The sequence below is a fragment of the Hypanus sabinus genome, chromosome 25 (genome assembly GCF_030144855.1).
Source record: "Hypanus sabinus isolate sHypSab1 chromosome 25, sHypSab1.hap1, whole genome shotgun sequence".
NCBI lineage: Eukaryota > Metazoa > Chordata > Chondrichthyes > Myliobatiformes > Dasyatidae > Hypanus > Hypanus sabinus.
The window spans coordinates 9,253,707-9,325,795 of record NC_082730.1 but is presented as its reverse complement, the minus strand read 5'-3'; the positions used below and the strand labels follow the sequence as shown (position 1 = coordinate 9,325,795).

General features: G+C 44.5%; 1 protein-coding gene across 2 annotated transcripts; it reads right to left on the bottom strand.

Annotated features, from left to right (window-relative positions):
• Positions 1-28,891: 28,891 nt before the first annotated feature.
• prelp (proline/arginine-rich end leucine-rich repeat protein) lies at positions 28,892-69,300 on the bottom strand. 2 transcript variants are annotated; one of them, XR_009507891.1, is made up of 4 exons: positions 69,167-69,300; positions 46,029-47,077; positions 42,274-42,514; positions 28,892-37,030 (listed from the first exon to the last, which is right to left on the bottom strand). XR_009507891.1 is itself a non-coding variant. In XM_059950035.1 (3 exons), the coding sequence occupies exons 2-3, from the start codon at positions 47,056-47,058 to the stop codon at positions 42,339-42,341; spliced, it is 1,206 nt and encodes a 401-aa protein (XP_059806018.1). In that variant the 5' UTR covers positions 47,059-47,077; positions 69,167-69,300; the 3' UTR covers positions 37,083-42,338. The 2 variants fall into 2 exon arrangements, 1 of the variants encoding a protein (XP_059806018.1); XM_059950035.1 differs by lacking the exon at positions 28,892-37,030 and having other exon boundaries at positions 37,083-42,514.
• Between the last annotated feature and the right edge of the window lie 2,789 nt (positions 69,301-72,089).

Here is a 72,089-nt window from a genome sequence, read left to right as displayed (position 1 = left end):
CTCAGCCCATCGTCTGCTCTGCCATCCATCATGACTAATCTGTTTCCCTCTCAAACCCCATTCTCCTGCCTTCTTCCCTTTCACTCACAGCCGTCTGTGACAATTAATTCCTCAGATTCACAAGGCTCTGGATAAAGAAATTCCTCCTCATTTCTGTTCTAAATGGACATCCCTCGATTTTGAGGCTGCACCCTTTGGTCCTAGACTCCCCCACCAAAGGAAGCATCCTCTTCACATCCATTCTAGTCAGGACTTGGACCATTTGGTAGGTTTCAATGAGATCTCCCTGTCGTTCTTCTAAACTCCAGCAAGTAACGGGCCTAGAGTCTTCAATCACTATGTGTATGTTAACCCTATCACTCCCGGAATCATTCTCGTGAACATCCTCTGAGTCCTCTCCAATGCCAGCACATGCTTTTGTAGATAATGGGCCCAAAACTGCTCATATAACTCCAAGTGAGGCCCTCCAGTACCATACACAGAGGGTCAAGAGAGGGTCAAGGAAATCCATCAATCATAGAGCAACACAGCACAGATGCAGCCCGTCCACACCATGCCAACAATGCTGCACACCTGACTACTCCCAGTTTCCTGCATTAGGCCCATGTTCCTCCAAGGCCTAGTGCTTCTTAAATAATACTATTCTACCTGCCTCAACCACTTCCTGAGACAGCTAGTTCCATGCACTCACCTCCGTCTGCGTGGAAAAGGAAGGTGCCCCCACCCCCCAGGTCCTGGGAGTATTAAAAGAAAAGGGGAGCAAGGGGGGTGTTCCAGAATCTGAGAGCCAGGCTGTTGAAGTCATAGAGGCTTCGACTGTAAGATGACCGGAAGGTCAGAAGTGGACCACAGTTGCTGAGAGATACACTAGGGAAAAGGGAAAGTTGACCCACTGAGTTTGCAACAAACGTTAAAGAAATTAAATGGATCAGATTAGCTTTCTTTTTTTACTTGCGCACACATCGAAAGGGGTGGTGAGGTGGAGATAGTTCTCTACCAAAGGAGGTGTAAGGCGCTCCTTCCCTCTGCTAGCCTGCAGGTCACCCTTGGGCAAGGTGTAGCACCAGCTGAGCTCCCCAGTCAGGGTCACATGAAGCCATGGGAGATGGTCGTATGAGCAGCTGGTGCTTATCACAAGTCCTGGTTACATGACCACTGACACCAGGCAGACAATACTCAAAGAGTACTGGCAATTGCTCAGGTCACTGGTCTTGAAAGGACACTGCCCAGGAGAAAGCAATAGCAAACCACTCGAGCCACCAGAAGTTTCAGTTGTACATCAGTGTTTGAAGTGTTGATTCTATTTCTCCAAATATGTCCACACGTATACTGTCTGATCTTCTGTACCTTCCCAGAACTCTTTATCTCTTTTTATTTCAGATTTCTGGTAGCTGCAGCTTTCTACTTTCAGATTCAGATTCAGTTTATTGTCATTTAGAAACCACAAATGCAATGCAGTTAAAAAATGAGACAACGTACTCCGGAATGATATCACAAAAGCATATGACAAAACAGACTACACCAGAAAATCCACGTAACGTTTGGCAATCCCCAATCCAGAGTCTGGAGAGGCTGCTGCGTATTAATATCACGCTACCGTCTAGCACGTTCCCCGGAAAGGAGCTCCAAATCCACCAGACAAAAAAATTAAAGGATCTTCCTTAAATTACAGCTTCTGAAATACATGTTTTAGGATTTTATGAGAGCAGATCTGATCAGGATGGGCTGAGTGAGCTCCAGCTTTTGTCTTTGGAGTGAAGGAGGATGGGAGGTGACTTGATAAAGGTGTATAAGATGATAAGAGGCATAAATCGAGTGGACAGCCGGAGACTTTTCCAGAATGGTAATGGCTAGTATGGGAGGACATACATAATCTTCAGGTGATTGGAAAAAAGTATAAAGGGTTGGCTGCTCTGCCATTCCGACATGTCTGATTTATTATCTCTCTCAATCCCATTCCCCTGCCTTCTCCCTTTAACCTTTGATACCCTGTGTAATCAAGAACCTCTCAACCATTTTAAATATACCAATGGCTTTGCCTACCCAGCCATCTTTGGCAATCGTTTCCACAGATTCACCACCCTCTGGCTAAAGAAATACCTTTTCATCTCTATTCTACGTCATTGTTTTCTAAGGTTGTGCCCTCTGGCCCTAGACTCCCCCACTTTAGGGAGCATCCTCTCCACATCTACTCAAAATGAGGGGAAGCTTATTCACTCAGAGGGCTGTGAGGGTGTGGAATGAGCTGCCAGCACAAGTTGAGCATGAGAGCTCGATCTCAATGTTTATGGGAAGTTTGGATAGCTACACGAATGGTAGGGGTATAGACGGTTATGGCCCTGGTGGAGATCAATGGGAGTAGGCAGTTTAAATGGCTCAGCATAGACTGGAAGGGCCAAAGGGCCTGTTTCTGTGCTGTAACTTTTCTATGACTCCTTTACCTCGGCCTTCTGATAGATTTCAATGAGCTCCCCCCCCCCCACCCCTCCATTCTAGTAAGTTTGTTTTTGATACCCATAATGCCACATCCCAGTCAGCCAGCAAGGTATTTCACCCTCATGGTGGCTAGATTGTGCAGAAGTTCTTCATTTTCATCCATCCTTTCGTTTGAGTTTGTTGCCTTTATAAACCTCTTGTGCTCAATATTCAATATTTTCACAGTTTTGACTATTGCTTACAGTGTAAAAAATCATAATGCCAAATAGTTTCATAATAAAATACAGATGGTGGGTGATTACCTTCCATATAAATGTTATTCCTGGGGCGGCTGGCGGTATGGGAGGGATCTGTGATTGGAGAATATGCCCACAGCACATTCCAGTGGTTGCATCAATTGCACCTAGCAGCTGTTAACTGAAACAAACGCTAGCCAAGAGGACAATTTTATTTATTACATGACTGAGCAAATTTATAAAGATAATGAACTTGTCAAAACTGCCATGCATATAAACCAACATATTCAGATCTGCCATCTGCCTGCTGATTAGTTCAATCTTGGTTCCAACTGGGAGTGTAACCGGCTTGTGCTGCGTGCCTGCTCTGGAGGATCTGAGGCACAGTGAGATTTTATTGGATCCTGTTCCTTTATGGTGTTTCTAGCTACTCCCATTGAGTCACAGAGTCACAGAAAAGTACAACACAGAAACAGGCCCTTCAGCCCATTCAGTCCATGCCGAACCATTTAAACTGTCTTCTCCCATCGACCTGCACCCAGATTGTAGCCCTCCATACCCCTACCATCCAGGTACCTATCCAAACTTCTCTTAAGCATTCAAATTGAGCTCACACGCACCACTTGGGCTGGCATCTCGTTCCACACTCTCAGGACTCCCTGAGTGAAAATGTTTTCCCTCATGTTCCCTTTAAACTTCTCAGCTTTCACCCTTAACCCATGACCTCAGATCGTAGTCCCACCCAACCTCAGTGGAAAAAGCCTGTTTGAATTACCCCTCATAATTTTGTATCCCTCTATCAAAGTCCCCTCAACCTACTAAGTTTCAAGGTATAAGGTCCTAACCTATTCAAACTATCCTTACCACTCAGGTCTTCCAGTTAATCCAAGTGAAACCACTTGGCAATCGGCTGAACATCAATTTCTTTTCTGGAGGAAGGTATAGGGGGAATGTCAGATGTATGTATTTTTAAAACACAGAGAGTGCTGAATGCTTGGAACAGACTCTGCCAGGGTGGCGTAGAGGCAGATACATTATGGACATTTAAAGGACTCTTAGATAGGTACACGGATGACAGAAAAAGGAAGGGCTTGTAGGAGGGAAGGGTTAGATCAGGGTTCCCAACCTTTTTTATGCCATGGAGACTTCCCATTACTCAAGAGGTCCGCAGACCCCAGGTTGGGAACCGCTGGGGTAGATTGACCTTTGAGTCAGCTAAAAGGTTCGTCAGAACACTGTGATCGGCAGAGCTGTAATGTTCTCTGTTCTACGTTCTAACAACCAAATATATTCAGGCAGAGCAGTTAGCTTCTACCAACACAAATGAAACATGATTCTGTACACACTGTCACACTTGATTGGTCCTGTTCTCTCACATCTTAACCTTTTGCTCTTCACAGACTTGTAGAATGCCTTGGGGTTTTTCTTAATCCTGCTCGCAAAGGCCTTCTCTTAGTTCTTAAGATCCTTCCTGCTCGCCTTATAATCTTCAAGATCTCTATCGTTACTCAGTTTTTTTGAACCTTTTGTAAGGTTTTCTTTTCTTCTTGACTAGATTTAGCCTTTGTACACTACGGTTCCTGTACCCTACCATCCTTTCCCGGTCTCATTGGAATGTACATCTGCAGAACGCCATGCAAATATCCCCTGAACACTTGCCACATTTCTGCCGTTAATTTCCCTGGGAACATCTGTTCCCAATTTATGCTTCCAATTTCATGTCTGATAGCTTCATATTTCCCCTTACTCCAATTAAACGCTTTCCTAACTTGTCTGTTCTTATCCCTCTCCAATGCTTTGGTAAAGGAGGTAGAATTGTGATCACTATCTCCAAAATGCTTCACACATTTCCCAACACAAGATCAAGTACAGCCTTTCCTCTTGTAGGCTTATCTACATATTGTGTCAGGAAACCTTCCTGAACACACCTAACAAACTCCAACCCATCCAAACCCCAAGATGGTATGACTGCATTTCGCTCCTTGGTGGATTTGAATAGAAACAGTTTTTTTCAATCTGCTGCTTCAAATCTATTCACCGGCTTTTACATGAAACTAAATTAGACAAAGTTGATTTAATAGCCAAAACCTTTTCATTCAATTTGTTAGATAAGTCAATTTTGTTTAACCCTCATTCTGATATTTTATTCATTAAAGTTATTCAGTAATTTCTTTGTCATTTTAAGGCTTTTAATTATCTGAACCAACTTGTAAGGCAGTCATGTTGGCCAGTGCAGGGGGTTGATGGCAGAGGGAATTTTTAAGAGACACTAGAATGAGTCAGAATTGGGTTTATTATGACTGACATTCTGTCTGTCATAAAATTTGTTGTTGTGCAGCAGCAATACAGTGCTGTACATTACAATAATGAATATACAGATAAATTAAATCAGTGGTGCAAAAAGAGAGCAAAATAAAAGGAAGGAGTCGTGAGGTAGTGTTCAGGGGTTCAAAGTCCATTCAGAAATCTATGGCTGAGGGGTAGAATCTGTTCCTGAAAAATTGTGTGTGTGTTTTCAGGCTCCTGTACCACCTCCCTGATGGTGGCTATGAGGAAAGGGCATGTTCAGGGTGATGGGGTCCTTAACGATGGATGCCGCCTTCTTGAGGTATCATTTGTTTGAAGATATCGATGCCAGGGCAGCTCGTGCCCATGATGGAGCTGGCTGAAGTTACGACTGCTGGAATCTGGAGCAGCAAGCAGTGGGTCGGGCAGATCCTGAGGTAGGGTTTCATCCCAAAACACTGACAGTTCCTTTTCCTCCAGCACCGGGGTTCCCAAACTTTCTTATGCTATGGACCCTTACCGCCAGCTGAGGGGTTCCGTGGACCCCTGCTCCAGCAGATTGTTATAGGACACAGAGCTATTCAGCACAGTATGGGCACTTGACCCACGATGTTGTGCCAACCTTTCATCTACTCCAAGAAAACAGAACCCTTCTCTCCTACCTAGCCCATAACCCTCCATTTTCTTTGATTCATGTGAGACTCTTAAATGTTCTTATTGTATCCACCTCTGTCACCAACCCCAGCAGTGATTTCAGGTACTTATCACTCTCTGTAAAAAAATACTTCCAACACCTCTAATCACCTTTAATGTATTGACCGCCAGTACTGCTCCACCTCCAGGGACTCTGGCTACACTTCTCTCTGCCTCAGTAAAGCAGCCAGCATAATTAAAACCCACCAACTCCAAACGTTCTCTCTTCTCTCCTCTCCTGTCGGGAAGAGGGTGATGTGTATATGGAATGGGTGGCCAGCGGAAGTTTCTCAGGCTGATATGATAATGATAATTAAAAGGGGCTTGGGATGTACTTTGATAGGAAAGATTCAGAGCAGGCAGGGGTTCCCAACCTGGGGTCCACGGACCCCTCAGTTAATGGTATGGACTCATGGCATAAAAAAGGTTGGGAACCCCTGGTCCAGATGGATATGGGCCAATTGCAGGCAAATGGGACCGGCTTAGATAGGGATCTTGGTCAACGTGGATGAGTTGCTCCAAGGAGTCTGTTCAACTCAGTTTAGAGACTAAACATAGGAGATTCTCCAGATGCTGGTAATATTGAGCACCATCCACACAACACTGGAGGAACTCAGCAGGTCTGGCTATAGGTACGAATAAACAGTCAACGTTTTGGGCCAAGACCCTTCCTCAGGACTGGAAAAGGGATAACTTTCTTCCTTTCCTGCCTTAATGAAGGAGCTTGGCTCAAAATGTCAGCGGTTTATTCCCCTCCATAGATGCTGCCTATGGCCCAAGTGTGGAAAGTGAGAGACACTGAAGCAGGCCGGTAGTTCACAGACTACCGTGAACAGTATTTTAAGGGAAAAAGAAAACAATAAATGCTCGATCAAACAGGGTTATTAACTAAAACTCTCCAATGGAAAGCCAGATACCAACACCACGGCTGAAAAGAATATCTAAATAGGAAATGAATACCACTAGTCTTTGGTGTCAGTGGACTCAAAAGTCCAATTTCTCAGGCAAGGTCGAATGCAAGCAGGCAGCGAAACATTGCTATACTTTGCTCAAGTCTTGACAAGCGATACAACGAAAAGAAGGGAGTTAAATACCATCACAATTAAATCATACACACGTGCACATTCACAAACGCAATTGCTGAATCTGCTATGCAGCCGAATCTGTGGTTGTGACAGTCTGACCTGGTGAATTTCTCGAGCATTTTGTTTGTTGCTCTGGATTTCCAGAATCTGCAAAATCTCCTATGTCTATGTTCTATGTTATACATTATAAGATCATTTCTCAGTATCCTATGCTCCATTGATTGAGGTCATGTTCCTGGTAACATCCTTATTAATCTCCTCTACACTCTTTCCAGCTTAATGAATATCTTTCCTATAGCAGGTTGACCAAAACTCAACACAACATTCCAAATGCAGGCTTACCAACATCTTCTACGTTGTAACATTAGATACCAACCACGACACTCAGTGGCCACTTTATTAGATACACCTGTACACCTACTCGTTAATGCAAATATCTAATCTGCCAATCATGTGGCAGCAACTCAATGCATAAAAGCATGTAGACATGGTCAAGAGGTTCAGTTGTTCAGAACAAACATCAGAATGGGGAAGAAATATGATCTACGTGATCTTGGCCGTGGAATGATTGTTGGTGCCAGATGGGGTGGTTTGAGTATCTCAGAAACTGCTGATCTCCTGGGATTTTCATGCACAACGGTCTCTAGACTTTACAGAGAATGGTGTGAAAAGCAAAAGAAACATCCAGTGAGCGGCAGTTCTGTGCGTGAAAACACCCTGTTAATGAGAGCGGTCAGAGGCGAATGGCCAGATCGGTCCAAACTGACAGGAGGGCGACAGTAACTTTTCAAGTTCAACTTCAAGTTTATTATCTCACTGTACAAATAAACAGCTGATATATAGAATTCAGTCTGGATCACGGTGCACCCACAAAATATACATTGCACGGTACATTAAGCAAAATATTACCACAAATATGTTAGTAAAGTATAATTCACAGTGCTTGTAGTTTGCAGCACAGGTGAACAGTAAACAGCTCGCTATGCTGGTGACCAGACCTCGGTGTGACAGGGTATTCATTAGTCTCACAGCCTGAGGGAAGAAGCTGTTACCCAGTCCGGCAGCCTGAGTCCTGATGTTCAAAGACCCATGTGTTGCAACAGTGGTGAGCATAAGAGTATCTCTGAACACACAGCACACCAGCTCTTGAAGTGCATGGGCTGAAGCAGCAGAAGGCCATCAACACACATTCAGTGGCTATTAAGAACCTTCAATACCTAATAGAGAGGAAACCGAGATTATTTCAACTGGGCAAATCGATAAAGGATTGGCAGATGGAATTTAACTCAAAGTTCAAAGTAAATTTACTATCAAAGAACATACATGTTACCACAGGCAACCCTGAGATTCATTTTCTTGCAGGCATGCTCAATAAATTTATAATAGAATAATAACCATAATGAAATCGCTGGAAGACCGCACCAACTTGGGTAAAAGACAAGTGTGAGGCTTTGTTATTGGTTTATTATTGTCACATGTACCAAGACACAGTGGAAGACTTGACTTGCATACTGTTCATTCAGAATCAATTGGGTGCCAGTTAGCACGGTTAACACAATACTATTACAGCTCAGGATGCTGGAGTTCAAAGTTCAATACTGATGTCACCTGTACTGTCTCTGTACACCTTCCCTGTGGAATGCACGTGTTTTCCTCAAGTGCTCTGCTCTCCTCCCACAGTCTAAAGATGTACCAGGTAGGTTAATTGCCCATGGTAGATTGCCCTGTGATTAGGTTAGGGTTAAATCAGGGTCATCAGGGATTGCTGGACTGACGTGGCAGAGGCTGGAAAGGCCAACTCCACGCTGCATTGTTAAATAAATAAATAGATCATTACACAGAGCACTGAGGTAGAAACAGATAAAATGTGTAAAAGCTACAGAGGAAGTGCAGTGCAGGTAAGCAACGAGGTGCAAAATCATAATGCGACATAGTATATTGTGCAAGCAAGAGTACAGGAGTCTGATAACAGTGGGATAGACGGTGTCCGTGAGCCTGCTGGTACGTACGACCTAGAGGCCATATTATTGTACAGGAGTCTAATAACAGTGGGATAGAAGCTGTCCGTGAGCCTGCTGGTACGTACTTTCAGGCTTTTGTAACTTCTGCTCAATAGAAGCATGGAGAAGAGCGACTGTCCAAAGCGGTAGAATCCCCGATTCGGTTGGCTGCTTTACTGAGGCAGGGAGAAGTGGAGTTAAACCAGACCAGGATGCACTGAATGAATAGCAGGACCCTGGACAGCGTTATTGAATACTGTCCATGGGTACAACCACATGGTTCTCTGAGAATGAGTGGTGATGAGGGCCTATGGTACTCTTGCCTTCATCGCTAAGGCATTGGATAATAAGGAGAAATCAACAGGATGGAACTGTTTTCCCTACACCAAAGGAGGGGAGGTTGAGGCTTATTCAACTATAGGAGGCATGAATAGGGTAGGACAGCCATTCTCACATTGTAGAGGACTCTAAAATTAAGGGTTCAGGTTAAGGTGAAATGGTTCAATGGATTAATTTAATATCAGAGAATGTATACATTATACAACCTGAAATTCTTACTCTTCACCAACACCCACAAAACAGGGAGAAAAAAAGCCCAAAGAATGAGTGGCAGAAAAATGTTGGAACCCCAAAGTCCCATTGTCCCACACACACGCAGCAGTAAAACCAACAACACTTCTCCCCCACTTGCTCCAGCAAAAGCATCACCCCCCCCCAACCACCAAAGCCCCCAGAGACGTTGATCTATCGTCCTTTGAAAACATTACTGTCCATCCCAGACAGGCTCTCTCTCACTAACGAGGGAGAGAGCGATATTGCTCCTACCTCAGTGAGAGGGGTGGCCGACAGCTCGCAGTTTCGAAAAGAGATGGATTTTACATGGATCAGAGAGGCAAGTTTTTCCGTGCTAAGGATGGTGGCTCTGTCAGTGGAAGCAATAGAGATGGGCAGAGTTACAATGGATTGGAAGGGTCTGAGGGTTCTGGACCATTTGCTAGCAAATCGGATGAGCAGGGATTAGTTGGTCCGAAGGCCCTGTTTCCTTATTGTTTAAGTCTATGAAAATATTCCATTGCTTGGAGAATTTCTGTCCTTGCTGCTTCATTTCTGAGAATCTTCATGGGAGTGCATCTCCTTTAGAAGCTTTGTGTTGCTAATGATTCATTTCAACGTCCCTGGGAGTGAGTCAATAGATTCTGCATTGGGCTGCAGAAGATCTTTATATAGTAATGATGTGTCAGCCAGTAAATGCAATGTGTGAACAAAGGATAGTTACTATGGAGCTGTTTTGCATTCTCCTGCATTGATTGGGAGAAGTCAAACCATTCAATGCTGAGATCAATAAAACCACCTGGATTTCCTTCACAGATCAGCTCAGCAACTCATAGATCAGAAGGGTGATCCCCTCCTGAACTCCCTCCACAGCAAGAACATCCTTCCCTCACGGAAGGGGGAACAATTCGACACCCTCCTCAAGGTGTGATTTCACCATGGTCCTCTACAATGACAGTTGGACATCGCTGCTCGTATGCTCAAATCCCCATCACCTTCTTTTCATCACAGAGGCACAAGGATGCTGCGGCCCTGTTGCACCTTGTTATACAGGTAACAATCTGCCCTCCTGTATTGCCAGCAAAATGGATAATATTATTTATTAATCTATTCATATATGTATTTATCTTGTTTGGTCCCCTCCTCTTTCCCTTTCTCCTACAATTCATTCTCCTCTCCCATCAGATTCATTCTTCTCCTTCCTTTTACCTTTCCCACCCACCTGGCTTCACCTATCACCTTCCAGCTTTCCTCCTTCTCTTCCCCCCACCTTTTTACTTTGGCATCTTCCCCCTTCCTTTCAGTCCTGTGGAAGGGTCTCGGCCTGAAACATTGACTTTCCCATAGATGCTGCCTGGCCTGCTGAGTTCCTCTGGCATTTTGTGTGTGTTGCTTATCTATCTATCTATCTATCTATCTATCTATCTATCTATCTATCTATCTATCTATCTATCTATCTATCTATCTATCTATCTATCTATCTATCTATCTATCTATCTGTTTATTTATTTATTTAGAGATACAGCATGATAATGACATCAAACCATTTTGCAACAGGACACTGTCTGTGGTGTTTTGATAAAATCGGTAAGGGTCAACATGAGGACATGACAATTTTGTTTAGCTCCTGAGGAAACAGAAGAACTGCTGAGCTTTCTTGACCGTGATGTCTAAGGATGACCCTTATGAAGGAGTCCACCATGATTTGACCTTTTGAGGGAGTGAGCAGATACACTAGAGATGTAGATAGACAGCCAGCCAGGCCCAGTTACACTTGTGTGACCAATGAACCAACTAACTTTGGAATGCGAGAGGAAACTGGAGTATCCGGAGGAAAGCTGCAGAGAGCGACAGGAACTGTACGGGGGTCACTGGTTACACTAACTGCGATGCTACTTTGCTGACACACCTATCTGCGTCTCTTGTGTATCTGCCCACTTCCACAACCGGTCCAAATCGTGCTGAAGTTTCTCTGCAACCTTCTCAAGACTCACCCAAAGACATACGGCCAAGAAACCTCAACGATGCCAATATTTTCTTGGAAGTCTAAAAGAAATTGTTATATCCCCATTATGTTACCAAATTTTTAATCAAAGAATGAAAGAACATATCCTATCTGGATACACAGCAACTTGATCTGGCAAGTGCTCTGCCCATGAGTGCAGGAGACAACAGAGAGTGTGGACACAGCTCAGCACACCACAAAAACTAGTCCACCCTCTATGGAGTCTGTCTAGATATCTCGCTGCCTCAGTAAAGCAGCCAACATAACCAAAGACCCCACCCACCTCAAATATTCTCTCTTCCACCAGGCAGAAGATACAAAAGCCAGAAAGCACATATCACTAGCTTCAAGGACAGATTCTACCTCACTGTTAAGTAGTTCCCTGGTACAATAAGATGGACTCTTGACCTGGGTGGTGTCAGAGATTATCCCATCCTAACAATCCTGGTTTTAATGCTACAAATGATGCCCACCCAGCCTGTCCTAATGATACCAATGGTGCCCACCCAGCCTGTCCTAATTTCCTGCATTCAGCCCATGACCCTCCGAGGCCCATCCCTCTGGGTACTGATCCAAATGCTTGTTAAATAATACAATCATAACTGCTTCGACCAGTTTCTCTGACAGTTCCTCCCATATGCTCACCACCATCTGCCCTGGGCCATAGAACCAACCAGGGCCAACCTCTGATATTTAAGACCATAAGACATAGGAGCAGAATAAGGCCATTCAGCCCATCGAGTCTGCTCCACCATTCCATCATGCTGATCCCGAATCCCATTCAACCCCATACACCTGCCATCTCTCCATATCCTTTGATGCCCTGAGTGAATAGGCAATGATCACCTTTCACCTTAAATACATTCATGGACATGGCCTCTACTAGAGTCTGTGGCAAAGCATTACACAGATTTACTACTCTCTCGCTAAAAAATACCTCCTTACCTCTGTTCTAAAAGGTCACTCCTCAGTTTTGAGGCTGTTCCCTCTAGTTCTGGATATCCCCACCAGAGGAAACATCCTCTCCACATCCACCTTATCTAGTCCTTTCAACATTCGGTAGGTTTCAGTGAGATCCCCCCTGTATTCTTCTAACTTCCAGTGCATACAGACCCAAAGCTCCTGAACACTCTTCATATGTTAACCCCTTCGTTCCTGGATCATCCTCATGACCCTCGTCTGGACTCTGTCCAATGACAACACATCCTTTCTGAGATATGGGGTACAAAAGCCAGCCAGTGCCTCTTCCCCAGGGCACCACTGCTCAATACAAGAGGACATGGCTTTAAGGTAAGGGAAGTTCGAGGGGGATATTAGAGGAAAGTTTTTTACTCAGAGAGTGGTTGGTGTGTGGAATGCACTGCCTGAGTCTGTGGTGGAGGCAGATACACTAGTGATACACTAGTGAAATATAAGTGACTACTAGACAGGTATATGGAGGAATTTAAGGTGGGGGGGGTTATATGGGAGGCAGGGTTTAAGTGTCAGCACAACATTGTGGGCTGAAGGGCCTGTACTGTGCTGTACTATTCTATGTTCAATGTTCTATTTAAAACTGTTGACAATACTCAAAGTGTAGCCTGATTAGTGTCTTATAAAGCTTTAACATTATCTGCTTGTTTTTATATTAAAATAAATGCCAATATTTCATTTGCCTTATTTATCACAGAGTCAATCTGTAAATTAACCATCTGGAAGTCTTGCATGAGGATTCCCAAGTCCCTCTGCACCTCTGATGTTTGAAACTTCTCCCCATTCAGATAATTGTTCGCACTATTGTTCCTTTTACCAAAATGCATTATCATGTATTTCCCAGTACTGTATTCCATCTGCCACTTTTTTGTCCATTCTTCCAATGTTTCTAAGACCTGCTGCAATTGCATTGCTTCTTCAGCACCACCTCCCCCTCCACCTATCTTCGTATCATCCACAAACTTTGCCAAAACACCATCAATTCTATTATCCAAATCACTGACAAACATTTTGAAAAGTAGTGGTCCCAATACTGACCATAGAGGAACATCACTAGACACTGGTAGCCAACCAGAAAGGGCCCCATTTATTCCCACTCACTGTCTCCTGTCTGTCAGCCATTCATCTATCCATGCCAGTATTTTTCACCATATGACACCATATGATTTTTATCTTGTTAAGTAGTCTCATGTGCGGCTTCTTATCAAAAAACTTCTGAAAATCCAAGTAAATGACATCCACTACCTCTCCTTCGTCTACCCTGCTTGTTACTTCCTTGAAGAACTCTAACAGATTTGTCAGGCAAGATTCCCCTTTACAGAAACCATGCTGACTTTGACTTATTTTATCATTAGTCTCCAAGTTCCTCAAAACCTCATCCTTAATAATAGACTCCAACACTTTCTCAACCACTGAGGTTGGGCTAAATAGCCTTTCATTTCCTTTCTTTTGCCTTCCTCCCTTCTTAAAGAGTGGTGTGACATTTGCAATCTTCTAGTCCTCTGGGACCACGCCAGAATCAAATGATTCTTGAAAGATCATAGGACAGAGGAAAATCTGCTCCAATCTGTCTTCGCGATGTGGAATGAAGGGTGAATAGTAACTGGGACTCTTTTTGAATGGGATTAATTCTCATAAGCAACACCCACAAATTGCTGGAGGCACCATGGACAGAAATAATCAGCCAACATTTTGGGCTGAGACCCTTCTTTGGGTCTGGAAAGGAAGAGGACAGAAGCCAGAAGGTAGGTTGAAGGAGAGGAGTGCAAGCTAGCAGGTAATAGGTGAGTCTGGATGTGGGGGGGGGGGGTGTGTATGGTAGGTAGGAGGGTGAAAAGGGATTAAAGGGAATGAATCAGGTGGCCCAGTAGTGTAGTACTTTACAGCACCAGGGACCAAAAGATCAGGTTTCCATTCCTACTATTGCCTGCAAGGAGTTGGTATATTCTCACCATGACTGCGTAAGTTTCTTCTAACATTCCAAAGACATTTCTAACAGTTCCAAAAGGTCAGGGTTCCAAAGGCTGGGATGCTTGCCACTGTATATCTTGCATGAAAGATGTTTCTTCCAAACCCTGCTGATGTGTTTCGTATACAAACAACCAAAGCAAACACATTCTTTCTTTTAGGAAGCTGATCTTATCATGATGAACCCTTTACATCAACTTAGAACATGAATCAATATGAGATTCCAAAGCATCTTGGTCTACATGTAAAAGGCTTCAAGTAATGACATTAAATCTTTAATCCTTTGAACAATTTTATTTTAGACCTCTTGAAAATTATCAATTCTAGCCACTAAAGCTTTTGCAGTAAGTTTAATTTCTCACTTAGTTCTGCCGTCAGGGTCACTGCTTCCAGCTTGACTCATGTTGTTTTCCAAGTGCGCAAACCAGACAAAACAATGGCAATTCAATTCAGTTGTCGACAATGGCAGTATTTCAGCATTTCAACAGAACCAAGCTCTGAACCCTTACGCAAGCACCGCATAATAGAGCTTACAATCCCTAATTAGACAGACAGCGGCTGACCATTCAAAACTCTGTTTCAAACCCAAACACACAGCATGAATCAATGAAAGGTTGTTACTTACAACCAGCTGCTCTTGGCTGCTGCTTCTAATTTCATGGTCACATCTGAATGCTGGCTTTTTTTGGGTATAACTGTCGAAAACTTTTGCTGACAGAATGAAATGTATCTTTTGCTAACAGAACTTTGTGGGCATGGCACCAGAGGTGTGGGTGGCAACAATTGCAGGCTTCCCACAGGATTGCAGAGGTTGTCGACACAAACAACCTATGTGTTTCAATGTACATTGGATCTTTACCAATTCTTGTCAACTGTACAGATATATATGTTATCTGAGGAGCTGGGAGGTGACAGGTGGAAGAGTCAAAAGGCTCTTTGTAGGTAACGGTAAACTCTCTTAATTCTATTTCTGGCATTGCAACTGAAGCCTTTGTTGGTTGAAGATGGAACACATTTTCCATCTAGACAAGTTGGAAGGAATCTGAGTCATTGTCTGCTGGGAAAAGGGAGTTATTGGGCAGGAATGCACTCAGTGGTCACGTTATTAGGTATACCCGGACATCTGCTGGTTAATACAAATATCTAACCAGCTAATCATGTGGCAGGAACTCCGTATATAAAACCACGTGAAAATGGTCAAGAGGTTCAGTTGTTCAGACATCAGAAAGGGGAAGTAGAGAGGTCATGTTGCAACTCTACAAATCTCTGGTGAGACTGCACTTAGAGTATTGTGTTCAGTTCCAGTCACCTCATTATAGGAAGGATGTGGAAGCTATGGAGAGGGTGCAGAGGAGATTTACTAGGATGTTGCCTGGTTTGGAGAACAAGTCACATGAAGCAAGGTTAGCAGAGCTGGGACTTTTCTCTTTGGAGAGTAGAAGAATGAGAGGGGACTTGATAGAGGTCTACAAGATTATGAGGGGCATAGATGGGGTGGATAGTCAGTACCTGTTTCCCAGGGCAGCAACAGCAAACACCAGAGGGCATATGTACAAAATTAAGGGAGGGAAGTTTAGGAGAGACATCAGGGGTAAGTTTTTTACACAGAGGGTTGTGAGTGCCTGGAATGACTTGCCAGGCATGGTGGTGGAGGCTAAAACATTAGGGGTATTTAAGAGCCTCTTGGACAGGCACATGGATGAAAGCAAAATAGAGGGTTATGGGGTAGTGTGGGTTTAGTACTTTTTTTAAGGATTATATGGGTCGGCACAACAGGAAGGGCTGTGCTGTAGTGTTCTATGGTTCTATGGTTCTATGAGAAGAAATATGATCTTGGTAACTTTGACTGTGAAATAATTGTTGGTGGATTAAGTATTTCAGAAACTGCTGATCTCCTGGGATTTTCATGCACAGTGCTCTCTGGAGTTTACAAGGAATGGAGCAAAAAAAAACAAAAAAAAATCCAGTGAGCGGCAGTTCTGGGGGCAAAAACACCTTGTTAATGAGACCAGTCAGAGGAGAATGGTTTGAAGTGAGAGGAAGGTGACAGTAACTTAAATAACCATGTTTTACAGCAGTGGTGTGCAGAAGAGCATCTCTGAATGAGCGTCATGTCAAACTTGAAGTGGGTGGGCTACAGCAGCAGAAGACCTCATTGGTTCCTCTCTTGTACCCAGTAACGTTGTCACAGAGTATAACTCATCGGTATCAGGTTACAACCCTGCAGCCATTACAGAGTGAAATGGAAATCAGCACCTCTTATGGTCCACCCTTGGGACATTTGCTAATATTCAGTCATGTTTAATTTTGAACTGTTTACAAAATGTTTCCACATTTGCATTTTCAAATGGTACTTTATTTTTTCCACTATCCAAGTAAACCAAAGCAGGAATAAGGCCTTGATAGGAACTCCTAACCTGTTTATGATCACACTACATTTAATTGACATTCTAAATGGAAAGTTCTAAAAATAACGCTACCTATCGCTCATCTTTTCCATCTTTTATCACACAAGAAAGATTATAATTATTTCAAAACAAGGGAACAGAAAGCAATTAAGTCTTGGCACTGCCCTGATTCTTAAATTATGCCTTATAAAGTTGAGGCAAGTTAGTAATTAAAACTAAGGTACATTGAAAATAGTGTTTCCTTGGGTAAGTTGATGTGGGGTGATCTGAATAAAGCACACAAACTAATCCTGAAACAATTTATTCTTTCATCCGTGAATGTTTACTCTGCGCTCCCTGCTTGGGATGATGTGATTGAAACTCCCTCACATGGACCTTCTCAGTAATGCATTACTTTTACATCTCTTCAGTCAGGACATCTCCAGCGAAAAACAGAAGAACTGTGATATTGTGTGCAGTTCTGGCCCTCCCGTTACAGGAAGGATATGATGGTTGTGCAGAGGGGGAAGAGATGTTCACCGAGACGCTGCCTGGGCGAGAGGAATGAGCTGTAAGCAGAGGGTTGCAGGGGTTCCCAACCCGAGGACCAGAGACCCTCTCGGTTAACGGTGGGAGTTGATGGCATAAAAAAGGTTGGGAAACTTTTTGCGGGCAGCAGAGTAACGTAGTGGTCAGTACAACGCTTTACAGGCAACTGGGATGCAATTTCCACTGCTGCCTGTGAGGCATTTGCATGCTCTCCCCGTGGCTGTGTAGGTTTTCTCCGGGTGCTCCGGTTTCCTCCCACTGTCCAAAGACACACCGAATGATAGGTTCATTGGTCATTGTAAATTGTCCCGTGACTAGGATTAAATCGGAGGTTGCTGGCCAGTGTAGCTGGAAAGGCTGGAATGGCCTATTCCACATTATATCTCAAAAAATAAATGAATAAATAAAATAACTCCCGGTGGACAGACTTGTGCTCTTGTCCCTAGAAAGTCAGAGGCTGAGAGGAGACCCGATAGAGGTTTCTAAAATTGTGAGAGGCATAGATAGGGTAGACAGTCAGAACCTTTACCCTATGCGCATGGTGTGTGACACAATAACACATCACATTATTTTATAAACATCGATAATATTTCCCCCCAGCCAGAAAAATAATTTACAGAACGTAGAACAGTACAGGCCCTTCAGCCTGTTACATTGTGTTGATCTTATTAGCTACTCTAAGACCAACCTAATCCTTCCCTCCTCTACAGCCTTCTATTTTTCTTTCATCCATGTCCCTATCTAAGAGTGACCATCACCATGGACGCATATCCACCATGATCACGCTCTGTTCTCCCTGCTGCCATCAGGAAGGAGCCTCAGGACCCACACCACCAGGTTCAGGAACAGTTAATACCCCAAGCTCTAGAATCAAAGGGGAATAACTTCACTCAACTTCACACTTGCCCATGATTGAAATGTTCCCACAACCAATGGTCTCACTGTCAGGGAATCTTCATCTCATGTTCTCGATATTTATTGCTTATTTATTATTATTTATGTTTTCTTTTGTACTTGCACGGTTTGTTGTCTTTTGCTCACTGGTGAATGTCTAAGTTGGTGAGTCCTTCATTGATTCTGTTATGGTTATTATCCTACGGATTTATTGAGTATGCCTGCAAGAAAATGAATCTCGGGGTTGTGTGTAGGGTGGCATACATGTACTTTGGTATTAAATTTGCTTGAACTTTGAACTTTAGTTGTCCCTGGTGTAACGACCTCTACCAACACCCATGGCAGGGCATTTCACATACTCAGCACTCTGTGTTTAAAAAAAAACCTCCCTGTACTTTCCTCCAATCATATTAAAGCTACGCCCCTTATCCATGCTGTCCTGTGAAAAAGACTCTGGCGGTCCACTCTGTGCCTCTTATTACCTTGTACATCACGATCAAGTCACCACTCATCCTCCTTCTCTCCAAAGAGAAAAACCATAGCTCCCTCAACCTTTCCTCATCAGACATACTCTCTAATCCATTCAGCACTCTGGTGACTTATGGGAGGCTGTTGTGCAGTAATTAACCGCTGAATTATTCTACAACAACACTGGACATACAGCGATGACATCATTGGCCACGATATACAGTATCATTAGGGGGTAGAAGTTGTACTGGAACTGTAAGGCCAGGTAACGCTGATGTTCCTTTCTGCTTAGTTACCGAATGTCCAGCAGGTGGTGCATTCTCCTCAATGAACTGGGAGGTGGGAGAGGTACACATAGAGTCATAGTCGGAGATTCACAGAGAACGCAGCGTCAAATCCAGACCTTCAGGTCCATGCCAACCAATATTTTCATCGACCTAGTCCCATTTCCCTGTGTTTGGCCCATAGCTCTCTAAACATGTGCCCAAGTGTCCTTCAAACATTGTTAATGTACCTGCATCAACTACTTCCACTGGCAGCTCGTTCCATATACTGATGAGCTTTTGGGTGGAAAGTAGCCTTTGCGTTCCTATTAAATCTCTCCCCTCTCGGCTTAAACCCATGTCCTCTAGTTCTTGATTCCTTAACCCTGGGGAAAAATAAACGTTGCGCGTTCACCCTATCAATGCCCCTCATGATTGTAGACATCCTCCTTCATTCTCCTTTGCTGCAATGAGGACAGTCTCGTTCTGCTCATAACTCAGTCGTCGAGACCCGGCAATGTGCTCATATATCTCTTCTGTACTCTTCCCACAAGACCAGAAGATACAAGGGCAGAATTGGACCATTCAGCCCATTGAGCCTGTTCCACAACCCGTGAACAGTTTGGAGCCCCATGTCTGAAAGAGGACATGCTGACCTTGGAGACGGTCTGGATGGACCACAGGAGTGAACCTGGGAATTAAATCTCAGGGATTTATGAGGATCATTTGATGGCTCTGGGCCTGCACCTGCTGGAGTTTCGAAGAATGGGGGGGGGGGTGAATCTCATTGAAAACTACAGAATATTGAAAGGCCTGGATAGAGTGGACATGGAGAAGATGTTTCCAGCCTGTTAGGAATCTAGGACCAGAGGGTGCAGTCTCAGAACAGAAGGATATCCCTTTGCAAAAGAGGTGAGGAGGAATTTCTTTAGCCAGAAGGGAGGTGAATCTGTATAGCGGCAAGTCACTAGGTGTTTTTAAAGCTGAGGTTGATAGGTTCTTGATTAGTAAGGCTGTCAAAGGTTATGGGGAGAAGGCTGGAGAATGGGGTTGAGAGAGATAATAAATCAAACATTTTCAAAAGGTGGAGTAGACTTGATAGGCTGAGTGGCTGAATTCTGCTCACGGTCTCATGGATTAAATGTAGATGTAGCCCTGTTACCAGGCAGAGATATTTCACTGCACATGTAAGTGTAGCTGGAGCCTTGCTTAAACATTTCATCTACGTTGGCCTGCAGACTCCCTCAGAAACTGCAAACTTCCGTGGATAATTCCAGAGCCTGGTTTGTTTCTCTCTTCGGTAAAACATCCCACCTGCCAAGTTACAGCTAATCTTTTCAACGACCTTTAAACCAGCGGTTCCCAACCTTTTCTATGCCATGGACCCCCACCACTAACCCAAGGGGTCCATGGACGTCAGGTAGGGAGCTCCTTCTTTAAACCACGGAAACTAAGGCCCCATTTGTGTGTGAGGGCCTTTGTGTGCATTTGTCATCTGAAGTACATTAGGGTGAATTACCATCACTGGTGCTTCCTACCCTATGAAGTCCAAAACCAGAGTTTGCCATCTCGAAAGGGGCAGTGATGTGAGAGGAGACTTCTTTGCTCCGAAGGTGACAAACACATGGAATTCCTTTTCTACAAGACCTCTGGATGCTCTGACGTTGACTGGTAAATTGGTAGATAGTTTGATATTGTCACTGTACCAAGGTACAGTGTAAATCTTTGTTTTGTGTGCCATCCATTTCACTGCATCAGTGCCTTGGGGCGGTACCAGGGAACGCCACAGCACAATCCAGGATCAAGTTACAGGAAAAGTGCAGAGAAGGCAGGTAATAAAGCTCAAAGTTCAAAGTAAATCTTACTATCAAAGTACATACATGTCACCACATACAACCCTGAGATTCATTTTCTTGTGGGCATACTCAGCAAATCTCTAGAGTAATAACTGTAACAGAATCAATGAAAGACTGCCCAACTGGGGCATTCAGCCAGTTTGCAGAAGACAACAAACAATACAAATACAAAAAGAAAAAACAATAATATAAATAAATAAGCAATAAATACCGAGAACATGTGATGAAGAGTCCTTAAGTGAGTCCATACATAGTGGGAACAGTTTAGTGATGGGGCAAGTGAAGTTATTCCCTTTGTTCAAGACCCGGATGGTTGAGGGGTAGTAACTGTTCCTAAACTGTTGATATGAGTTGCAAGGCTCTTGTGCCATCTTTCAATGGCAGCAGCAAGAAGAAAGCCTTTGAACCAGGGGTTCCCAACCTTTTCTATGCCATGGACCCCCACCATTAACCAAAGGGGTCAATTAATGCCAGGTAGGGTATTCCTACTGTTACTATGGAAACTCTGCCCTAATTTGCATGTGAGGGCCCTGGGTGCTGGGGGTCCCCGATGATGGATGCTACTTTCCTGCAACAGCGTTTCACGTAGGTGTGTTCAATGATGAAGAGGGTGTTACCTGTGCTGAACTGAGCTATATCCACTACTTTTTATAGAATTTTCCATTGGTGTTTCCATACCAGGCTGTGATGCAGCCAGTCAGTACACTCTGCACCACACATCCATCAAAGTTCATTAAAGTTTTAGAAGTCATGCCAAATTTCCAGAAACTCCTAAGGAAGTAGAGGCACTGCCATGCTTGTTTCATAATTGCACTTACGTACTGGGCCCAGGACAGATCCTCTGTGTGTTATTATATGAGTACATAATAAAGAACTTCAGTTCCCAGCATTCAATGCATCTGGTTCACCTGGAACTGGAAGAGACATTGGTGAACGGATCACATGAGCTCTTTGTGGGTTGGAATGTCCCGAGTAAAAAGCGGTCAAGATGAAGCCATTCTGTTAATAAATGTTTGTTTTGTTTTACCCACACAAGTTGGTTTTTTATCAAGAACAAACATGATACTCAGAAATAATAACACTGAGGAATTTAAAGTTGCTGACCCTCTCCACCTCTGATCCTCCGATGAGGACTGGCTCATGGACCTCCTGTTTCCAACTCCTGAAGCTCATTGAGCATAGAAATCTACAGCACTTTACAGACCCTTCGTCCCACAATGTTGTGCTAGAAACACACACAAAATAGTGGAGGAACTCAGTAGGCCAGGCAGCATCGATGGAAAAGAGTACAGGCGACTTTTCGGCCTGAAGTGTCGACTGTGCTCTTTGCCACAGATGCTGCCTGGCCTGCTGAGTTCATCCTGCATTTTGTGTGTGTTGCTTGGATTTCCAGCGTCTGCAGATTTTCTTTTGTTTGTGATTGAACATACTTTAGAAACTGCCTAGAATTACCCAAATGCATAGCCCTCTATTTTTCCAAGATCCATGTGCCTATCGAAGGGTGTCTTAAAAGACCGTTTTGTCTCCGCTTCCACCACCGTCACCGGCAGTACATTCCACGCACCCACCACTCTCTGTGTGAAAAACTTACCCGACATCCTTCCAGGCACCTTAAAACTATGCCCTCTTGCGTTAGCCATTTCAACCCTGGGAAAAAGCCTCTGGTTATGCACACGATCAATGCCTGTCATCATCATAAAGGGAAAAGAGCAAGTTCATAAAGAGGTCAATTGTGAGATCAAAAATCCATGTTATCGTACTAAGGGACTGTTCTATAGTGTGATAACAGCATATAAACTGTCCTTGAACTTGGTGTTACTTGTTCTCAGGAGTTTGTATCTTCTGCTCGATGGGAGAGTTGAGAAGAGAGAGTGACCATATTGGGGGGGGGGGCATTAGAATATAGAACATAGAAATCTACAGCACATTACAGGCCCTTCAGCCCACAATGTTGTGCCGACCATTTAACCTACTCTAGAAACTGCCTAGAGTTACCCTAGTGTACAGCCCTCTATTTTTCTAAGCTCCATGTACCTATCTAAAAGTCTCTTAAAAGACTCCACCGCCACCGCCGGCAGTACATTCCACGCACCCGCCACTCTCTGTGTGAAAAACTTACCCCTGACACCCCCTCTGTACCTACTTCCAAGCACCTTAAAACTGTGGCCCCTCGTGTTAGCCATTTCAGCCCTGGTGGAAAGCCACTGGTTATCCACACAATCAATGCCCCTCATGGAATCGATTGTGATACGTGTTTTCAGGTGGCAGTGAGAAACGCAGAGAGTGTGGGTTCTGCGGAGAAGGGTTTCCTTCAGTAATCACTTCTCTCGGTGGTGTAGTGCAGCACCCTGAGGAAGTGAATCTGTCAATACACAGGAGCTGTGTAGATGAATTCAATTACAACTACCGTCAGTTTGTCAGTGCACCAGTACCACTGCTCACTGCCTGGGCGTTTTTTTTTTAAAGATTAACTATACTTGTCACATGTATATCAAAGCCTTGAAACACACAGTGAAATGTATTGTTTGCATCAACGACTAGCACAGTCCAAGGACATGCTGGGGCAGCCCGCAAGTGTCGCCACACTTCCAGCGCCAAAAGCTTTTCCAACACTTGCCATAAGTCTTTGGAAACGGAAGCACCCGGTTACGGGGAGAATGTGCAAATTCCTTACAGACAGCAATGGGAATCGAACCCTGGTCGGTGATTGCTGGCACTGTAGTAGAGTCACGCTAACCACAATGCTACGGTGCCGCTATTACATTAAAAAAACTTCGTTTAAATGGAAATGTATGATTATGGGAAATTTTAAAGCTTTTGTAAGCAGAGATGAGGTTCAAACAGCAAGCAGGGAACCACACGCACACAATCAAAAGCCACTTTATTAGGTACCCTGCATCTAATAAAGTGATTACCGAGTGCATGCTCATGGTTGTCAGCCGCTGTAGCCCCTCCACTTCAAGATTCGACGCTCAGACATGCTCTTCTGCACACCAGCTTTGTGGTGGTTGGTCATCATGTCTGACGATGACAGGAAACCGGAGTGGGAGAGCTTTCAAAAAAGCTGTTACACTGGGGCAGCTCCACTCTCTCGACCTCGGAAGTCCGGCTCCAGTGGCACGGATATGTGTCGCAAACTGGGGTCTTCCTCGGTTGCAGTGCGTGACCGTGATGTCTGCCATGATGTCTTGTCACGTCCTTCGCCCTCCACGGAGCGTTGCAGAACCGCCTTCCTGGCCGCTGGATCTCACTGTAGATCTCATCCGCACGGTCCGCCGGAGCTGGGACGGGCGTGTCCCAATCTCACTGGGGTACGGGGCTGCCAGCTGTCCTCACCTGGTTTAGCCCGCCAGTCGAAGCGATGTACCGGGGTGTGGCCGCTGTCGCGTGCCGGCAGCTACTTGGAGCCACAGGTGAGAGCTGAGTGTCCGGTGGGGACCACAGGCGAGTGAACTGCCCCTGAATGGACATGACAGGCCCCTTCACCCGAAGTAGCTTCCCCTCCCTGCACACACCATACACCCCAACCCTACTGTTGGCTTGCTTAGTTATTTGAGTTACTGTCACCTTCCTGTCAGCTTGAACCAGCCTGGCCCTTCTCCTCCGACATCAGGACAGGACTGCCAGACCGGGTAACAGCTTCTTCCCTCAGGCTGTGAGACCCCGCCACACCACCTTGTCACTGGGACAGCAAGCTGTTTACTGTTTACCTGTGCAGCAAACTACTTGCACTTAGAATTCTATTTTATTAACGTACTTGTGGTAATATCTTGCTTTACATGCCTTGTGCCATGTATGTCTTGTGGGTGCACCGTGGGCTAGAGTAAATTCTATATATATATAGGCTGTTTACATGCTCAGTCAGATAATAAACTTGAACTTGATATTGAACTTGAGTTACCATGGCCTTTCCATCAGTTTTCAACCAATTCTCCTCTGCCCTCTCTCATCAGCCCTCACTGGATATATTTGTTTTTCGCACTATTCCCTGTAAACTCTAGAGACTGTTGTGCGTGAAAATCCCAGGAGATCAGCAGGTTTTGAGATGCACCACAGTAATTCCACGGTCAAGGTGACTTCGGTCACATTTCTTTCCTATTCTGTTGTTTGGTCTGAACAACAACTGAACCTCTTGACCATGTCTGCATGCTTTTATGCACTGAGGTGCTGCCGCATGATTGGCTGATTAGATATTTGCATTAACGAGCACTAATAAAGCGGCCACTGAGTGTATTAATGGCATTTCATTTAATGTGTTTATGGGAAAATGGATAACATTGATCGTCCTTTCCTAATTATCCCAGACACTGTTTAGGGGAAGTCAGGAACAGTGAGTCATTCTGCTCTGGATAAGTAGAGGTGCATTTTGATTGGATTCTGTTTGCTGAGAATATTGACTTTGTTAACTGCACAATAGATTACTGACATTTGGTGATAAAAACCCTTCCCACCCACTGTTCATCAGACACTGCTAACAGCACTCAATGTCGATAACTGCTCTGTTCTCCCAGTCACTGAAACTGATGGGAACGGGAAATCTAAACACAAAGTCAAGTTTATTGTCATGGACACAAGTACGTCGGTGCACAAGGGGCAATGAAAAAGCTTGCTTGCCAGGCATTCACAGGAAAAACATAAATTCTGCACAATCTTTTGGAAGGAAACACATTTAGAACAAAAGAAATATACATTTTAGTGCAAGGTGGCCATATTGTTGCTAAACTGTTCCGATACTGAATCCGTTCTATCCTCCGTACATTTTTGTGGTCCACAGCCTCAGAGTTGATAGGGTGGTTAAGGAGGCATGTGGTGTGCCAGTCTTCACTTGTCGAGGAACTGAGTTCAAGAGGTACGAGGTAATGTTGCAGTTCAGTTCTGCTTGCCTTATTATTGGAAGGATGTAGAAGCTTTAGAGGAGGCACAGGGGAGATTTACCAGGCCTGTTCATTCATTATGGGCCATGACGTACCGTATGATGTGGGCGATCATGGTCTGGTGACTATGATTGCTCTTGGCAAATTTTTCTGCGGAAGAGGTTTGCCATTGACTTCTTCTGGGCGGTATCTCTCCAAGACAGGTGACCTCAGCCATGATCAATACTCTTCAGAGACTGTCTGCCTGGCATCAGTGACCACGTAACCAGGACTAGTGATATTCACCAGCTGCTCATACGACCATCCACCACCTGCTCCCATGGCTTCACGTGACCCTGATCGGGGGGGGGGGGGGGGGGGGTAAGCAGGTGCTGCACCTTGCCCAAGGGTGACTTGCAGAGGGAAGGAGCACCTTACACCTCCTTTGGTAGGTATCTTGCCACCCTACCTGAATGAGAGAGCATGTCTTATGAGGATAGGTTGAGTGAGCCAGTGCTTTTCTCTTTTCAAGTGAAGAGGGATGAGGGGTGACTTGATAGAGGTGTGTAAGAGGCATTGATAGAGTGGACAGCCAGGGACTTTACCCCAGGATGGAAATAGCTAATATGTAGATGGATAATTTTAAGATGATTGGAGGAAAGTACATACATCATATGTCAATGATTTGAATGACGGAGTTAATGGCTTTATTGCAAAGTTTACAGATGATATGCAGATAGGTGGAGGAGCAGGTAGTTTTGAGGATGTTTGAGGGCTGGGCACCAGAGGGTCAGGAGTGTGGGCAAGTTTGTGGCTAGGAGTGATCTACCTCAGAAGACAAAAGAAACAGCAGATGCTGGAATCAGGAGTAGCACAAAAATCTGTGGTAACTCAGGGTGGAATGGTAGCCTAACAGTCAGTTTAAATATGGCAGCTATGATCTGGGTGCAGGTAGATGAGAGTAGACATTTCAAATGGTTGTATCCGGACTGGCTGAGTTAAAGCACCTGTTTCTGCCCTCTAATTGCCTCTGACTCTGTGTCTCCTTCAACCTGAGAGAGGCCTTATCATGACAGTAGAGAAGGCCATGCATTGACATGTTAGAATGGGAAGTCAAATTCAAATGGGTCATGGACAGAAGGAACTTTTCAATGCAGTTCACCAATCAATATCAGGTCTCACCAATGTAGTATGAAGCTGCATTGCGGACACTGGATAAGTCCCCAGTGGACTTGCAGGTAAAGTGACAGCTCACCTTGCAGGACTGTTTAGAGCCTGGAATGGTGGTGAGGGAGGAGGCGTAGGGGCAGGTGTGACAATTGTCAAGGAGGGAGATCAATGGGGAGGGATGAGTGGACAAGGAGAGAGTGATCCTCGTGGAAAGCAGAGACTTGGAGGGTTGTAGGATGGGAGAAGAGTAAGATGTGTTTAGTGGTGTAAGATTTATGTTTATGTTCCTCTTGAGAATGACACTTACTGTATCTAACACAACAAAAGGCAGAATTTAGGAGGGTTAATGGTGGCTAACGGCGACTCCTTTGTTTACCTCTTCAGAAACAGCTCTATTTCCATCTTTAATATCTCTATTTTCCCTTTCAGAGTTAATTTGAAGACCCTGGCCTGGAGTTACACGCTGACTACAGTTCCACGTGGGAATGGGACCCGCTCTCGAGGTTCCACAACTGGCCATTGTTCTGCACACCAAAGGCTCGGCCTAAGAGTCCAGTTGGAATTTGGAAGCCTAGGATCTCGGGGCTCTGGAGACAGGCGGATTGAGTGTTAGTGTCACGACAGGAGAGCCATGAGTCGTCGGGGGAGTCGGGATATCTGCTGTGTGCCTGGAGACCCGGGATCTTTGCGATCTACAGGCACAGAGCTCGAGAAAAGTGACATAACGGACTTTTAACATCATAAGCCAGCGAGTTGTTTGTTATGTATCCTCGCTCGCTGGGAAAACAGAGACAGCTCCTTCTCCCTTATTAGGGAGGGAGGGAGAAGGAGAGAGACAGAGACGCACTGTGGTATGTCAAATACTGGGTGAAACGTGAACTCTTTGGGGTAACTGCAAGTCTGTGTCTTTGCTGTTGCTTTGCTCACACTTGAGTGCTCGGTGGCGGGTGCCGATGCAGTTTTTGCCGGTGGGGGGAGAGGGGATCGTTGCTTGCTGCAGCTTACACGCGAGGGGTGGACTTTGGGGTTCTAACATTTAACTGTCGTTCATTCTTTGGGGCACTCCCCTGTTGTTTTCGTAGATCGTTGCGAAGAAAAAGCATTTCAGGATGTATATGTTATACATCTCTCTGACATTAAATTGGACCTTTGAACCTTTGAAGATACCCCGGGTGTAATTTTTTGCCCAGTGAGTCATTCTGCTCAAACCAGGAAAAGGAAAGCAGAAAGAAAGTTGTTGGCACAGAATTTCCTTCACAGGATCAGTCATTTAAGCACTGAAGTTCAAAGGTGGATTTTTGGTAACTGGTTGATGATGTTTCTGGTGCAGCCCTGGTTGAGATCTCATCGCAGTAGAAGCCTCAGTTTCTATGGGACCAGCTGGTATATGTTAACAATGTGGTTGGTTTCCTCAGGAAAGACGTGAGAAGATGGGAATCCTTGAAATACAAAGCAGCATTTGAGGCTTGGTGTGAGGCAAGTTCAGGATGAAGAAATCATTTAAGGAGCTGGTTGATGGTTCCCTGGTTCCCACAACTTTCTCTCTCACCACTCCATGGAAAATACCCCCAATCATGGCAATGGGGAAAGCAAATGACGGAAGTGGGGCAAAGTAAGACCTTGTCCCCTCCAACATCATGTCCCAATCCCACATATCCCTCCCATGCAACCTACTCCCCTTATATCGCAGCCCTCCACATGTCCTACCTCCCCACATCAAACTTTCTATAAAATGTTTCCCCTCCCACGTATTGAATACAGGAGTTGGGATATTACACTGAAGTTGCTTAAGATATTGGTGAGGCCTGATTTGAGTATTGTGTGTAGTGCTAGTCACATACCTACAGGAAAGATGCAGATAAGATTGAAAGAGTCTAGGGAAAGTTTACAAGGATAATGCTGGGACTTCAGGAGTGTTTTCTGTTTAAGCGTGTTAAGTTTATTTTGATGGGCTCGGGATACTGTGTTACTTGTGTTATTTAAGCAGACGCCAGATTAGTGCTAGACGCGGGCTCCTTGTTTTGAGAATGTTACTTCTGATGGCATTGCTTGGCTGAGCCACTGATATCCTGTTGGAGTTCTTAAAAATAAACTCTAGTCACCATCTCTACATTGGAGTCTGTCTATCCTCCTCTTTTGGGTTCTGACATTGCCTGTGTACTGCATGACAGAAATTTGCTAAAACTATATTTGTAAATTATGTCTCAGAAGCAGAGTTTGTCAAGTGATTCTCCCCTCAAGCTTGCACTGTTGTTTACTCTCTGCTGTTCGATCCAGATGCTTTTGCAATCCTAAAGATCTTCAGAAGAATGAGGCATCAAATTTGTTGCTAATGATCATTTTATTAAGAACAAAGAAAGAGATGATGAAGAAGCACTGAGAAGAAGTGTGTTCTTCTCATACCAGACTACTCATAGCAAAAATTCCATTGATAACAATTAACCAGTAAGATAGCCAGATCCAAGTAGTGTAACACCTGCCACTGAAACAAAGGAGTTTCCAGAAAAATAGAGAGGCAATTGTAACCACTGGAAATATATTCAGACAGACAGACAGACATACTTTACTGATCCCAAGGGAAACTGGGTTTCGTTACAGTCGCACCAACCAAGAGGAGTGAAGAAATACAGCAATATAAAACCATAAATGATTAAATAATAATAAGTTAATCATGCCAAGTGGAAATAAGCCCAAGACCAGCCTATTGGCTCAGGGTGTCTGACACTCCGAGGGAGGAGTTGTAAAGTTTGATGGCCACAGGCAGGAATGACTTCCTATGACGCTCAGTGTTACATCTCGGTGGAATGAGTCTCTGGCTCAATGTACTCCTGTGCCTAACCAGTACATTATGGAATGGATGGGAGTCATTGTCCAAGATGGCATGCAACTTGGACAGCATCCTCTTTTCAGACATCACCATCAGAGAGTCTAGTTCCACCCCCGTAACATCACTGGCCTTACAAATGAGTTTGTTGATTCTGTTGGTGTCTGCTACCCTCAGCCTGCTGCCCCAGCACACAACAGCAAACATGATAGTACTGGCCACCACAGCCTCGTAGAACATCCTCAGCATTGTCCGGCAGATGTTAAAGGCACTCAGTCTCCTCAGGAAATTCAATGCGGAGGTTGGTTGGGTTCTTGATTAGTCAAAGCATCAAAGTTTATGGAGGGGGAGGATAATGGGGTTGAGAAGGATAATAATTCAGACATGATCAAACAGTTGAGCAGACTCGATGGAGTGAATGGCATAATTCTGCTCTTATGTCTTAGTGTCTGGTGATGTTATGGATTCTCACTACCTGGTACAGTACACTCCTTTTATGTTAATACCATCGGGGAGGGGTTACTGAAATGTGAAGACTTATACTCAGTGATTCAGGAAGTTTCGCCTCCTCTATCAACAGATTTCTGAATTGCCCTTGAACCCATGAACACTATCTCATTTTTCCTTTTGCACTATTTATTTTGTTTGTTTGTTATGTGCTGTATCGTATGACATCATCATTGTGTGCCGTATCGTTTGACATCATCATTATATGCCACATCGTATGACAGGGACGATCATGGTCTTTCTGTCACCATGATTGTCCTTGGCAAATTTTTCTACAGAAGTGGTTTGCCATTGCCTTCTTCTGGACAGTGTCTTTACAAGTGGGTGACCCCAGCCGTTATCAGTACTCTTCTGTCTGCATGGGGTCAGTGGTCACATAACCAGGACTTGTGATCTGCACTGGCTGCTCATACGACCGTCCACCACCTGCTCCCATGGCTTTACGTGACCCAGATCGGGGGCTAAGCAGGTGCTACACCTTGCCCAAGGGTGACCTACAGGCTAGCAGAGGGAAGGTGTGCCATATACCTCCTTTGGTAGAGACGCATCTCCTCACCAACGCTATTTACTTATTTTGTAATTTGCAGTAATTTATATGTTTTCAATTTGACTGTGTTACATGAGGGCAATTGGACTGACAGTTCTTCTCTACAAGAACTGCTACAGACTCAGTGGATGGTTCTAGAGGATGCTTCCTATTGTGGGGGAGTCTGGGACCAGTAGGCACCGCTACAGAATAGATGGACAGCTGTGGAGGCCAAGTTAAAGAGTGTATTTAGAACGAATGTTTATAGGTTCTTGCTTAGTCAGAGTGGCAAAGTTTTCAGTGAGAAGGCAGGAGAATGGGATTGAGGGAGATAATAACTCAGTCGTGATCGAATGGCGGATCAGACCTGAGGGGCCGAATGGCCTATTGTCTTCTCGTCTTATGGTCTACAAACAAGTCACTGAACGATTGTACACAGTTGATAAGCATAAGAAAGCTACACCACAAGAAAAAATAACACTTCTACACACCTATCCAACCTCAGACTCAATGCATGCTTGTGTTCTGGTGGAACAGTTCCCCTCAGTTAAAACCTAGTTGTGCTTTCCCCTCTGTAACATGCGGAGCACTAACGGAGTGAAGCATGAACAATGTTGACCTTGTAACCGCCTTGTCTGAGTCAGTGGATTCCAGTCTCGAGGAAAGTACACTGACTCCAGTGTGCTGTTGACCACAAAATACCAGGGCATGATTCCCATGCCACATCACAGAGCCCCATTTCCCAGCTGGACTGCCTAAAAAACCACGAACAAGCAGAGTGCAAAGTAAATGCATTTGATTAATGTTTTTGTAGTGCCACGCTGACACTGCTTGGATTAGCAAGTATAACTCTTGATTTGAAGCTGTCAGATTTAATGTGGCGCAGATAAATTCCAGGAGAGAGTATTAAAAATATCTGAGGCCTTGAAGAAACGTTCATCAGTGTTTGAGCTTAGAGTACTTCTCTTTCAGCTGATAGATAATGTACCTCTTTCATTTGTGCCACGGTCAGGATTTTGATGTATTTTCCCTCACAAAGCAGGAAAATAATTAATAAAGGACTTGATAAATTCAAAGCAACATACACGAAATGCTGGAGGAACTCAGCAGGTCAGGTAGCATCTACGGAGAGGAATGAACAATCGACATTTTGACCTGAGACCCTGAGACGAAAGGGGGCAGATGCCTGAATTAAATGGTGGGGGAGGGGAAAGAGGTGAGCTGGAAAGTGATAGGTGAAGCCAGGTGGATGGGAAAGGTCAAGGGCTGGAGAAGAAAGGATCTGACTGGGGAAGAGAATAGGAGAAAGGGAAGGAGGGGGTAGCCGGGGGAAGTAATAGGCAGGTGAGAAGGTAAAAGGTCGAAGTGGGGAATAGAGGAGGGGGGGGAAATATTATTCACTAGGAGAAATTGATATTCATACCACCAGATTGGAAGGTACCAAGGTGGAATATAAGGTGTTGATCCTCCACCCTGAGGGTGGCCTCATCTTGGCACAAGAGGATGCCATGGATTGACACGTCGGAACAGGAATGGGAATGAGAATTACAGTAAACTGTTTGACCACCGGGAAGTCCCACTAGTGGTGGATGGAGCAGAGGTGCTCGATGAAACAGTCCCCCAACTTCAGCAGCTTTTGGGTGAAAGGTTGAGGGGTCAATTTGATTATTTTGTGGAGTTTGCAGCATCTCAAATCTGTTTATTGTGACTGACTTAAGTTAACAGCAAAATACACTTATTTGTATTCAACATTGAGCAAAAGACCAACTGTTGAGGGAACTCGGTGAATCAGGTAGTATCCGTGGAGGGAAATGGACAATTGATGTTTCGGGTCAAGAATTTACATTTGGACTGAAAGAATGCAGGGGGTACCAACCTAGGGTACATGAACCCCTTGGTGAATGGTAGTGGTCCAGACCATAAATAGGTTGGGACCCCTGAAAAAGGTGGAAGGATGATAGCCAGTATAAAAAGGTAGAGGAAAGGGGTACGGCCACTGATAGGTGGATCCAGGTGAGGAAAGGTTTTAGATAGGTGGAATCAGGTAGCGGAGGGAGGGGGAGAGGTAAAGACTGCCAAAAGTAATGGATAAGGCCTAGTCCATCACAAGAAAAGCCCTTCCCATCATTGACAACATCTACAAGGAGCACTACCACAGGAGGGCAACACCATCACTAAGAACCCCGCCTTCCCCATCCACCCCCCAACCCCACCATCCAAGCCATGCTCTTTTCTCACTGCTGCCATCAGGAAAGAGGTTACAGGAGTCTTCGGTCCTACACCACCAGGTTCAGGAGCAGTTATTACCCTACACCCATCAGGTTCCTGAACCAGCCTGGGTAACTTCGCTCTGAACAGATCACTCAGCACAACCAATGGATTGACTCACTTTCAAGGACTCTACAACCTATGACTACAACTGGAGGTCGTGGGTTAAGGGTGAAAAGTGAAAAGTTTAAGAGGAACATGAGGCAAAACTTCTTCACTCTGAGAGTCACGAGAATGTGGAAAGTGGTGCATGCAAGCTTGTTTTTGAGGTTTAAGAGAAGTTTGGAAAGGTACATGGATGGTAAGGGTATGGAGGGCTATGGGCCCAGTGCAGATCGATGGGAGTAGGCAGTTTAAATGGTTTAGTATGGACTAGATGGGCCAAAGGGCCTGTTTCTATGCTGTACTTTTCCATGACTCTGTAACTTATGTTGTTAGTGTTATTTATTTATCTATCTATCTATCTATTTGTTTGTTTGTTTCTTTATTTATTAATTATTCGTTTAATGTTGTACTTGCTTAGTTTATCTTCTTTTGCATACTGGTTGTTTGTCCTACTTCAGAACAGAGTTATGGGGCCTTTCACGTCCAACTAAATTCTCAATTACCTACCTTAAGGATGACTGAGGGTGAATTTGATCACCCTTGGTTACTTAGATATCAAATTCTGATGTTTCCACAAGAGGGAAAGATACAGAAGGATAATTTTCTTTCATGGTACAGTGGCGTAACAGTTACCATAACGCTGTTACTGTGCCGATGATCACGATTCCTGCTGCTGCCTGTAAGGAGTTTGTAGGTCCTCTCCGTGACCGATTGGATTTTCTCCTGGTGCACTAGTTTCCGCCCACATTCCAAAATAAAATGCGGAGTTAGGTTTTGTGATTTGTGAGCATTCTATGTTCAATGACTGGCCGCTATTCAACACGCCAAGGGTTTGGCCTGAGAGTCTTGATCGTGTTCGGAAGCCTTGGATCTTAGGGCTCTGGAGAGGGGCGGTTTTAGGGTCAGTGTCACAGCTGGAGACTCGTGTCGTTGGTGAGGCCAGAAAATCTTTCGCTGTAGGCCCGAAGACCTGAGGTCTTTGCGATCTTTGGACACAGATCTCGAAAAGAGCGATAAAACTGACTTTTAACATCGTAAACATCGTGGGTTGTTGTTATGTCTCCCACTCACTGTGAAAATGGGCGACACCTCCCTCTCCCTTGCCCGGGAGAGAAAGAACCTGTGGGTTGTTGAATTTTAGATGAAATATGAAGCTTTTGGGGTAACTTTGGTCTGTGTCTTTGCTATTGCTTCGCTTGGGCTCGATGCAATTTTTGTTGCTGGTGGGGGGGGGAGGAGGATCGTTGCTCGCTGCTGCTTACATGTGGGAGGGAGAGGAGCTGGGAGGGACTTTGGGGTTCTCACATTTAACTGTCGTTCACTCTTTGGGGCACTTCTCTGGTTTTGTGGATGTTTTGCAAAGACAAAGCATTTCAGGATGTATATTGTATACATTTCTCTGACATTAAACTTGACCTTTGAACCTTTGAACCAACGTTGGCATCTTAAACATGGCGACACATGTGGGCTGTTGAGCAGAATCCTCGCTGACCTGATTTGATGAAAACATGATGCATTTCATTGTGTTTCAACGTACATATGACCAAGAAAAGCTGATCTTTAATATAATCTAATGTCTTGGAAAATTTCACCAGCTTTCCAACCTTTAAAAGCAGCAGGAATTCCCCAGGGCATGAATGATGAGACAGGCTTGGGTTTTGAATCAGGTGGACTCAGGGCAGAAGGGACAAGTGGAGATAGAGACACAAGCTGTGTTCCAACATCTGCCACTCCTTGTGTCTCTATTGGATTAGTTAGCAGTGTAACACTCACTGATCAGGGTTCAATTCCTGTTTCTAAGGAATTTGTTACTAATTTCTCTGTTCTCCCCATGACCTCATAAGTTTCCTCAGGTGCTCCAGTTTCCTTGCACATTACAAAGAATTGGTGAGTTGATGGGCATGCTACTTTGGTGTGGCAAGCATGGTGACATTTATTCACCCACTCCCTCCCCCAGCACAATCACAAACACAAACACAAACCACTGTGTTGCTTGTTGACATGAACAATGCATTTCACTGTGTGCTTCATGTGACAAATAACGGTAATCTTTATCTCTCTTTAGATGGCTTATTGTGATAATTAATCCAAACGGAAGATTGATGACCCATCATTCTGTGATAAAGCTTTAAACTGGCAAATAGCAAACATGCTGGATGCGATGTCTTCTGTCTTCGCTTTCCAATCAGAACACGGCCATGGGGTACCCTGAGCCAAAGGAAATCTCCTCATTGCAGAAAACTGGAAGAAGGCATCCTTCTTCACAACCAAGTCCAATGGCTTCACACCGACTGTATGTGAACCTATAAATTGTATCTTCCCACACAAAAAAAAAAACAAACTGCTGGTGGAACTCAGTGGCTCAGGCACTGTCTGTGGAGGGAAATGGACAGTTAAGCTTCAGGTTTGAGACCCTTCAGTTGAATTGAGAGAGTGGAGAGCTGCCAGGTGAGAGGTGATAGGCTGACGGGGGAGCAGTGACAAAGGCTGGGAGGTGATAGGTAGATTCAGGTGAGAGGGTTCACAGGGGGAATAGCAACAGAGGCTGGGAGGTGATGGGTGGATCCAGGTGAGGAGGGGTGATAGGCAGATGGAGGAAGGGAGAGTGGGAATAGCAACAGAGGCTGGGAGGTGATGGGTGGATCCAGGTGAGGAGGGGTGATAGGCAGATGGAGGAAGGGAGAGTGGGAATGGTGACAGAGGCTGGGAGGTGATGGGTGGAGGTGACAAAGGGCTGCAGATGCTGGGATCTGATTGGAGAGCATGGAAACAAATCAGATGGGAACAGTGGGGAAGGGGACCCAGTGGGATGAGTGTGTGGGTGATGGACAGATGGAGGTAGGGAAGAAAGCAGGTGTGGGAGCTGAGACAGGAGGAACTGAGGAGATCAGGAGGAGAGAGAAAAGGGCAAGAGATGGAACAGGTTACCTGAAGTTGGGGAATTCAACGTTCATGCGGTTGGATTGTAGTTAACCCTGGAGCTCATGCAGTTCTGTTCCTCTAGTTTATGTTCAGCTTCACCCTAGTAATGGAGGAAGCCGAGGACAGACAGTTCAGTTTAGGAAAGGGGAGAGGAATTAAAATGGCGGGTAACTGGGAGGTCTAGAAAACCACGGCGAATGGAAAGAAGGTGCTCCACAAAGTGGTCGCCCCGCCTCATTCGCTTGGTCTCACAAATGTAGAGGAGGTCACATCAGGAGCACAAGATGCAACGGACAAGGGTGAGATGTATGTGAATGTGGATGGGTCATGGAGGAGACGTAGGCGCCACCTATGATTACAGGGGAAAGGTCCTAGGGAGGGGCAAGGATGGGTGAGGTGGGATTTGCAAACCAGGGAATCATGGGCAGGGCAGTCCCTCCAGAAAGCAGGAGGGGTGGACCGGAGATGATGTGGCTGGTGGTTGATCATTGAGCAGAAAGACCCAAATGTACTGAGTGACCACTTCATTTGGTATCACAGGACTATGTTTGTGTTCTTCTGCTGTTGTAACCCATCCACCTCAAGGTGTGATGTGTCACGCATTTAGAGATGCTCTTCTACACACCAGTAACAAAGGATTATTTGAGTTACTGTCACCTTCCTGTCAACTTGAATCAGTCTGGCCATTCTCCTCTGACCCCTCTCATTACCAAGGCGTTTTTGCCCACAGAACTGAAGCTGACTAGATTTTTAAAATTAGTTTTTTGCATTATTCTCTGTAAACTCTAGAGAGTGTTGTGTGTGAAAATACCAGGAGATCAGCAGTTTCTGAGATACTCAAACCACCCTGTCTGGCACCAACAATCATTCCACAGGCAAAATCACTTAGATCACATGACTTCCCCATTCTGATGTCAGGACAATACCTGAACCTCCTGACCATGTCTGCATGTGCTTATGCATTGAGTTGCTGCCACATGATTGGCTAATTAGATATTTGCATTAACAAGCAGGCGTACAGGTGCACCAAATGAAGTGGCCACTGAGTGTAAACACTTAAGCTATCCTTGATAACATTAAAAATAACTCCAGCTTTGTTTTGCCGAGGAAAATCGTGTTCCATTTATTTTTTTTGTAGCTGCCTGCAACGTTTGCTTTCCTGCAAGAACAATGCAATTGAACTGCACTGCAGTGTATACAGATCCCTGCAAAGAAGCAGAAGGCAAGGTGTGAGAGAGAGCTTTGTGTATCAATAGCTACAAAAGAGGGGCTTAAAGCTGCAATTTATTATAGTAAAATATGTTGCTCATAATTATTATCATCGTCACAATCACTGCTTAATAAAATTTACAAGCTAGAAAAATTTCAAAGTACTTGCACGTTTTTGTATAATTAATATTTGAGAATTAAACATGTAAGTTGAGAGAACAGAAGGGTTATAGCAGTAAACATTTCTTGCCAAAGCTTAGCTCTGAAATGGATACAGATGAACTGAAGACTACCTGCTGTATGTCATGCACTTGTTTATATTGAAATCTCAAATTAAATGGTTTATACTGTAAGATGGAAAGAAATGAGTGAATTGTTGAAGTAAACTTATCTGCTATAAAATATTGCAGCTTTAAAGACCGATGTAATATATTAATTAGAAGGGGGACGGGGAGTCAATGGACTTCCATGTGAGTTAATACTGGTGGCTCTTCACCGACCAGCCAGTCCAGTCCAGTCGTATGAAAGCCGGAGAGAGTCAGCGGCTCAGCGTTCCATTGATTTCACCTGCTGGATCAGCTACAACAGCACACAATGTAATCCAGCCTATCACTACTCACTGGATTGGCTGATTATCCTGTGCCAATCTATTAAGCTGCCTAGTCCCAACAACCCACACCAGCCCTCCGTGCCCCTCCCATCCATGTGCTTATCCAAACTTCTCTTGATTACTGCAGTCAAATCTGCACTGACAGCTCATTCGCAACACCCCCTGAGTGAAGAGATTTCCCCTTGGGCTCCCCTTAAAACATCTCACCTTTCACCCTTATCTTCTAAACTCTAGCTCTAGTCTCGCCCAATCTCAGTGGAAAAAGCTTGCATGCATTCACCTTAATTATATCCCTCATAATTTTGTATACCTCTATCAAATCCTCCCTCATTCTCCTATACACTAGGGAATAATGTCCTAACTTATCCAACCTTTCCCCTTACCTCACGACCTCCAGATCTGGCAACATTCTTGTAAATGTGCTCTTTCAATCTATTTGATTGTTAACTAGTGGTTTTAAGGGTTGGGGAACAAGTCAGATACTCACACATCAGACTTGACCTTAATGAATGGTGGATTGGATAGGAGGAGTTAAATATCCCCCCCCCCCCCACACACATACACACAGTTCCTACATACCCTCATCAATAGTAAATTTAAATCTGTAGAAACTACAGATAATGACATTCTTCAATAAAAACAGAAAATGCTGTGCAATTCACATGGTTCTCTTCCAGAAACATCAAATTTGGAGATCTTCTCCCCTGTTCTCGCACAAGATTTCCATTCACTACTTTTGTCCAAAATGGTATCTCTGTTTCTCCTTTCCAGATGTTACTGGACCTACTGAATATTTCTGGCATTGTCCGGTTTTCCTCCCCTCGTCAGGTATCTGAAGGGTCTGGGCTGCTTTGTGAAGTCGGTACTTGGGCTGGAGACATTGTAGGCACTGAGGCATCACTAGCCAATGTCCGGATGTTGTAGATAGCAGGAACCGACATGGGGTGAAGAGCTTATTTCTGTGCTGTATCCCTCTATGTTATGATTCTGATGCAGAACTGGCCCAGTCCAACGTGTTTGAATTGCAACCAGCATTCATTCTCAGTTCCTCCACCCCCACAACAGCACATTGATGAAACTGAGAACTGATACTTAACATCTGCTTCTATTAGTTTCTTAGCTCTGGTTCATCTGTGCTGGTTGCCAACAAGGGCAAAATCCAAGACTGTTTTCAATTACTTTAGGCTTTGATGTTTTACGTTCAGTGTTTTTGCTCATATTTTTCCATTTATGTGGTCTGCTCTTCTTTTATGTGCATTGGGGGTTTGATGTTTTACGGGTTCCATGGTTTTCTTTGTTTCATGGCTGTCTGTGGGGAGGACGAATCTCAGGGTTGTATATTGTCTACATACTTTGATAATAAATATACTTTGGATCTTTGAATCTTGAAAATAGTTATTTAATCATTTTGATGTCTGGTCAAGTTTATCAGGCCTTATGAACAATGATCCTCCGAGAGGTCCAGAACCTGGTTGTAGGGTTTGCAGGCTTGCCTGTGCCTCATTGACTTGGAGGGCTATGCTGGCTGGAGTTGGGGCTTTATGCTTTGGCTCTTGGTAGGGTCACCCATGCCAAACAGGTCAAAGGGCAGAGGGCAGACTTAGAGTTGGTCAACCGAACCTCCAGGTCCAGGGGTTCAGCACTGGGCTAACAACCCTGACTGGTCAAACAAAACTGTTATGGAAACAGCAATGAAGAATCCTTCTAGACCTGAGTGTGATGGTATTCCAGAGTCTCCACCTGAGACTTGCATGACTGACAGTAGTGAAAACTGAGAGGAAGCTACTGACATGATGAAGGAAGCCTTGAACACCTCCAGAGATGGAGGACCTTCACTGCTGCCCTAAATGCCAGCGGTGTAAGGGGTAGGAAGTAAGTAACTAAGGACAATGATGGCTCCTCCAGCCAATCTGTGAACTATTAATCTTGTATATAGGCAAGGTTACACAGAGCAAACTCTTCAAAATGATTAAAGAAAAATCTTCAGAAGGAACATGTATCTTAAAATGATACAGAAAGAGGCCACCTGGTCCCCTGGGCCTAGGCCAGCTGCTGAGAACCAGACCCATTCATCTTCCCCTCGTCCTATTTCTCTGTCATAACTGATCAGCCCAGGAAACTGTAGAGAGTTGTGGACACGGCTCAGGAAAACTCAGGACTCTCCCTACAATTCTTGCTGCCTCATTAAAGCAGCCGGCATAAGCACAGACCCCACTCACCCCTCTCCCATCAGGCAGAAGCGAGAAAAGCCTGAAAGCCTGGCTCAAGGACAGCTTCATTCCTGCTGTAACTCCTGAACAGACCTCTCGTACAGTGAGATTGATTCTTGACCTCATAATCTACCTCACACTTTTTCAGAAGCTTGTGCACTGTATTCTGCGTTGTCAATCTTTTACCTTATTCCAGCTCAGTGCACTGTGCAATGATTTGATCTGTATAACCAGTTTGCAAAACAGGCTTGTCACAGGATCTTGATACGTGTGACAACAATAAACCAATACCAACTCCATTGCAACTTAACCTCTTTCACAGTTGCCACCAACAATGCCTGAGTTAAACGGAGAGGTTGGCAGGGTTAGGCCTCTATTTACTAAACACAGGAGAATGAGAGGTGACTTGAAGAGGTATTTAAAATTACGAAAGGCTAATAGCTTTGCCTCACCTACTTCCTCTGATGGCGCCTCTGCATAAAAACATTGTCCCTTTTAAATCTTTCCCCGATCCCCTTAATTTTGAATTCCCCTACCCTGGGAAAAGGCTTGTAGCCATGCTGTCTTTCTCTATAACTCAATGAACTTACATTTTTGTGCTTAGCCTACACAAAGTGGCAATGTTCAGAGCCAATTTGACCTACCAACTGCACGCCCTTGGGATGGAGGAGGAAGTCAGGTACTGCGTTTGGAAATATTTCACGAAAGCTGGTATCTATGTGGCATGATCTGTCAGAGAAAGTGGGTGAGACAGATACAATGACAACTGTAATGGCAGCTGGAATGTTGGAGGAATCAGCAGATCAGGCAGTATCAACAGAGGGAATAGACAGTCAACGTTTTGGGCCAAGACCCTTCTTTGGGATTTTCTCCTCTCCACAGATGCTGCCTGATCTGGATAATAAAGGTTTAGGAGACAGTTGGACAGGTACATGGATTGGAATGATTTAGGACCAAATGTCGCCGAACGGGACTGGCTTGGATGGGGCATCCTCGTCAGCATGGACCAGATGGGCTGAAGGGCCTGTCACCATGCTGTACAACTCTATGGCACCCCGAGGAAACCCACGTGGTCACAGGGAGAACATGCAAACTTCATGCAGATGGTACCCAAGTTTGGAATCTGTAAGGCAGCAGTAACATGGAAGCCCTGCTCGTGGGCACAGAATAGCTACCCTGTGGTCAAATTCTCATGGAAGTCCATGAAGGTCTCAGTTCTGAATTGCAGATTAAATACAAGCAGGTAAAAGGTTCTAGGGAGAAACTGCAGCAGTGATTTCCAAATTGTTCCATGCTAACTGGAAGGTGCTGCTCAGATCTGGCCAGCAGTTTGATCTGTGAGCAGATCCTCTCCTCGTCTCACCGACAACAGGAACAAGTACTGAAGTCATCGCACCGATCGCTTACGAAAACGCAATCAGACCCAAACATTCCCATCGCAGGAGAATCAGGATCAGTCAGGTAACTGCTCAAGAGGTGCAAGGTCCACGCATTTCAAAGCCTTTCACCCCCCCGTGGTAAACTAAGGTTTGTTTCTCATTTGTTTCTTCACAAAGGGGATATGGGTGGGGGGACCGGCTACAGATTAAGTGGATCACGTCTGATGAAACAGCTTCAGCTGTTCCCCAGTTCTCATCTGTTCAGGGAAATTGCTCAGAGGTGTGTGTGTGTGTGTGTGTATCAGTGTGTGTGTCTATATCTCTGTGGGTGTCTGTATCTGTGTGTGTGTGTGTGTGTGTGTGTGTGTGTGTGTGTGTGTGTATCAGTGTGTGTGTCTATATCTCTGTGGGTGTCTGTATCTGTGTGTGTGTGTGTGTGTGTGTGTGTGTGTGTGTGTGTGTGTGTGTATCAGTGTGTGTGTCTATATCTCTGTGGGTGTCTGTATCTGTGTGTGTGTGTGTGTGTGTGTGTGTGTGTGTGTGTGTGTGTGTGTATCAGTGTGTGTGTCTATATCTCTGTGGGTGTCTGTATCTGTGTGTGTGTGTGTGTGTGTGTGTGTGTGTGTATCAGTGTGTGTGTCTATATCTCTGTGGGTGTCTGTATCTGTGTGTGTGTGTGTGTGTGTGTGTGTGTGTATCAGTGTGTGTGTCTATATCTCTGTGGGTGTCTGTATCTGTGTGTGTGTGTGTGTGTGTGTGTGTGTGTGTGTGTGTGTGTGTGTATCAGTGTGTGTGTCTATATTTCTGTGGGTGTCTGTATCTGTGCGTGTGTGTGCATGTGTGAGAGAGAGAGTGTGTGTGTGTGTGTGTGTGTGTGTGTGTGTGTGAGAGAGAGAGAGAGTGATATCCTACTTGGGTTAATTTAAGTATTTTTTTGCATCCCGATTCTAAGAGAAAGGTAATTTTTTTGTAGGAGTTGTGTCTCGGAACATTTCACACAATTACACTCAGAGTCTGAAGGGAAAATGATCAGAACTAACAGTCCCATAAAAAGATGGCTGCCATTTAGAAAAGGCGGGGAGGCGAACTTGCAGGGATGTAGTCTTCATATCACGATGGCCTGCAGGAGCCTGAAGCACATCATGAAGTCTATCGGGATTGGGGGTGAGAGTGCATTGCCGTCCAGACGCAGATACCGCAGCCGTGGGATGGCCTCCAGGTCATGAGCTTGCATAGCCACGCTACTGACGGGACTTGGGCAGATCTGGGTTCCATTGATCTCTGCAGGAGGAAGATGAAGCAACTTCAGAAACAGAGAGCCAAGTCTTCACACTCCCTAAACAGTATCTGAAAATGACTCACCTTCAAGGACAAGATGCTGGAGGAACTCAGCAGGTCAGGCAGCATCTATAGAGAAGAAGGAACAGACAACGTTTTTGGCTGCTGACTCTTCTTCACAACCATCATGATGAAGAGCCTTGGGCAGAAATGTTGTACTTTGATGCTGCCTGACTTGTTGAGTTCCTCCAGTATTTTGTGTTTGTTACTTTGAATTTCCAGCTTCTGCAGAATCTCTTGTGTTTACCACTTTCAAGGACTCTACAACTCATTTTCTTAGTGTTACTTATTCACTTTTAATTTATTATTGGCATGATTTGACCTCTTTTGCACAATTCATCTTTTTCAGTCCTTATTATGTAGTTTTTCATCGTTCATTGTATTTTCCCGTAAATGCCTGCAAGAAAAAGTAGTATACTGTGGCATTTAATGTATAAGACCACTAGACCAGGAGACATGGATGCAGAATTAGGCCATTTGGCCCATTGAGTCTGCTCCACCATTTCATCATGGCTGATCCACTTTTCCTCTCAGCCCGATCTCCTGTCTTCTCCCGTCACACCCCAACTAATCAAGAATCAATCAACTTCTGCTTTAAATATACCCAATGTCTTGGCCTCCACAGCCAATTGTGGTAATGAATTCCACAGTTTCACCACCCTCTGACTAAATAAATTCCTCCTCATCTCCATTCTAAAAGAATGTCCCTCTGTTCTGAGGCTGTGCACTCCGGTCTTTGACTCCACCACCAGAGGAAACATCCTCTCCACATCCACCCTATTGAGGCCCTTTGAAAAATTTCAATGAGTAATGTACTTTGACAATGAATTTATGTTGAACTATTGAACTTTGAACCCTTCTGCCTCAGCAGTTCTCTCAGACTCTGGTTTTGATTTCCATTGGAATGATCCAGTCCCATTGCAACTACTTCAATAGCTTGGCCAACAACCTCCGAGACTCCTCAGTGATGGATGCCCCCAAATTCACAGGGAGCAGGATTCGTTAGTTTGCTAAGGCTCGTCTCTCTCGGAGATCCAACTGCATCTCCTGGCAGATAAAGCCAGTGATGGACGACTCTCAAGAGTGCGTGCGAATGCGCCAACCTCATCCGTTAACATGGCACCAAGCTCTGCAGATGGCCCAGGTCTCAGGTCAGGAGTTATTGAGCCTGGACAAGTGCAGCCATTCTACTGCAATAAATGGGCGACATTGTCTGCCTGGAGAGAGGTAAACAGGGCTGCTTTATTTAATCCATTTTAAATTCATAATAAAACTATTTACAATATGAAAATGTACATGGGACGGCTAGTAAGTTTGCAAATGATACCAAGATTAGTGGAGTTGTGGATAGTGTAGAAGACTGGTAAAGAACACAATGTGATATAGGTCAGTGGCAGATATGGGCAGAGAAATGGCAGATGGAGTTTAACCCAGATAAGTGTGATGTGTTGCTCATGATAGGGGAAATACATGGAGACAGTACACTGTTAAGGGCAAGACCCATATCACTGATGCTGAGCAGAGAGATCCTGGGGCTGAAGTCATTGTTCCATGAAAGGTGATCAACAATTTTTTATGGAAAGCTTGATCTTATTAGTCGGGGCATTGAGTTCAGAAGTCAAGAGGCTCTGTTTCAACTTTATAAAACTCTGGTTAGGCCATGTCTGGAGCATCGCAAACAGTTCTCGTTGCCCCATTATAGGAGGGGAGTTCTGATAGAGGTTTATAACATTATGAGAGGCAGAGATAGAGTGGACAGAGAGTATCTGTTTCCCAGGGTAGAACACCAGAGGGCGTCCATTGAAGGTGAGAGGGGGTAGGTTCAGGGGGATGTGAGGAGTAAGTTTTTTACTCAGAATGGTGGATGCCTGGAATGCACTGCCTGATTTGATGGTAGAGGCAAATACATTTGAGGCTTTTAAGAAACGTTTAGATTGGCACATGAATGTGAGGGAGATGGAGGGATATGGACATGGTGTAGTTAGGAGGGATTAGTTTTGGGGGGGGGGTTGATTTACATTTTAGTTAGTGGGTCAAAGGGCCTGTTCTTGTGCTGTACATTCTCTCTTCTAGGAATAATCATGCAGTGCATTTTGAGTCTTACATTCATAGTCTATGTATTAAGTAGTTTTCACTGCATTTCTTAAAATTCTTAATGACTGTTGCTACTTGTGTGGCCCCCTGAAGTTATGACATACAGCATGTCAGGGAAAATAAACCTGGTTCTGATTCTGGTACCTCTGTTATTTGTGTGTTTGATCATCTGAATCATTGACCTGAGACAAAACCCCTATGTGAGCTGGCATGATTAATTAATTGGAATCGGCACAAATGGTGGTGGAGTTGTGGGCAGTGTAGAAGGGTGTCATGGGTAACAACAGGACATAGAAAGGATGCATAGCTGGGCTGAGAAGTGGCAGATGGAGTTCAACACAGAAAAGTGCCAAGTGGTTCACTTTGGAAAGTTGAAATTGAAGGCAGAGGACAGGGATAATAGCAGGGTGGAGGAACAGAGGGAAGTTTGGGCCCACATCCATAGATCGCTCAAAGTTGCCATGGAAGTTGCTAGGGTTATTTAGAAGGTGAATGGTCTGTTGGCCTCCATTAATCAAGTGTTTGATTTCAAGGACCTCACACAAGGTAATGTTGCAGTTCTATTAAAAAAAACCTGGTTAGGCCACACTCGGAATATTGTGTTCATTTCTGGTCGCCTCGTTATAGAAAGGGTGTGGAAAGTTTAGAGAGGGTGCAGGGAAGAGTTGCCAGGACACTGCCTGGATTTGAAAGTGTGCCTTATGAGGATAAGATGAACAAGCTGGGGCTTTTCTCTTTCAGAAGGAGGATGAGAGGTGACTTGATAGCAGTGTACAAGATGACAAGAGGCACTGATGAGTGGGCAGCCAGAGACTTTTTCCCAAGGCAAATTGCTCACACAAAGGGCCATAACTTGAAGGCGATTGGAGGAAAATTCAGAGGGGGTGTCAGACATAAACTTTTTACACAACAGTTGGTAAGTGTGTGGAACGGCCTGTTGGGGATGCTAGTAGAGACGGATACATTAAAAGCATTTAAGAAACTCTTTGATTGGCAGATGGGTGATAGAAAAATTGAGAGTTATGTAGGAGGGAAGGGTGAGAATGACTTTGAGTAAGTTATAAGGGTCAGGTGAGAGTATTTTTGATCATTCCAGATCAGGTAAACTTGTTCACCCACAGATCAACATCAACTATAATGGAATAAAATCCGAGTGTCAAATGGTTGCGGTGAAGAGAGACCGAATGACTAGAAGTCCCAACCATTAACCACAGCCCACACTGCACCACAAAACGTGGAAACTTGATCTCCACAGCCACCTGAGGACCCACCAATAGACAATCCCCTGGGAGAATATCACACTCAAATTGAGTGATCGTACGACTATGAAACGTGAAACATTCTGACATAACGGTGGACTTACTTTCTATGTAGTTGTAGCTGAGGTAGAGATGCTCCAACTTTGGGTTAAAGACTGGTATGGAATTGAGTTTGTTGTTGCAGAGGTGGAGACCAAGGAGAGATGACAAATTAAAGGTGCCATTGGGAATTCCCGTATCTGTCAATTGGTTGAAATTCAACCTCAAAAACGTTAACTGGTGCAAATTCTTGAAATAATTATCAGGGATTTGACTGATCCGATTCCTATCCAGAAAGAGCTGGAAGATGTGCGGAGGTATGGTTGGGGGCATCTTCTTCAGGGAGTTATGAGCCAGGTTGAGTTGCATGAGGCTCTTGAGACCTTTGAACGTGTTCTTATTGAAGACTTTGTCTGGCAGCTTATTGTGGTGAAGGTCCAAGAGGGTCAGGTTGCTCAGTCTTCTGAAGCTGCCCGGGGGGATCTTGGAGATCTGGTTCCTGGCAAGCCGAAGTTGCTCCAGGCTGGGAGGGAGGTTCGCAGGAACTTCATCCAACCTGTTTCTATCCATGTACAAGAAGAGGACCTTGTTCAGGATGTTAAAGAGACCCTTGTCCACTTTTCGACTGGAAATCCTGTTATTGTCCAGGTTAATCCATTTGAGACCTGTTGCATTCTGGAAGGGGCCCTCTGGCAAGGACTCAATGAAGTTGTTTTGGAGGTAGAGGTATTCGATCCGAGGTGGAATGAAGGGCACCACCCTTAGGTTCCGACTGTCGCAGTAGAGAGCGTTGGGATGGTCAGGGGGACACAAGCATTCCCTTGGGCAGTCTGGGAAGACGGACACTGGGCCTGGAGGGAGAGGCGGCGGCAGTGTTGTAAGATGGTTTGGTTCCTCAGGTTCAGAGAAGAGAGGCTTTGTTGGTTTTGGGGGTTTGGGAGGCTTGGGGAGCTTGGGAAGCTTGGGAAGCTTGGGAGGTTTGGGCTGTTTGGGAGGCTTAATCCGACGAGCCTTCATTTTGGGTGTTTGCTGCTGACTGTCCACCACCATGGTCAGAAGAAGACCGATGGAAACTATGTATCCCAGATACGTCATCGTCCAGAAGAAATTATCACTGTGAAAGGAAGAAAATGACACCGTAAGCTGATGTCAGATTTTGCTTTGAGACCAACATAGAGAGATAAAATAAATCTGATCCAGGCTCTCTAACTGAGGTTTTTAACCCAAAATGGTGACGACTGCTTTCCCATTACAGATGCTGCTCCAGCTGCTGAATCCCTCCAACAGACTGAGAGTTGGCTTGTAATGCCACACCTGCCATTCTTGGTGTTCGCCAAAGTTCTGCTTAATTCTGATCTGTCTTTTGGAGCCAGCTACAGGTACAGCAGGAAACAGACCCTTCAGCCCACCCAGCCCATACCGACCACCAAGCACCCATTTTTACACTAATCTTAGCCTGATCTATTTAATCTAAGTAACACATATGTACACTGGAGGAACTCAGCAGGGCTGCATCAGCATCAAAGGGGAGGGGGGGAATAAACAGTCAATATTTTGGGCCAAGACCCTTCATCACGACTTGAAAGGAAGGGGGAGGAAGCCTGAATAGGAAGGTGGGCATTCAACCGGTGCGCAAAAGACAAAAAACTGTCCAAAGGCGAGAAGGAGTACAAGCTAGAAGGTGATAGGTGGGAACGGGAAAGTGGGTTAAGGGGGTGAAGTAAGGAGCTGGGAGGTGATAGCTGGGAAAGGTAAAGGGCTGTAGAAGAAGGAATCTGATAGGAGAGGACAATGGAGCATGGGAAAAAAGGATGGAGGAGGAACACTAGGTGGAGGTGATAGGCAGGTGAGGAGAAGAGAAGGGGTAAGAGTGGGGACTGGAAGATGGTAGGGGAAGAGGGAGGAGAAAAATTACTGGAAGTTAGAGAAATCAACGATCACCAGATGGAATTTGAGGTGTTGCTTTTCCAGCCTGAGTGTGGTCCCATTATGGCAGTAGAGGAGCCAGGGAGTGAAATGGTGGAATGGGAATGGGAACTGCAATTAAAATGTTTGGCCACCGGGAATCTTACCTGATCCTTATTTTACCTCAAGATTGTTTATTGTCATTCTTTAGTACACAAGTGTAAAGGAGAACGAAATGATTGTTACATGGGATCTGAAGCGGCATCAAAAAATACAATAAAACAGAAAAAAACACAACAAATATAAATGTGAAAACAGTCCTATAAAGCATAATGTACGAGTAATCATAAAGTAGCAGAGCATGGGGGGAGGATGAAGGCTGTTGAGCAGAGCAGTGGCTGATGTGGATGTTGTGATGGTGGGGTGGATTAAAGGGAGGAGATGTCGAACAGTCTGATGACTTGGGGGAAATTAACTGCTTTTGAGTCTGGTGTGGATGCTGCACAGCCTCTCCCCTGATGGGAGAGGGACAAACAGTCCACGAGGAAGGAAGGTGAGATGCTTCGTGATATGCTGGCCTTTTCCAACACCTTTCAGAGAAAATATTTGCTCTTCTGGGCTTTGAGTGTTGGATCAAGTGATGTGAATGTGTGAATGGCAGTATTCCAGTATAGAGCTCCTTCAGTATGTCCAGTGTAGATCTCCTTCGAGCAGCCTGGACCTAGTGCTGGTCCTAACCGGTGAAGCAACAAGGTGGCTGGATGTACTGTCTCCAATCTATGGCACGTCTGAACATGATTCTTCTCAAGCTGAGAAACCGCTCTGTGATCTCATCACTCGTAGTGCGATGGACACAGTCTGGAATCCGTCTCCACACACAGTACAGGGTCTCATCTGTGCCAGAGGCAGAAGGCAGATGCCATTGACACCAAGATCTCTGCGGTGGCTACACCCAATATTGAGCATAGACTGTGCAAACACTGGAGATGTCCCATGTAAGGAGCCTGAGACATCCAATCAATGTTCTGGGAACATCTTCTTCCCCTCTGCCATCAGGGAAACAGCCATGAATGTATGAACATGGTATCACTATTCCTCCTTTCCACTGTCTGTCTACCTATCTATCTATCTACTGATTGATTAACTATAACATAGTAATTTTTATGTCTTGCACTGTATTGCTGTCACAAAATAATAAATTTCACAACATATGTCAATGATCCTCCAGGAGGACCATAGTCTTGTCGAAGGGTTTGAACAATGACCCAGAGAGCTATGCTGGCTGGAGTTGGGCCTTTATGCTTTGGCTCTTGGTAGGGTCACCCAGGCCAAACAGGTCAAAGGGTAGAGGCCAGACTAAGAGTGGTCCACCGGTCCTCCAGGTTTGAGGATTCAGCTCAGGGCTAGCAACCCTGACTGGTAAAACAAACCTATTACAGAAAGAGCAATGAAGAGTCCTTCTGCATCTGAGTGTGACGGTATTCCTGAGTCTCCACCCGGGACTTGCATGACTGACAGTAGTGAAGGAAGCCCAGAACACAGCCAGGGATGGCGGACCTTCACTGCTGCCTGAAATGCCAGCGACGTAACAAGCAGTAAGTGAGAAAGTATGTCAGTGAAAATGAACCTGATTTTGATTCTGAGGTAGCGACTGCTGACTATGCAGGGTGGAGTTTTGTTATTACCAATCATTACAGTTTTCAAAGAGTTTTGACAGTCAAAGACATTTCAAAACTATCAAGATTCTAGCAGTTTACCTATAAACGTTCAAATCACAAACATATTTATAATAAAATTCATTACATCTTGTCTTATCACTTAGAAATAATTTAAAACACTGCAATATATTTAAGAAAATATCACACTTTCTCATCTGTTAGATGGAACCTGCATTGAAATATGACTTCACAAATTCATAAGGCACTAAAAAAAGCCCTTCACCCTATCAGGTCCTATCAGCCATTACCAATCTTCTACTCTATTCCTACCCTAATGTATTTCAATTCTCTCCCCAGTTCCATCAATACTTTGAACTGGGTTCTGTTGCTATCTCACTGGCAGGCTGCCCTGCTGTTGCATACTACAGTGTCATAGAATCATAGGGACGGACAATGTTCCCTCTAAGCTGCTTGTATAATGGCCGCACAGTAACTGAAACACTCCCGCGCACCTAGCCTTCGTTGTCGTGCAGCTGGAATTTTAAAAAATTTAGCGTTTTATTAAAGTTCCGTGTAGTTTTCAGGTCATGTATAAATTTCCTGCTCAGGGCAGTGACTGTCCGTGCAACTGTTAAAAGAAGATTAGAGGGAAAGCTGCTGAGGAAACAAGCCCTTCAGATGGGTTCCTCCTGTACCTTTCTGGTTGCTCCAAATTCAAGCATTCTTTTGCCCCTCCCCTATCACCACAGGGCTTGAAGGTTGGAATGAGATGACATGAACTGCACGAAGAAACCAGTGCGGGAGAGTTGTTAAAGTGGAGAAACCATTGCACTGGGGCAAGTGCACTCTCTCGACCTCCAAAGTCCCTGTGGTATGTCATACACGTGAAGGATTCCTGAATCCCTGAGCAGCTATTGTATGATGGGCTTTTGCTGGGCAAGAGGAATCGAGGCAGGACCCGTAAGGGGTTCGAAGACTGCATGAGAGCTAACATTGTACACGCCGGGCTGGGGCAGAGTGTGCGAGATTACAGTGGCTGGTGAGCCTTGGTTAGAACCATTCGTGGTCTGGAGGAGGGACCTGCCCAAGGGAACTCTGCCCAACCAAGAAGAAAAGCAATAGCAGCGACTTCTCTTCCAGATCCAGCACAGTTTTCATGTCCTTACTGTGGACGTCTACGTCATTCACAACTCGGGCTCAGCAGCCATCTACGAGCACACAAAGGAACTGCACAAATCTAACTCTTACGGTCAAAAACAGTGAACAACCAATCAGTCCAGTGTCTGGAGTCTCTTGTCTCTCCTCTTTGTCTGGGCTTCCCTCCCGAGGTCACAGAAACCAGCTGTAGGTCCTGACACAGAACCCCTCTGAATTCAGAGAGATCTGCACAGGGTCGAGCAATAGGAAAGTTGGGATTGCATTGGCTGACTGACCCCCCTCTGCATTATAAGTTACAAGTTAAAGTCTGTCCCGAGCCTTATAGGCTCATCAGGCCGGTGCTTATTCTGGTTTCCGTGGCGTAAAGCGACTGAGAGTACGAGACTCCCCCCCAGATAGGACACCAGTCTATCACGAGGTTAACCCCAGCATTTTGCCAGTACCCATTTTCAGCTGGGTGGACTGGAGCGATGTGTGGTTAAGTGCCTTGCTCAAGGACACAACACACTGTCTCGGCTGAGGCTCGAAATCACAACCTTTAAATTGCTAGTCCAACGCCTTAACCACTTGGCCACGCGCCGCACCCACATTATAAGTGGGCATTAGTTTATTATTGTCACACCTGTCCTGTCCTGGGATTAGAGGACTGTGTATGTGCGTGGCAGAGTGGGAGGGTGGAATGGGCTTTGCCTCTCTGTTGTTGCTTTGTTGTTTGGTACGTTCTGTTTTGTTGTGTTCTGCGTCATTCTGACGTGCTCTGTTGGCACCGGAACGTGTTGTGACACTTGCGCGCTGCCCCCAGCACACCCTTAGCTGTTTTGGTTGTTAATGCAAATGGCACATTTCACCATTGTAGTGGTAGTTAAGGGGGAGAGGTAGTAGTAGTTAATTGTGTTATTCCTACACCGTTCAGTTAGCCACTCCCACACAGGAGGAGTTCACATTCTGTACAAGCAGCGTTGTCAATAAAGTTCAGCTGAGTATCCTGCGTGCTGGTGTCTTGAACTCTGTTCTGTCCCTCAATAATGAACACATCAACCGTAAATTTCAATTTACACGTGATAAATAAATCTGTATTGATCTGAATCTGATTCCGCCAGCTATACAGATCATATCAGTGTATTGAAATAATTACTACCATCATTATGGGCTGTGTCATATGACACGGGCAATCATGATCTCTTGACCATCATTCTTCTTGGCAAATACTTGTACAGAAGTCATTTGTCATTGTCGGCCTGGGGTGAGTGGACTTGTGACGTGCACCAGCTGCTCATACGACCATCCACCACCTGCTCCCATGGCTTCACGTGACCCTGACCAGTGGTGGGGGGCGGGGGGAGTGCTACACCTTGCCCAAGGGTGACCTGCAGGCTGGCGGAGGGAAGGAGTGCCTCACGTCTCCTTTGGTAGAGACGACTTTCCACCCTGGCACTCATTTGAGATACTACAAAGGAGAAAACAATAACAGATTGCAGAATAAAGTGCTACAGTCACAGAGAAAGTACAGAACAGATAAACAATAAGGTACAAGGTAGAACGAGAGATCAGGACTTCACCTTTATTGTCTAAAAGGTCCGTTCAATAGTCTTGTAACAGCAGGACAGAAATTGTCCTTGACCCTGGCATTCTCGGGCTTTTGTGTTTTCTGCCCAATGGAAGTGGGGAGAAGAGAAAGCATCTGAGGTGGAAGGGATCCTTGACTGTAAACACAAGAGATTCTGCAGATGCTGGAAGTCTTGAGCAACACACACACACGAAGTGCTAGAGAAACCCAGCAAGTCCAGCAGTGTCTTGGCTCAAAACAGCTAGGTTTTTTACTCTGCCTGGTGTGGTGGCAGAGGCAAATGCATTAGAAACATTTGAGAGACTGTTAGATAGACACATGAATGAAAGAAAAATGGAAGTGATATGTGGGAGTGAAGGGTTAGATTGATCCTGGAGTAGGTTAAAGGGTCAGCACAACATTGTGGGCCAAAGGGCCAGTACTGTGCTGCACTGAGTTATTTTCAATGAAACATTGACTTTTTATTCTCCTCTATAGATGCTCCCTGACCTGCTGAGTTCCTCCAACATTTTGTGTGGGATCCTTGGTTGGTTGTTTTCCCGAGACAGCAGGAAGTGTAGGCAGATTCCCTGGAGGGGAGGCTGGTTTCGGTGATAGACGAGGCTGCTGAAACAATGTGAGGATTTCAGCCCACCGTCTTCTGCATCTGGATCCACCCAGCAGAAGTAGCCACAGAAAGCCAGCTCAGTTAAGGTCACTCAACACCGCTGGCTTTTTAACTAATTTCTGACTTCTCTTTCCGAATTATCTCAGTCCTCTCTGTGTCCAGGCTGATTAATTCCTTCTGGCTCCCCTGACAGAGCTCATTCCAGCCGAGCGGGGACCTTTGCTGCACGCAATGCGACAGGAGTGACTCAGGTCTGGCAAGAGAATGAGAGAGACCATCTGGTGTGTTGATCTTATAGAACAGCTACTGTCCAATCAGGTATAGAATTAAAATGCAATGGAGTTTAACACTGTACACCACCGCATCCAGTGGCAGAACAATGCAGCCAACTTCTGTGCTGAACCTGAGGATTACAATCTTGCAGTTTTGGTTCAGTTGTAGCTACAGTTTGTATCCTCCACATTGGCGAGGTCTGTCGGAAATTGGGGGCCCGCTTCGTCGAGTACATCCGTGCCATTGGACAGAAGTGAACTTCCTGGTGGCCAAGCATTTTACTTCTGATTCCCTTTCCCATTCTGACATGTCAGTCCCTGGCCTCCTCGCGTCCCAATGAGGCCATTGTCTGGATAACCTGATGGTATGAATATTGATTTCTCTTTCCAGTTAAAAAGAATTTCCCTCCCCCTCCCTTCTTCTTCTATTCCCCATTCTGGCCTCTTACCTCTGCTCACCTACCTATCAGCTCCCCCTGGTGCCCCTCCTCCTTCCCTTTCTCCCATGGTCCACTCTCTTCTCCAATCAGATTCCTTCTTCTCCGACCCATCAGGCTTCACCTCTCAGCTTCTCGCTGTCCACTTTCCCCTACCTCCATCTTACTATTCTGGTGTCTTCCCCCTTTCTTTCCAATCCTGATGAAGGGTCTTGGCCCAAAGCATTGACTGGTTATTAATTTTCATAGCTGCTGCCCGACCTGCTAGGTTTCTACAGCATTTTGTGTGAGTTGCTATAGTTTTGGTTAGGCTGTTAAGGGAAAAGCAACTCCCACAAAATGCTGGAGAAACTCAGCAGGTCAGGCAGCATCTATGGAGATGAGAGAAGAGTCTTCAGTTCCCACTGACACAAACAGTTTGGGTTATTTTCTCTGAGGCTGAGGGGAGAGCTGGTCGAAGTTTATAAAAGACTGGCAGGCGTAGATCAAGTAGATAATCAGAGACTTTTTCCCAGGAGCAAATATCAAATATTACAGTGCATAGCTCTAAGGTGAGAGGAGGCTTAAGAGGCAAGTTTTTGTTATACAAGGAGGGGTGAGTGTGTTGGATATGCTGCCATGGAGAGGTGGGTGTGATTGAAGCTGGTGCAAAAACAATATACAACAGGCCCTCAAACAAGCAGGGGATGGAGGGATATAGGCCTCGTGCAGGCAGGAGGAATTACTTTACATTGGCTTTTGTGCACCGAAGGGCCTGTCCCTCTCCTCTATCTGAGACAAGAGTCGTTGACGAGAATGGTTTGGACCCAAGTGCTGGGGTATCGGAAGCAAGGATCGAGACACAGTATCAAACTGGATCGAGAACTGAGCACTAAACAAATGTTAGGCAAAATCACTAGTAGGGTTTACGATTGAGCCTTGAACCTCCATTCAGGTGCTCTTTAAGTACTCAATTATTGGCACCCAAAACGTAATTGCCAATTAGCTGGAAGGTCCCGAATCCTTAAAGAGGCCGTGCCAGATATCCATACTCCAGAGAGCTAGAGTGTCGAAACCCCGGGAGCTGGTGTGGATGGGTGTGTGTCGTAACACTATTCTTATTACAACACCAGAAACCCTGAGGAGATCTCCCCTCAAGTGGTAATGAACTAGTGAGATGGTGGGGGGGGGGGATACCGAAGGAGGAGCAAGGTGCTCCTTCCCTCCACTAGCTTGCAGGGGGAAGTGTAGCAGCTGCTTAGCCCCCCGATCAGGGTCACGTGAAGCCGCGGCAGCTGGTACACATCACAAGTCCTGGTTATGTGACCACTGACACCAGGCAGACAATCTCTGAAGAATATTGATCATGGCTGAGGTCACCCGTCTTATAGACTCTGCCCAAGAAGAAGGCAATGGCAAACCACTTCAGTAGAAATATTTTCCACAAAAGGTCATGGTCATAGATGACGATCACCCAGGTCATAGGACACAGCAGGTAATGATGTTGATAATGTACACACACAAAATGCTGGAGAAACTCAACTGGTCAGGCAGCATCAATGGAAAAGAATAAAGAACCGATGTTTTGGACTGAGACCCTTCATCAGGACTGGAAAGGAAGGAAGCAGGTAATTCCTCTCAGGGATCTCTTTTTTAAGAGAAGACTTAAAGGGGATTTTCTTCCAAAAGGTGGACCATGTTGTCTTTCACATCCACACCCTCACCAGAGCCTGGACTGACACCTTACTGCCCTATTGTCCTGTTTATTATTTATAGTAATGCCTGCACTGTTTTGTGCAGTTTATGCAGTCCTAGGCAGGTTTGTAGTCTAGTGTAGTTTTTTTCTGTGTTGTTTTTTACATAGTTCAGTCTGGTTTTTGTACTGTGTCATGTAGCACCATGGTTCTGAAAAAAAAGTCTCATGTTTACTGTGTACTGTACCAGCAGTTATGGCCGAAATGACAATAAAAAGTGACTTGACTAATGTCTAATCTGGAAGCCGGCATCTCTGCTTTTACGGGCACGGGAGTGCACACCCAGTTACATGATGGACAAAGAACCTGTCTGCTCAGAGGCTGAAGTGTGACCCGTTAAGTCATACTTGGCTCTAAAGAGCATCTCCACAGCTGGGATTTATTTTCCTGTCAGTATGATGTCAGTCCACATGTTTATGGAGGGATCATGCAGACTTTCAACCTGTTAGTGGTGTGTGCCCGCTATGGGCAACTCCACAATAAGTTTGTTGTTTCCTTTCCAGCAAACCTTCCCAGGTGGATAGTTACTCAAACTGAAGCAAGTTCTGGGAAGGAGATTGAACACCATTTGGCACTAAGCCTTAACAATTGGTGTATAACATCTTTCACTGGGTTTTATTGCTGTACTCATCGCAATGTTGTCCTCTCCACCGATGCCTCGAATTGGTGTTGTACATCATTTGATTTCTGCTTGTGGGATTGTACTTTGTGTAACTTTGTTGTCATGTTCCCTGGAGAACATAACTGTTTTCATACAGAGCATTACAAATTACAGAGTGCGTTAAAGTTCTCAAATTGTTCTAGAAAATTACAAGGCTTGTTGCAATTCATTGTTACAGCTGCACTTGGGTTTGCGATTGTGCGGCAAAACTCTGAGTTTCCTCAGTGGCTAGCTGGATCAGCAAATTTACGGATGACATCAAGATGTAGTGGACGGCGAGGAAGACTATCATGGCTTGCAGCAAGATTGGGATCAGCTGGAAAATGGAGCTGAAAAGTGGCAGACGGAATTTAATGCGGACAGGTGTGAGGTATTGCACTTCGGTAGGACCCACCAGGGTCGGGCACTGAGGAGTGAGGTAGAACAAAGGGATCTGGAAATACATGTCCATAATTCATTGAAAGTGGCATCACAGGTAGACCTTTATCACAGGTCATAAAGAAAGTGTTTGGGACTTTAGCCTTCATAGATCAATATATTGAGTACAGGAGTTAGGATGTTATGTTGAAGTTGTGGAAGACATTGGTGAGGACTAATTTGGAGTACTGAGTGCAGATTTGGTCACATACCCTCAGGAAAGATGTAAATAAGGTTGAAAGAGTACAGAGAAAATTTACAAGGATGTTGCCAGCTCTGGAGGACCTGAGTTATAAGGAAAGATTGAATAGGTGAGGACTTTATTCCTTGGAACGTAAAAGATTGAGAGGAGATTTGATGGAGCTATACAAAATTCTGAGGGGGATAGACAGGGTAAATTCAAGCAGGCTGGGTGAGACGACAACTACGTTAAGGGTGAAAGGTGAAACATTTAAGTGGAACATGAGGAGAAACATTTTCACTCAGAGGGTGGTGCCAATAGACTGGTCCTGGACTTATTTCCACTTGGAATAACTAACTTATTATCCTTTAATTATTTATGGTTTTATATTGCTATATTTCTTTATGGTTTTATATTGCTTGGTTGATGCGACTGTAACGAAACCCAATTTCCCTCGGGATTAATAAAGTATGTCTGTCTGCCTGTCTGTGAGAATGTGAAATGAGCTGCCAGCGCAAATAGAGATTGCAAACTCAAAAACACTATTTAAGAGAAGTTTTGGATCGGCACAGGGAAAGCAGGGGTATAGAAGGCTATGGTCCAGGTGCAGGTCAATGGGAGTAGGCAGTTTAAATGGGTTGGCACAGACTAGATGGGCTGAAGGGCCTGTTTCTGTCCTGTACTTTTCTATGATTCTGTGACTCACAACTCAGTAACCCAGGTTCAATCCTGAGCACGGGTGCTGACTGTGTGAAGTTTTCATGCTCAGTCTGTGGTCGTCAGGGCTCAAGACTTACAGCATCTGCAGGGTCTCTTGTGTTTACAGTGAAGGATTTCTCCCACCTTGGATATTCTCTTTTCTCCCCCCTCTCACTGGGCAGAACAAATTGAAGCCTGAGAATGTCAGGGTCAAGGACAGCTTCTATCCTACTGCTTTCAGACTATTAAAAGACTTTATAAACAATAAAAGTGAACTCCTGATCTCTCATTCTACCTTGTCATGACCTTGCACCTTATTGTCTGCCTACACTGCACTTTCTCTGTGACTGTAACACTTCATTCTGCATTCTATTATTATTATTTTCCCTTTGTACAATCTCAATTAGGTGGCAGGGTGGAGATACATCTCTACCAAAGGAGGTGTAAGGCATTCCTTCCCTCTGCTAGCCTGCAGGTCACCCTTGGGCAAGGTGTAGCACCTACTTAGCCCCCAATCAGGGTCATGTAAAGCCATGGGAGCAGGTGGTGGGTGACCGTATGAGCAGCTGGTTCATATCACAAGTCCTGGTTATGTGACCACTGACACCAGGCTGACAATCTCTGAAGAGTATTGATAATGGCTGGGGTCACCCATCTTGTAAAGACACTGCCCAGAAGAAGGCAATGGCAAAGCACTTCTGTAGAAAAAATTTGCCAAGAACAATCATGGTGATGGAAAGACCATGATCATCCAGATTGTATGACAAGGGACATAATGATATTGATGGATATCTCAATACACGAATATGATCTGTATGGACGGCAGACTCCCATGTGGGAGGGGCTAACTGAGTGGCTTAGGAGTAACACTATTAACTACCACTACAATCACCATCCCATGCAGTGCATTCCAGTCTCTATATAAAAGAAAACTTGCCTCGTTGATCTCCTTTGAACTTTGCACCTCTCAATTTATGTGCATCAGACATTTTAACCATGGGGAAAAGATACTGGCTGTCAATCTCTGCCTCTTATAATCTTACAAACCTCCATCAGATCTCCTCTCAGCTTCTGCAAACAACTTGAATGTGGGAATGGAAATGACAGGATTGCTCTGAAAGCTGGAATTAACTCGGATGTCCTTTGCTATCACAAGAAAATATAGGAAGCTTTGTAGCGGTGTGCTACACGCAGCGCTAAAATTACGACATGGAGTCGGTAACTGCAGTCGAAGGAAAAAACTTTATTCCAAAACTTCGGCCTCACTTTTAAGCCTCTGTCAACCTGCCCCCCATGGCGCAGAGGCTCCAAAGCTCTGTGCTCGCAAACCCCCGTAGGCTATCTCATTGTGAGTCGGTTCGGATACGCCAGGAAAAGGGTCGCCACAGCTTAAAGCAACCTGTTCAAACTGCAGCAACAAGACTCGAGACTGAAAAGAATCCTGAAGAAGGGTCTTGGCTTGAAACATCGACTGTTTACTCTTTGCCATAGATGCTCCTGACCTGGTGAGTTCCTCCAGCATCTTGTGTGTGTTGCAAAGAAAGAAAATTGAATCAATTTAAAAATAATCTTAGTTCTACATAAGCCTCTAGTAATCTTGCTCCTCTGTATATTTTTGTGTCTATCCTCTTACACCCCTAATCGTAATCTTAGATCTGCAAATACTGGTTTGCTTAGTGTTCCTGGAGCCAAGCATATAAGAATTTGTGGTGCAGCCTTTTGCTCTTCTGTTCCAAAAATCTGGAATATTCCACCGACTGTGACTCAGGCAATTATTGTGGAAAGTTTCAAAACACTTCTAAAAACCTAATTTTTAATTTGGCTTACTTACAAGATTTCTTAATGCCTGTTGATTATAATTATATAATTTAGTACATTCAATTACATTTTATTCTTTGTAATGTTTGTCTTTATTTATTATTTTTAATTTTGTCTTGTTTTTATGACTATTGTTTTATCTTTACAATCTATGTAATGCACTTCGAGTCTGCGTCTTAATGTGTGAAAGGTGCTAGCTATATCAATAAAGTTATTATTATAATTATTATTAACATCTTATGAGAAAGAGGAAATTCTCCCAACTCAATGCTAAATTTTTAGTCTGCACTTCTCAGCTTTGATTACACAAAGAGTTTTGCCCGAGTGCCCAGAACTGTCATTACATTAATTTCCCGAAGTGGTATCCAAACAGTGATGCTGAAAGATTTTCCTTTATAAATAAGCTGACATTCATTTTCAAGATACTTTACAGAGCACTTCCATTTCTAAATTAGGACATTAAACCATGGAATTGTTGGAGAAAATTAGTAAATCTTTTGCTGTTAGATTTTTGGAGCAGCTGACATTGAAATGCCATTGCAGTCATCAACCAAATGTGGTGATGTTGAAGTTTAGTGTGGATAAATATATCAGTTTGTCATGCAAAACTTATCTGAAGTTTCTTTTTCTTTTTAATCTTATTTAACTGCGTAGGTTGAAAAGCATAGAGCAGGGCTTCCCAACCTAAGCTGCATGGAACCCTTGCTTAATGGTATTGGTCCATGGCATAAAAAAGGTTAGGAACCCCTGGCACACAGGATTATGGCAAAACATCCAAATAACACATTGTGTAGGTTATTTATTAATGCATGCAGTTACTTAAAACCATAGAACATAGAACAATACAGCACAGTACAGGCCTTTTGGCCCACAATATTGTGCTAACCTGAACTTACTCCAAGATCAGTTTAACTCTTCCCTCCCACACAGGAAGCCTTCCATTTTTCTTATATCCATATGCCTACCTAAGAATCTCTAAAAATCTCCTAAAGTATCAACATCTACCACCATCCCAGGCAGTGCGAGCCAGGCACTTACCACTCTTGTGTAGAAAAACCTACCTCTGACATCTCCTCTTAACGATTCATCCACTGACCTTCAATTTCCCCTCCGGAGTGATGATCCCATCTGTTCTATCTTCCATGTCTTCATGGTTGGGGAGGCGGAGATATGTCTCCACCAAAGGAGGTGTATGGCCCTCCTTCCCTCTGCTAGCCCACAGGTCACCCGTGGACAAAGTGCACACCCACCCCCCCCCCCAATCAGGGTCACGTGAAGCCATGGGGGCAGGTGATGGATGGTTGTATGAGCAGCTGGTGCAGATCACAAGTCCTGGTTATGTGACCACTGACACCAGGCAGACAGTCTCTGAAGAGTATTGATAATGGCTGGGGTCTCCCGTCTTGCAAAGACACTGCCCAGAAGAAGGCAACGGCAAACCACTTCTACAGAAAAATTTGCCACGAGCGATCATGGTTATGGAAAGACTGTGATCGCCCACAAATATGTCCTGACTTCTGATGAAGGGTTTTGGCCTGAAACATCAACTGTTTACTCCCATTCATAGGTGCTGCCTGAGCACATTGTGTGTATTGCTCTAGATTTCCAGCAACTGCAGAACCTCTTGTGCCTTTGAACATGTCGTCAGCCATTCCATTAAGAAGAAGTCTCCTTCATCCCCCCTCACAGCTCCTGCTCCTTCCTGGATTTGTATTGCCCATGCACTCAGACACGGGCAGCAATGGTAGTAGCTTAGCAGCAGGCATAACGTTTTACAGCATTATCAACCCTGGTTCAATTGTCATCCTTGTTTGTAAGGAGTTTATACATTCCCCCATGAGCAAAACAATTTCCTCCAGGTCTTCAGCTTTTCTACCACATTCCAAAGGTTAGGAGGTGATTTGGTTTGTAGGTTAGTAGGTTAATCATCGCTTTCCATCTTATCCAAGTCCTCGGGATTTTAAAAATCACTATGAGGTCACCCCTCAGTTTCATTCATTCTGAGAAAACAACCACTCCTTATAACACAAGCCCTCCAGTTCTTGCAAAATATTCTATAGATTGTTTGGCTACATCATGGCCTGGTGTGGAAACATCAATGCCTTTGAACGGAAAGTCCTACAAAAAGTAATGGATATGGTCAGTCCATCACGGGTTAAGTCCTCCCAACCATTGGGTACATCTGCATCAAACGCTGTCGCAGGAAAGCAGCTTCCACTGTCAGAGACCCCCAGCACCTAGGGTATGCTCATCTTGTTTCTGCCATTAGGATGAACGTACAAGATACTCAGGATTCGCACCACCAGCTTCAGGGACAGTTATTATTCCTCAACCATCAGGATCTTGAACCAGAGGGGATAACTTCACTCAACTTCACTTGCGCCATCATTGAAATATTCCACAACCAATGGACTCAACTTTCAAGGACTCTTCATCCCTTGATCTTTATATTTATTGATTATTTTTGCTTCCTATTTTCATGTTTGCACAGTTTGTTGTCTTCTGCTTGAATACCCCAGTTGGGAGATCTTTGATGGATTCTGTTATAGTTATTATTCAATAAATTTGTTGAAGTGTACCCACAAGAAAATGAATCTCAGGGTTGTATATGGTACCCTCATAATAAAAGGTACGGTGAGCTTTGAACTTGAACATCATTAAGGATATTTTCTGTGCAGCTCTCTAGTTTATACAATACCAAAATACCTTAATAAACGATGCTGACTCTGAACAAGGACAGAAATACTTTGGGGTGTTTCTTTGAAAGATGTCAAACATTCTACTTCTCAATCCAATCAGATTTTGGAAACCAAATTAAGACATGAATAATTTAATCAGGAGATCAAGAAACCAAAGTCCACGCCATTGAGCAAAACATTTCCCTGGTCACACGAAGAAATTAAAATGCGTGTCAACTTTTCAATAAATAATGAAGTGAAGGAATTAAAAATAGGCAATCACATAAAACCAGTCTGATTATTAAATAAGGTGCTGCTCAGCACTAAGTTACAATCAATAATTAAGTGAACAGTGCAAAAAGAGGAACAGTGAGGTAGTGTTTGGGCAGCACATAGCATAGTGGTTAGCACAACGCTTCACAGTACGGACGACTCAGGATCAGTTCCCCCTGCTGCCTGTAAGGGCAAGGATGTATTGATGGGGCTTTATAAGGCATTGGTCAGACAGCACTTGGAGTATTTTGGGTCCCTTATGTGAGGAAAGATGTGCTGGCATAGGAAAAGGTCTAGAGGAGGTTCACGAGAATGATTCCTGAAATGAAGGGGTTAACGTATGAGGAGCGTTTGATGGCTTTCTGGAGTCTTAAGAAGAATGAGGGAGGATTTCCTTGAAATCTATTGAATAGTGAAAAGTCTAGATAGAGTGGATGTGGAGGCAATGTTTTCCATAGTGGATTAGTCAAAGACCAGAGGGCACAGACTAAGAATAGAGGGACCTCCATTTAGAACAGAGTTGAAGAGGAATACCTTTAGCCAGAGGCAGTGAATCTGTGAAATTCATTGCCACCAACGGCCAAGGCATTGAGTACACTTACCACAGAGGTTCAGAGGTTCTTGATCAGTCGGGGCTTCAAAGGTTATGGGGGAGAAGGCAGGAGAATGGGGTTGAGAGGGATAATAAATCAGACATAATGGAATAACAGAGCAGACTCGATGGACCAAATGGCTTAATTATGCTCCCATGTCTTATGGTCTTATGAACACTTTCAATACGCGATGCCTCAAGAAGGCAGCATCCAGCATTAAGGACCCTCTCTATCCAGGACGTGCCTTCTTCTCATGACGACAATCGGGAAAGTACCGGAGCTTGAGACGCTGTGATGCTCTTTCATTTGGCCGTATCTTGATGTAGAGTTGAATGATAATTAAACTTGAACTTGAAGACACAAACTCAACATTTTAGAAGTAGTTTCTTCCCCTCCACCATCAGATTTCTGAGCGGGTCATGAACCCATGAACACCACCTCACTATTTAGCTCTTTGTATGTGATATTCAATTGTTCGTTTTATTTCTTATTTAATTTACAGAGATTATTTTATGATTTGCTCTGTACTGCTGCCGCAAAACAGCAAATTCCAAGACATATTTTCAGGGAAAGTAAACCTGATTTTGATTCTGACTCTGTAACATGAGTAATAACTTGCACATTTATACACTGCAAACGCAATCCAATTTTATTGGATTTCAGTGTTGGAATAAATCATTCCTCTTTTCATTAAGCATTTCTCTTTCAGTTCCTTTATAAAAACAGTCCAATTTCAAACGCAGTTTTATTTTTTTAAAGAAATCATAGCAGGCATTTGGCAGATGAGTCTGTGCTGTGGGATCTGGCTCTGAGATGTTTCACTGTCTCAGGCCTTGCCTCCTGTTACACCCTGATGGAGACGCAGTGGAAGGCATGAGGAACACACAGGATGGTTTTGACATTAGCGTGGAACTTAAGAAATGCCTGGAGACCCACTGGCTCATTGTTCTAGTTGTGCAAGTACATCAATCCACATTTTTCTCAGCGCTAACCTCCAAAAACTTGGACTGGAGCTCAAAGAGAAAGTTCCAGAGAAGGTCTGCTGCTGTTTTCATGCAGTTTAGGTTTTATGTTGCGCATCTCCAGTGTCTGCTGAAGGCTGCTATCTTTGATTCTTCTGGCCCAAAGCTCAACGCTGCTTTGTGCACCCTCATCTGCTGTGAGTCCTGCCCTGGACTGGACAATAGATGCTCTATCAAGAGAAAATAAACCAAACTCAGCCTTGCACCACTGCACTGAGAGAAGACATGCTCCAGTGAAGGTCCGAACGATGCCAAACGTGGAGTTGCACCAGAATCAACCAAGACTTTCTCACTCGTTCTCCCCTGAGCTGGTTGTCCTCCAACAGAATCGGGCATCTCAAGGGCAAGCAGGGATGGGCAATAAGTGCAGGCTTAGAGGTGATGCCCACATCCCGCAAATTAATAAATTTAAGACAAGGTTTATTATCCCTAACATATAATATGAAATCTGTTATTTTATACCAGCAGTATGGTGCGAGACAAAAACTTTATTATACGTTAAAACATAAATAAGTCATGCAAAAGAGGAAAAGCAAGGTAGTGTTCAATGTCCATTCAGAATTCTGATGGTAGAGGGGAAGAAGGTGTTCCCGAATCATTGAGTGTGAGTTTTCAAGGCTCCTACAGGGTCTGGCAGACTAAAGACAGCAACTGGTGAAATAGTTTTATGTTCAGGGAGGGATGATGGTCAGCATCCTGATGGTGCGGCTGTCATTTCTGAAGAAAGGCATTGAGAAGTGCTTGCTGGAGTGGCAACCAATCAACAGATGAGAGTCAGGCGGAAAGGGAAGCGATTGAACATGACTGTGCAATGTATGGGGATCAGCCAAGTACAGTGTCCACACAAAAGTGAAGCTGTACCAGATCTGTGTTCTGTCCACACTCTTCTAGGGCCAGAATGCTGGTTCATGACAGAGAATGACCTTGCCAGGCTGTCGTCATTCCACACCATGTACCTTTAGAAGATCCTCCGTATTTTCTGGCCAGGAAAGATCTCTAGCCACACCCTACTCCTTCAGTGTCACCAAGAGGACATGGCCACCATCATCATGGGGAAACACTGGAGATGTATTGGACATGTAATGAGAGGAGAGGCCAACTCCATCATCAAGGCAGCACTTCATTGGACACTCTGAAGGGTGGAGAAAGCGCAGGAGAGCAAAGACAACTTTGTGCTGTTCCATAGGCATAGAAATGAGGACCCTGAACCACACCTGGGGCACAATAGAGAAGGTGGCTAAGGACAGACAGAGATGGAGGACGTTCAGTGCTGCTCTAAATGCCAGCGGTGTAACTGGCAGTAGCTATCTTCAGGCTCATATACGTCCTCCTGCAAATACTTAAAGTAGAGGTTATTAGGCTATTGATTAGTAATGACATCAAAGGTTGTGGGGAGAAGGAAGGAAAATGGGAAAATAAATCAGGCAGGATTGAATGGTGGAGCATACCCAATGGGCCCAGTTGCCTAATCCTACTCTTACGTCTCATGGTTGTTGATGATAGTAATGAGATGTGGGCATATCCCAGATGGTGAAGGACTTTCATGGTGGATGCTGTCTTCTTGAGGCACAGACCATAAATCTGTAGAAATTTTCTGGAGTCTTTGGTGCCACACCAAATCTCAGCAAATTCTTAATGAAGTATAGCCACTGTCATGCCTAATTCTACTCTTATGTCTTATGGCGGTTGATGGTAGTAATGAGAAGATCTTGTGGCCATATCCCAGATGGTGAAGGACCTTAATGAAGGACACTGCCTGGTGAAGATGTCCCCGATAGTGGGGAGGATTGTGCCAGAGAGAGAGCTGGCTGAGCCTACAACCCTCCAGCTTCTTTTGATCCTGCACATTGGAGCCTCCAAACCAGACTGATGCAGCCAGTCAGAACGCTCTCCACTGTACATCTTGAGAAATTTGCTGGAGTCTCTGGTGACTTACCAAATCTCCTCAATTTCCTAATGATGTATAGCTGCTTTCATGCCTTTTTAATCATTGCGTCAACATATTGGGACTGGAATGGATCTTCTGAAGTGTCTATTTTTTCAGGAACTGCAGGGCAGGGGACATACTTTAGCTTTGACTCTCCTGGGCAGCAGGGTTCAAGTTGATTGGCCAGTTTCTGATCTTCGTTCCGAGAACCACTTCAGAAACTTCAGCGACTTTGTGAACAATGACCCAGCATCACTGCACATTGGCCAGGAAATTCTTCTTCAGGACATGTCGAGCACTGCGTTTCTGAGCTCACAGCCATTGCCACGTGCCTGTACCTCGAGGACTGTGGTAGACATGCGTTGCATCCCATGTGGAGTTAGAATCACTGGTTGCTACAGCACAGAGTGAGGCCATTGGACTCTCACTGAATGAGCACTGACTCCCAGTCGATGCAGCTTACCAGTACCATACTCCCACTCTTTCCTTGTGCTCCTAGAGGCAATGTACCTGTCCAGCTTCTGTTTGTCCCATGCAATGATTCACAATGACTACGGACGCTCTCCGACATGAATCAGGTCCAGGTGAGCATCAGGGAAGTTTGACGGGTGTGACCCACAGCTCTCACCCCGCAGTGGGAGGGGTGGGTTTCAGAGTCTCTGCCTGTTCTCCACTGACGCCACAGAGGACTCAGCCCGATCGCAACGAGTAAAAGGGAAGGCAATTCAGTCGAGACCCTCCAGGTCCTCATACTGTGGCACCACCTGTTGCAGCCACCCAGGGGATGAGGCAAGGAAGCGGTGTGAAAGCACATTGAAATCCATGCTAAGTTAAAAGCCCATCCCCTGTGGGCTGCCTGCCCCCCTCCCACTCAGTACTGCTCCCCAGTGTTTGCTCCCTATGTCTGCAGCTGACCCTTGGTGCTGAGGCTTTATAAGACAGTATTTAGAGTACTGTGAGCAGATCTGGGCCCCTTATCTAAGACAGGATATGCTGGCATTGGAGAGGGTCCAATGGAGGTTCACAAGAATGAAAGGGTTAATGTATGAGGAGCATTTGATGGCTCTGGGCCTGTACTCACTGGAGGTTAGAAGAATGAGGGGGGATCTCATTGAAACCTCTCGAAAACTGAAAGGCTTTGAGGGACCTATAGCGGAGGAGTCCAAGGCCAGAGCGCACAGCCTCGCAATTGAGGGATGTCCATTTAGAATAGAGATGAGAAGGAATTTCTTTAGCCAAAGGGTGATGAGTTTGAGGAATTCATTGTCACAGGCAGTTGTGCAGATCATGTCACTGGGTATATTTAGGGTGACGTTTGATAGGTTCTTGGTTAACCAGGCATCAAAGGCTACAGGGAGAAGTCAGGAGAGTGAGGTGGGAGGGATAATAAATCAGCCACGATGGAATGGCAGACCAGACTTGATGGGATGAATGACCTAACTCTGCTCCTATTACCCAGTGGGAGATGAGGAACTGCTACGTGCTTATACCTATGGAAACATGGCTTTAGGACAATGTCCCATGCCTCATCAATCTTCAGGCCTTGCCACTCAGGCAGTTGTGTAAATATTATTTTCTGGTTGTATATGCTTTATTGTAACTATATGTGGTGTGTGTAACTGCATACTCTTTACTGTTTTTGCAACTTGGCCCCAGATGAATGATGCTTTGTTTTGCTCTATACATATGTATGGCTGAGTGACAATAAAGCTGAACTTGAACTAGCACCTTGTACTCCTTCCCCTCCCTCCCCACTCCTGCCCCCTTCCTTTACAGCCCTTTGCTCGGCCAGAAATGTTGACTATTTCCCCCCCTTATCCGCTGCCTGACCCGCTGAGTTACTCCATCATTTTGTGCATGTTGTTCCAGATTTCCAGCATCTGCAGGCACACTTGCGTTTACACCAGGCATTTTATTATCAAAGGGATCAGCTGTACTCTGAACTGAGATGCCACAAAAGTAACATCTCCAGAACGACTATCAATGGGGTAATGTCACCATCAGTAACATCACACAGTCCACCCCGGCTTGCAGAAGATTACACTTACTTACTTATTTCAAGATACAGCATGATGGCAGGCCGATTACACCTACTTGTCCTATTAACCTACTACCCCGTATAACTTTGGAATGTGGGAGGAAACCTGAGCACCTGGAGGAAACCCATACAGTCATGGGCAGGATGTACAAACTCCTTATAGGCAGCGGCGGGAATTGAACCTGGGTCGCTGGTGCTGCAAAGCGCATCGTTAACCGTGCCACCTCATGTGCAACTCTAAACCTTCCCCCTTCCCACCCCCTGCTGATTCAGAAATTCTCCTAGAGAATCAGATGGGAGGGGTGGGTGCTGAGGAGAAGTCAGAGAGTGGATTGTGTCTGGGACTCTGTGCCCGACACAGAGAGTACTGTGATGGCAGACACCTTCACCACTTTAAAGCAACGCTCTCAAACAGCCAAACCCAACAAAACTCCAGACTAAGAGCAGAGAAGTGGAAGTTATACAAATAAAACTATTTCTGGCTGCCAGAAACGATGGGATGAACAGCCCCCTTCTATAATTTGACTGTACCAACTAATGTCTATACATCGCCTGGAGAGAGTAACATTTATCCCATCAAGTGTGCAGTCTGCTTACTAGGAAACAGTTTTAGGAACAGCTATTGTGCCTTATTTTTGCTACTTGAAGGTGCATCGGTGACCCTTTCTGGAATGGATGAGAAAGTTTCCAGTGTTTTAACCAAAGTCTGAGGGTCACAACAAACAAAAGGACGCAATGGTTGAGCTTATAAGCAGAGCTCGGTGTAACAATGACTTGTTCAAAGTTCACAAAGTTCGAAGTACAGTTTTTTTTAAGTATGTATACAGTATACAATCTTGAGATTCATCTTTATATCATCCTGCAAGAACGGAGAGAGATATTCTTGAAGCACCTCTACATAACAGAAACAACAAACCCATTGACAACTAATTACAACAAACTGCTCTGTGAGAAAAACACCACTTGTTCCCCTTTATTTCTGGATATTCAGAGTTCAATTAAGTTTAGTACTGGTATCAAAATGTAAACAGGAAGACAGTAAACATCAAAACACTGGAAGAACTTCCCAAAAGTGAAGTTAAAGTATTAGCTGGTTGAGTTATGAAGTCCCTTTCAGTACACAAATCTGACCAGGTGACTGAAGTTTCATGTAATATAGAAAAACCGACCAAGTTGTTTGTTTCTTCGTAAGTTATTCCTGTTAGAACAGAGAGAGATATGTTTGCAGCACCCCTGCTTAACGCAAACAGCAAACTCGTTGGCAACTAATTACAGCAAACTGTTCTGTCAGTAAACCACCACTTAATTTTATTTGGTTAGTAACACTTAATGCCAAACACTGCAATATAAGTTAAACTTCAGGGAGAAAAACTTTCTCATGTTTAAGCATTTTTCAAAGCTTTGCTAAAGAAAAATACTCACACAAATAAAAATGTCTTTTTTACTAAAATAAATGGTTCCAGAATTCTCTGTTTTCTCGATACATTCCTTGAATATCTATCATAATATTGCAATCTATTTAAGTGCAATGTTAAACTTGTAGAAAATTGTGAGCTTACCAGTCTTCCTGAAACAGTCCGTCTTCTATCTGCACCCTCGACTGATAGTGCAGTATGTTTTTGTTATGTTTCAGTATGATTCTAGTCCCTCAGTCTCCATCAGAACAACAATGCATCCTTTAACTCCCAGCCAATTCCTTGAATCCACACCCCCCAAAATCCTCATACGCTGACTCTCTGATTTAATAACGTTACCTCAGAGAAATAAACCATGCTTTCATCACTCCATTCCCTGCATTCTTTCCGATGTTTATACTTCATTTCATTCCCAAATGCCCCCAAAAGATCTGGGTGAAGAATTCTGCAGGGGCCGATTAAGAGAAAATTGAAGTGGCCTTTCAAACTTCATTAAGGGACTAATTCTCCTTATTTTTCAGGGGAGCAGTTTAATTCCAGCTGTGAATACAGCTTTATCCTAAATGGCATGCAGACTTCCTTGTGAGATCTTCACCTCTAAGGTTTTACTTCCACCAAACTGATCAAATTATTTGGCATTTCTCCAAATGAAGGAGAGGACAAAAGCAAAATTCTTTCCTCAAATTTTAATTGTCTTGGCTCTTGGGAATTTTCTTGAAGGAACTTATGTTGGCTTTTGTACAGTGGGTTCTGCCAGCATTTGACTTAATCAATATATAGGCACAGAGTTATACAGAGCAGAAACAGGCCATTCAGCCCAACTAAGCCTGCTGTCCACCAAGCACCTACTAACTCCAGTCACAATTATTCCCCCTAAATTCTAATCAATTTGGAGTTTTTTTTTATTATTGTCATGTCAAAATCAAAGTAAATTTATTACCTCCTACCTTGTGATTCATTTCTTGCAGGCATACACAAGAAATCCAATAGCCTCAGTAGAGTCAATGAAACACTGCACCAACAGGGTGGACAACCAGCGAGCAAAAAGCAACATACTGTGCAAATAAGAAAAGAAAGAAAAAAAATAATAATAAATAAGCAATAAATACTGAGAACATGAGATGAAGAGTCCTTAAAAGTAAATCCATAGGTTGAAGGAACAATTCAGTGATGGGGGCAAGTGAGTTTGAGTGAAGTTATCCCCTCTGGTTCAAGAGTCTGATGGTTGGAGGGGTGATAACTGGTCCTGACCTGGTGCTGTGACTCCTGGGGCTCTTGTACCTCCTTCCCAATGGCAGCAGCAAGAAGAATGGTCTTTGCTATCCTTGTGTCCTCATGCAAGGTTTAGACACGAAACGCCAACAGTTCAAAGTCACAAAGTAAAATTTCAAAGGTTGAAATAAATTTATTATCAAAGTACATATATGTTACTGCACACAGCCCTTAGATTTATTGCCTTGTAGGCATATTCATTAAACCGTAGAATAATAACCATCACAGAATCAGTGAAAGACCACACTAACTTTGGTTCAACCGGTGAGTAAAAAACAACAAATTGTGCAAATACCGAAAGAAAGAAATAGTAATAATAAATAAATAAACAAACAAACAAACAAATAAATAAATAAGTGACAAATAACGAGAACATGAGATGAAGAGTCCACAGGTTGTGGGAACATTTCAATGATGGGGCAAGTGAAGCTGAGTGAAGTTTGGTTGAAGAGCCAGGTGGCTGGGCATAAGAACTGTTCCTGAACCTGCTGAAGTGAGTCCTGAGGCTCCTGTTCCTTCTTCCTGATAGCAGCAGCCTCTGTGCGCATAAACTATAAATAGCTTTGAGAACATCAGTTGTAGACTCTTGAGTAATGGAGTCCTTGATCGTGAGTCTGTAGGTTGTGGAATCAGTTCAGAGTTGTGTTGAGTTCAACAGGTTCAATAGCTATCCATGCTGGTTCAGGAGCCTGAAGGTTGTATGCGTGTACTGAGATACGGTGAAGTACTTAGTGCAGTGTGCCTTCTAGACAGATCATTCCATACAAAGGATATCAAGGTAGTACAAAGGGAAATGGATATTGAGTGAGGACGATGCGTGGTGGGGTGGAGATACAGTAAGTTTCTACCAAAGGATGTGAAAGGCGCTTCTTCCCTCCACTAGCCTGCAGGTCAGCCTTGGGCAAGGTGTAGCACCTGCTTAGCCCCCCACCCCCCGATCAGGGTCATGTGAAGTTGGTGAATGGTCGTATGAGTAGCTGGTGCATATCACAAGTCCTGGTTCTGCGACCTCTGACAGCAGACAGACAATCTCTGAAGAGTATTGATAATGGCCGGGGTCACCTGTCTTGTAAAGACACTGCCCAGAAGAAGGCAATGGCAAACCACTTTTGTAGAAGAATTTGCCAAGAACAATCATGGTCATGAGACCATGATCGACTACGTCATATATCACGGCACATAATGATCTGGATGATGAAGGGAAAACAATAACAAAAGCAATAAACAAGAGAAAATCAACAGATACTGGAATTCCAAGCAACACACCCAAAATGCAGGAGGATCTTAACAGGTCAGGCAGCATCTTTGGGAATGAATAAACAGACGATGTTTTGGGTTAAGATCCTTCTTCAGGACTGGAAGGCAAGTGGGAAGACAACAGAGTAAATAGGTGAGGGAGGGGAAGGAGGATTGCTAGAAGGTGATCGGTGAAGCCAGGTGGGTGGGAAAGATAAAGGGCTGGAGAGGAAGGAATCTGATAGGAGAGGAGAGTGGACCACAGGAGAAAGGGAAGCAGGAGGGCACCAGGGGGAGGTGATAGGCAGGTGGGAAGAGCTAAGAGGCAATGTGGGAATAGAAGAAGAGGAGAGAGGGGAGGGATTTTTTTTTACCAGAAGGAGAAATTGATATTCTTGTCATCAGGTTGGAGGCTAACCAAACGGGATATAAGGTGATTCTCCTCCATCTTGAGGGTGGCCTCATCTTGACACAAGAGGAGGCCATGGAATAACGTGTTAAGATATGGAGAAAGTGCAGTGCAAGAGCCATGGAAAGGTCTTGGTGAACAGGATTAAGG

What these genes read in the sequence shown, in the direction of transcription:
- prelp (XM_059950035.1), bottom strand. Translation starts at nt 47,058, where the DNA reads ATGACGTATCTGGGATACATAGTTTCCATCGGTCTTCTTCTGACCATG. An exon ending in CAGCTACAACTACATAGAAA is followed by an intron (nt 42,515 to 46,028) that starts GTAAGTCCACCG and finishes TTCCTCCTGCAG; the next exon opens with AGATCAATGGAACCCAGATC.